This window comes from Melanostigma gelatinosum, assembly GCF_949748355.1.
Source record: "Melanostigma gelatinosum genome assembly, chromosome: 22".
Taxonomy (NCBI): Eukaryota; Metazoa; Chordata; class Actinopteri; order Perciformes; family Zoarcidae; genus Melanostigma; species Melanostigma gelatinosum.
This window is the reverse complement of record NC_136655.1, coordinates 554860-620000: the sequence shown is the minus strand read 5'-3', so window position 1 is coordinate 620000 and position 65141 is coordinate 554860. Positions and strand designations below refer to the sequence as shown.

Genomic DNA, 65141 nt, shown 5'->3' with positions numbered 1-65141 from the left:
CCTGTCTTCCTCTCCTCCCTTCATCTCTTTAGCTCCTCCTCTCTTCCTCTCCTCCTCCTGTCTTCCTCTCCTCCCCCTGTCTTCCTCTCCTCCCCCTGTCTTCCTCTCCTCCCCCTGTCTTCCTCTCCTCCCCCTGTCTTCCTCTCCTCCTCCTGTCTTCCTCTCCTCCTCTCTTCCTCTCCTCCCCCTGTCTTCCTCTCCTCCCCCTGTCTTCCTCTCCTCCCCCTGTCTTCCTCTCCTCCCCCTGTCTTCCTCTCCTCCCCCTGTCTTCCTCTCCTCCCCCTGTCCTCCTCCTCTCCTCGCCTCCTCCTCCCTCACTTCCTGGTTATGACGTGGGAGTCATGTGATTGCTTGGTAAAGGGAGGAGGCGTCTGATTGGCTGCTGATGATTCCAATGGGCGTGTCTGCTTCCTGGTACTTGTTGATTATTGATTCGACGCTCACCATCGTGTGGGTCCTTGCTGCCCTGCTGCTTGTCTGCAGGCTTCTCCTGCAGCTCCACCTCCTGCAGCTGGATGGCGCTGACCAGCTGAGTCTTCATGAGATCTCCCATCTCACAATCTGTCATCATAAAGTGATCAATAACTAGCATTATACAACACTTTACATCGTTTCAATGACTTTCAACGTTTAAAGCTTCTGAAAGATGAATAAAAACGTCTTATATTCATAATTAATGATCATATTTAATGAAAACAACTTTCATTTCCTGAACTCAGTGAACAACAAACTTATGTTGAATATATTGAATTGAACATTTAAATATTTCTTCATGGACACGTTGACGGAGAAACTAAAGAGATGATATTAAATAATAAGTTTCACTGAAGTGTGAAGTTCTGCTTTAGTGACGCTGAGCTTTACATGTTTAAAACATGTTTTACTGTTTAATCCGAACCGAATCCACTAATTTCATTTAAAGTATTCAGAAGTGTGAACACAACAACAACGATCATTATTATTATAATAACAATAAAATGGTTATTTATTCTCATACTTCTCTCAACTAAAAGCTTAAATATTGTTGCTTGATTGAAAACAGTTCAAATCAGTTCTTAACATTTCGACTAAAGTGCGTTTCTATGTTCGTGTTGTATCATTATGCTCCATAACTCGCTCACAACCAAACGTTGTTCTTTAGTCCAGCAGCTTTCAGCTCAACAACGAACATGAAGTTATGAAGTATGAAGAGCTGGAAGATGAATTATTAAGCAGCCGGACTTGTAAGAAGACACGTTTACGACATCTCGACTCGGTTTCCGGCTTCTTTCTTCATGTTTCACTCTTTTTAGTGAAGAAACATTTAAACCTTTCGTTCTAAACGCGAATGAATCTCCGAACGATGACGTGTGATTACTAAAGCACAACCTGCAGACACACATTCATAATCATCATAGAATATTAGACGACTTGTAGGAACGTCAGCTTCGCGTCACGTCTCGTGTCTCGCAGCGCGTCACCGACCTGAAGTGTTCACGCGCCGCTGAACTCTTTGATGTGAAGAAGAACTCACAAGTTAATGTTTCACTCACAGTCCGTCCGTCGCGCGCTCCACATTCTACTGCGGAGCTTCTGACGTGAACACCGGATCATCGGCCGGTAAATCCGGTAAAAAGTGAGGCTGTTTACCTGCCAGGTGAATCCGGAAGTACCATCGGCAACGTCTGTGTCACTAGGAAACTAGTGGAGGAGGAGGAGGAGGAGGAAGGTGTTCTCACCTGGAAGCTTCAGTTCATAGGATACAAACAGTTGAACGCTTTTCAAAAGTTGATGTAAAATGTATCTCATAATATCATCTACTGATGTGAATCAATTATGATAAATGAAAGTGTCTCATAATGACGATAGTCTTCTTCAAATCTGACATTTATACAAATCGTCAAAAATATTTAGAGAATAAAGTCAAAATATTTTTAAATGTGAATTTATTCTTGAATTATTACAACTTTATACTCTTAAAAACCTTTTATTTTATTCTTAACATCTCAGTCGGCGTGATATTCTGTAGTACAAGATGTCGTTTGGTTTTATTGGTGATGGTTTCTAAATATGAACCTTTTCTTTATTGTATTCAGTTGAACGAGGGGAGTAACGGTACGCGTAGTCGCATTGAACCGTTCGGTACGCATGACGAACCGAAACATTTGAATAAAAACCTTTATTTAAGCAGGTCGTCCCATTGAGATTAAAAATCTCATTGTTCAAAGTCAAAGAATAACTTGATGTTAGTTGTGATGAATAAATATATTTATATTTTTTGTATCGTACCGAACCCAACCGTGAGTTTTGTGAACCGTTACACCCCTAATATAAACTTTGTCTTTATGTGACGTTGACCAACATTTTACAAACAAACTGTCAAATATAACGTTTTGAACCTCAGAAGAAAAACAAGTGATAAAAAATAAAAATCAACAACTGCAGTTTGAATTTGAACACGTTTTTAATGTTTGTTAACAATCTTTCAGACTCGTCGTGTGACAACACTCACCTGTCGGCTCGAGAACAGGTGCGACTGCTGGCTGTGTTTCCAGGTCACTGAACATTAAAAGACCTTTTCCTTCAGCCTCTGTTTCCACGAGGCAGCTTCACCGGGCCGCGCCTGGCCTGGCGCGGCCACGCCTGGCCTGGCGCGGCCACGCCTGGCCTGGCGCGGCCACGCCTGGCCTGGCGCGGCCACGCCTGGCCTGGCGCGGCCACGCCTGGCCTGGCGCGGCCACGCCTGGCCTGGCGCGGCCACGCCTGGCCTGACGCGGCCACGCCTGGCGCGGCCACGCCTGGCCTGGCCACGCCTGGCCTGACGCGGCCGTCTGACGTCTGTGAAGCTGCGTGTTGAAACAGAGTCCGAGAGGAAAAACAGGAATGTGGTTTGAATCAGAGCAAGACCTGTACGGAAGTTCATTCATGCCCAAAACAAATGATTCAAACTATCGGATGATAGATGAACCAAAAACACACGAGCTGATGAGTTCTCAGCTGTTTTAACTTCTAAATCCAGATGACAGGTTAACAGTACACGTCGGCACCAGGTGAGTCGGTTGGTACCAGGTGAGTCTGGCCGTGGTTCCGGTGTAAATCCGTGTTTTTGTCACGAGTAAACATCCCCAGAGCGACTGCTCGTCTGCTGGATTCTCACTGAGGATCACAGATCTAGAAAATCTCAGAAACTATAGAAAACATTGAAGGAAAACATTCAGCAGAAGTTTGTGAAAACCTGCAGATCAGAAGTTTAACTTCTTTCTTCAATCACAACACCTGCAGGGTTGAACTTGTGTGTTTTTATGTGCGACTGGTTTCAGACACACCTCGGCGGCGGGGGGGGGGGGGGGGGGGTCGTTGTGATCCGGTGGGCGGGGCTAAGTCATACAGCTTGACTGACAGGTGCTAGGTCCAATCAGAAAGTCTCCAGCCGGTGAAGGATGTGTTGGCACTAAAGCCAGGCAGATCTTTGAGTCCGTTCAGCAGAGAAATCACAGATAAAATATTTTTTATATATATATATATATATATATATATATATATATATATATATATATATATATATATATAATGTTTTCTATAACACCATATCCATATTTACTGTAACCATCTTCATTTAGATTTAAAAAATATATTTTGCAAATGCAAAAAAACAAAACATGTTTCATATGAAGTATTTTTTTCTTCTATGATTGGATGAGCGGTGGTTTCATGGTGCTGTGATTAATCTCTTTACTCAGCCTCAACTCGACATGGAGCAACTCTTAACTATTTTTAAACTTTGTTTTAAACATCTTTTTAGCAGCATGCTGAACATTAACTGGAACATCACGAGTAGCTAAAAGCCTCAAACTGAGTCAAACATGCTGAAGAAGAGCAGAAGACTAACAAACCCTCCCATAACCAAAAACTGATTTTTAGGAGTGACCGACTTCTTCACAACACTACAGAGAAAACAGCCAACCAGCAGAGAGAGGAACCAGTCATTCAGCTGTACAACCAGCACATGAATATTAAGGCTGAATCTAAATGTTTGGAGTTCCCTTAAACATAATGGGACAAAAAGTCCGTAGGAGTAAGTTATCCTTCTTGCTATGCATCCTGCATGACAAGATGATATGCAACACTATTAAGCAACTGCAATGGAGAAGTATGTAATGAACATAACAGCCTTAAGGGGGCACTACTGAGGCAGTGGTGCGCTGTGGTGTACCCCAAGGTTCTGCCCTGGGTCCCATTTTGTTTCCCTGGCGACCCACTAGGCTGACAAAAAGAGGTTTTCAGGGTATCTCCTCTCACTCCTACACTAAACAACTTTCAATTAGTGGTAACTATCTTTTTTCTTGTGTGCAATTAACATTTCGTCCTCTAGGGTGAACTCATGTGTACCTTTAGTTTCTGGTTGAGATGAACGACTGGTTTCCCCGTTTATTTTTACCCATCTGTGAGGTGATTAACTCATCTATCGCGTTCTGCCCATACACTGATGGATGCAACAAATCAGCAACGAAAAAAACTTGATATCAAAGCAATTAGTATTGGCGCAATTATTTTTTTTCCAATGCCACCGATACACGAACACACGAGCGAGCAGCTACGCTAAGCAACGTCTCCACAAGCACCGGCTCAAAGTCTACAGAGAGCTCAAACACAAGAAGATTACAACCATAGAACAGTAGTTAGGTCTTTTTTTTGATCAAATTAAAAATATTTAAAGTATACTTTCATATAGAAGCAAGAAAAATAAGTAACATCTCAATACTCCAACAATAACTCTTACATTAATATTGTGCTCATTGGGATTCTATCTCTTTACAGATATTCATATTAATTCTTATAGATATTTATATATACTTTTTCCCTGTTTTGCGTCTCCTTGCCGTAAGAACTGTACGCCACCTCCAGCTGTTGACAGTCCAAAGACCTCATTGATATGGTTTATGAACGGAGACCTGATCCCTGTGGCTGATGGGAGTGTGGAAGGCAATAAGTGGTCAATGAGGAGATGCTATGAGGCTGGCGATTAGCACCACAGAAGGTCCAGAGTGACAATCGACTTCAGAACTTCTGGAGGGACGACTGAATCCAGAAGGTCAGGAGGGACCATAGACTTCCGGAAGTTCTGGAAGGAAGATCCATCCAGAATGTACGAAAAGATGAGTCTCTTCAGGAGTTCCAAATGAATGATCCACTCCAGAATTTCAAGAGGGACCATCCTCTCCAGTGGGTCATGAGGGGCAATCTTCTGGGATGATCTGCTCCAGAGGGTCAGGAGGGACCATTCACTCCAGTAGGAATCATTCATTATGGAAGGTCAGGAGAGATGATGCATTCCAGATTTTCAGGACTAAATGGCCACTCTGGAAGGACATGCTCCAAAACTTCAAGAGAGACTAAACAACTCCAGGAGTGATGAACTACCCTAGAAGGTCAGGAGGGACCATCTGCTCCAGGAAGGTCAGGAAGGATGTTCCACTCAAGACCATCTTGGGGGAGGGTCTATTCTAGAAGTTAAGGGAAAGTCCACTTCAGAAGGCCAGAAGGGAGCATCCACTGTAGGACTCCAGGGGGGGATGATCCATGCTGGAAGGTCATGGGGGGACCATTCCCTTCAGATGGTCGAGAGCAACCATCCACTCCAGAAGGACAGTCGACTCCAGTGGGTCAAGAGGGATGATTTGCTCCAGAAGGCCAGGAAGGACCATCTAATCATCAATCCCAGAGGGATCATCTCTTCCAGAAGGTTGGGAGCAACCATCCACTCCAGAAGGTCAAGATGGATGATCTACTCTGGAGGTTTAGGAAGGATGATCATCGAATGATCCACTCCAGGAAGCACTTTAATGGAAATGTGAAGAGTCAAACCCTAATGTCTAATGAAGCACTGAGCTGAAGGATGACGGACAGACAGACGGGACCCTGTAAAGTACCGGAGGTCATTCAGTCAGGAGACACTGTCTTTTTTTTCAGGCGTGGATTGTGGTCCAAAGTAATTTTGGGTTTAGCGGCACAGACGTAGATTAGCTCAAGAGAGTCCAGAATGTGGATCAGTTAGTTATAGGGTTTTAATCCAGTCTTTACAGGCTCTAAGTGGTTTAAAACAATATTGGTTGAAACCAGTTGTTTTGATCCAAACAGGTCCAGACCAGTCTAAGGGTAGCTGGTCACTGCAGTCTGTTTCTGGGCCAGACGTCGCAGTTCCTCCCTGATAGCCTTTATAAGGGAGGCAGAGGTGTGGGCAGAGGGTGAGGCGTCCTCTGGCGGGTACTCTGGAGTAGGTGAGGTCAGCAGGAGAGGTGGAGCCGATGGGTCCTGTAACGAGGAGCTGGGCATCTGGAAAACAGAGGAAGAGGAGAACTCAGGAAACGACAGCACCTGTAGGACAAAGGGAGAGAGAGAGAGACAGAGGGTGAGGCCAAGACCAGAAAATAGATCCAGATAAAAGACATGAAGAGAAACTGCAAAGAAATTGATGACAACCGACATTAGTTGTTGTTTAACAGATACCATCCTTAGTAGACTTGTAACTGAACAACATGAGGGTCAGCAGGGTCTTAAGGCACGGACTAGTCTTGACTTGCTTCAATTGCTCTAGACTGGACTGGTTTGATCAGTACTTATCTGAACTGGTCTGCATGGACTGCTCAGCACTGTTTCCGGATTGGAATCGAAAGGATTTATCTTGACAGGCATGTCTAGCCTGGACTCTTGATTTTACTGCTCCCCACTATAGACTCACACTCTCTCTGCTGGTTCCTGGTCTGGAAAGGTCCTGGTCTGAGTGCTGCTGGTTCCAGCTGGAGCCAGTGGGACCAGACATGCTGCGACCCACCCCTGGGTATGCGCCAATCTGACTGGACAAACCCACCTGGGTCAAATGGTGGAGTTGCGCACCTGGAGGTCAATAAATGTGACAGAAGAGGAAGAGAAACATGTATTTATGTGGTGTTGAGTTTCAGTGTAGCAGGATGTCAAAATCAGCAATGTACTGCGTATGCAGATGACTGTACCTGTGCTTCCCCCTACAGGTCGTGGTCTGGACGAGGAGGGGGGGTCCTCGTACGGCCCTCTACTGGAGTAAACCGACTCCTGCAGCTGTTCTCCAGTAGAAACATACCCTGTTGAGCTTAGACCCTGCCTGTATGAAACACACAGATAATCAGCACTGGTTCAGGTCCAGATTGCAGACATGGACCTGGTTTTAAATTGCACTGACACTGACCTATGCAGCAGGCCCTGGACTGATGTTGGAGCCATTCCCAGCTCTGCGTATCTCTGCAGAAATAACGAAGGAAGAGGAAAATGAAAACTGAACATGGAGTCATGACAGACTGAAAATGTCTGACACACTCACAGCAGAGAAGGGGCTTTGGGAGGGGGCAGCTGGGTAAGAGCCCCACTGCCTGCCTGGGGAGGGGGGGGGCTGGGGAGAGGGGCTGGGCAGGGCGGGGCTTACCCCGCTCAGCCCGGCGCTGCCCTGCGAGGACGGCGACACCAGGGCGAAGGCGTCATCCAGAAGGCAGTGCATCTGCTGCCGTGCCTCCTCGATTGAGGGCTGGGGGGGCATATAGGGGGGCGGGGCTGAGTCAAACACCTCGTCAGTAGGAGAGGGGCTGCTGTGGTCCGGGGGAAGGTCAGGGTCCGACTAGAGAAAAGAGAATTAAGAGAAAGTGTTTAGTGTGTTCCAAATCATTATTTACATTTATTTCATCCATCCATCCGATTTCTATCCGCTTATCCTGGGCAGAGTCCTGAGGACAGCAGGCTTAGGAGGGACTTCCAGATGTCCTTCTGGACCCCGAAGCCTTTCCAGGCCACATGAGATATACAGTATAATCCCTCCAGGTTGTTCTGGGTCTACCCCGGGGCCAGGAGGATCCTGATCACAAGTCCAAACCGCCTCACTGCTGAGGTCACACCAAACCACCTGTCTATCTCACGCTACATTTGACTCTCACGCTTGACTAAGATGACTGCCCTGATGCTGCTAAAGGTCACGTTCTAAAGGAACCAACAGAACCACATCATCTGCAAAGAGCAGAGACTCAATTCTGAGGTCCTCAAACCGAAGACCCTCCTCCCCCGGCTGCACCTTGAACTCCTGTCCATGACAATTTAGAAACAAGATCCGTATGGGACAAGGAACGACCCTGGTGGAGTCCAACACTGAAAACATGATCGATTTTGTTGGGAGTAGACGGACACAGTTCTCACTTTGGTCATACAAGGACCGGATGGATCGTAGCAAAGACCCTGGTACCCAATATTGATGCAGGACTACTCAGGTTACACGGTCGTAAGCCTTCTCCAAGTCCACAAAACATATGTAGACTGGATGGGCAAACTCTCATGACCCCTTCAACAGACCTGTAAGGGTAAAGAGCTAGTACGCTGGTCCACGTCCAGGACGAAGTCCACATTGCTCCTCCTGGATCTGAGGTTCAACAATCGGTCACAGCCTCCTTTGCAGAACCGTCGAATAAACTTTCCTGGGTGAAGCCGAGCAGTGTGATAGCCCGATAATCGGAGCACCCACTCCGATCCCACCTTTAAAAAAATGGAGCCTCCACCTCGGTCTGCCTCTCCACAGGAACTGTCCCCAACTGAAGAGACAGTCCAACAATGTCCAGAGCCATTAGGATTGTATAATAATTGATATACCATACAAAGAAAAAAGGAACCAAAATGCTACCCTGTCGAACTCATTCAATGGATGTGGGATCAGAACCACCAGAAGGACGGTGCTGTACTGCTACCTGGTTAAACTTGGTTTTCGTCTCACCATGTAGGCCACGTTGTTGAATCCCGGGTATTTCCTGTAGGTGCCGCTGTGATTGGTGAGCAGCCGGTCTCGGTCCGTATCAGGAAGACTTCCGGGTCCTGGCTGAGCTCGCCGACCTCGAGGAGAGCGCCTCCCTCTGGAGTGGGACAAAGACACTGTTTTGCCTTTCCAGCCCAGGCTTTATTCATGAATATCGTAAATAATAAATAATATGAGTTGAGTTAACTACAGGATTCTCAGGTCTGACCTCCTCCTGGAGTCGGTGGGGGTGAGGGGTGAGTGGTTGTCGCCCTGCAGGATGCAGTCCATGTGGTCATGGGCGGAGCTGTAGAGACGCTGCGCAACCTCGCCCTGCACTGGCCCGTCTCCAAATGCGTCCATGATGTCGTCCATCGAGGGAAACTCGCACTGGCCACGCCTCTTGGCGCGCTGCCGGAGTTTGTTCCTGTGGTGCTCGATCTCAGACTTGTGTCTCAGCGCCACCTGCAGGAAAAGCACAGGAGAACGATGATGAACAGTCAGTCCGGTTTCAAACGTTGTTGAAGAAAATCCTCATATAACTCGTTATGTTGAACCCAGCATATTTGGTTGCATAAAAACATCTCCACCAAACTGTTCCCAGAGAAGCCACTGTGAGAGGTGGTTAATAGAGCCATGCCAGGAAAATGAAGTCGTATATGAGGACATGTTTAGATAAGCAGAACATTGTGATGAAGTTCCTCTGAGAGACATTAGTTAAGAATCATGCCAAATATCATTTGACCTGCCAGAAATGTCAGCCTGACCCAGACAAAGAGGAAAAAGTCCAGATGCGTTCCGTTTTTGGTTCAGTCGAAGGGATTTGATTGATTGACTGTAATGTAAGGTTCAGTCCACCAAAGGCATAAAGCCAGACATAAGCACTCTGACAATTCGTTGAGAACTTGTCATTGTGCGCAATAAACAATCCCTGATGATTGCAACTCCAAGAACTGTGTCTTTCTGGGTGCAGTTTTTATCGGGGGCAGCGGTCTCACCTCTGTGCTGACCTTCTCGGTGAGGGTGGGGCTCAGGTGCGACGGCGGACTCGGTCGCGGCTGCATGGCGATCAGCTGCACCTTGTTGGCCTGACGACGCGTCCCGTTGGACGAACCGCGGGACAGACGGTCGACGTGGTCGAAGATGGAGGACGAGGACAGGAGCTCATCTGGACCGCTGCCTAAAGGAGCGGCATGTGAGAATAACACGTATGAGACAGAGGCTCCGCCTTCTTCACCAGCTCATCAACATCTGATCGATTGATGATTAGCTTTAATCTATCAGGAGATGAAGGTAGAAACTTACCCAACTTGTTCCTCCCTTCAGTCCAGAAGTATCAAAAAGAAAAGACATGAAACTGATTTGATTAGCTCATTCAACCTCCTCCTCCTGCTGCTGCTCTCTTTCCTCCTCCTCTCTTCTCCTCCCTCTCAGGTGTTTTTTCTTCTTAATCAGCGGTTTCCTTGTGACACAGTAAATCTCTAGGAAACCTCTGTCTGTCTGTCTGTCTGTCTGTCTGTCTGTCTGTCTGTCTGTCTAACACACACACACACACACAGTGTCTCTGACCATTTTTTGGCGTCTTCCTGTGCTGCTTCCCCTCGCTGGGCGTGGCCACAGGTCGAGTGCTTTCTTCTGCCGATTCTCTGCCGCTCGATTGGTCGCTGCCTAACGAGTCTCCGTCTGACGGGCTGAGTCTGAAGGATGAGAGACGGGAGTTTAATGTTTGGACTGTTTTGGATCTTTTACAGACATGTAAAGAAACCTGAACCTGGGCGTGGTACCTGCCCCGGCGGCGGCTGTTCCGTGCAACCTTTGTGGACGAGCCTTTAGATTTGGGGGTATTGAGGTCTCCGCCGTCAGAGGGCGTGGCCTCCTTGGCGGGGGCCGGCAGCGGGCCGGGCTCCTGGATCACCATGATGTCGTCTTTGCTGTGCTGACCCAGGTGCAGCTTTGCAAAGTCGAAGCCTTTGACGCTCGGAGCCTGAAGCTGAGAAGAGGACACGGTGATCAGCTGCTAGCGTGGACGACAGGAAAGACAGAACTACTTCCTGTTGACCTCTGACCTTCTGCCTCTGCTGGATGGTGTTGATGGCGTCCGGCTGGAACTCCAGCTTCTCTGAGCCGCACAGCTTCCAGTAGAGGATGATGATGATGAAGACAGCGAGCAGGACGGGGACGACCACACCGACGATTAGCCAGATGCTGCTGCTCTGAGTCTCCGCTGTAGGGACAGACAGGGTCTCCACAGCTGGAGATGGGAGAGAGACAGGTGAGAAAGAAGTGAGAGACAGGGGGGAGACAGAGAGAGACAGGTGAGGGACAGGTGAGAGACAGGACAGAGACAGGTGAGAGGACAGAGACAGGTGACTTCTCTAGACTTACATTGGGCGATTGGCCTCTGGACGCGGTGTCCGAGGACGATGGCGGCTCTCTGAAGGTCCAGACGGTTCAGGGTGACCGCCATCGCCTCGGCAGGTATCCGCTCACCACCTGGACCCTCCACGAAGTAGAAGACCTCCAGAGGACGCTCCGCCCCCGACAGCCTCGCCACCCGCACCACCTGAGAAACGACAGGTTAAAGGTGATGAACATATTCAGGAGAGAAGAACCAACCAGACACTGATGTGTCATTCAGAAACTCTTGTTCACTGATTTTCATCAGGTTGTAATCTCTGTACAGGTGTGTCGATAGAGGTGTACATGTACCTGCAGACTGTTGTTGCCCACAGCTGTAGCTCTGCTCCAGCGCCTCCTGCTGGTGACCTGCAGACTCTCCTCCAGCAGCAGCGCCAGACGTCTCTCCAGACGAGCTTTAAAACTCTTCTCGGCCACCATCTGCTCCTGAACTCCCAACAGGACTGAAGACAAACACACATTCACACAGTAAACACTAGAAAATTCTACCAAAAGACTGAAGCAGACGTGTTCTCACCTGTACGGACCCAGGTGGAGCGCAGGTGGTGAGACGTGTTCAGCTCAGGGTAGTGGAAAGCTGTTTAACACACATTATTCACATATTTAACACGTTTCAAAGTGTGTTTTTCACACATTTATAGATTTCATATGTAAAAAAACACAATGACATTATTAACACGTGTGTACAAACAAACTTCGTACGTTCTGCGATCTGAAGGGCGGGAAATCCGACGTAGAAGCTGAACTCGACCAGACTGAGCTTCCTCAGGTGTTCGCTGACCTCTGACCCCAGCAGGTAGTCCCGCCCATCACGCACCGCAAAGGTGATGTCGACGGAAATCTTCTGCTCAGACGGCGCCGCCGCTGGCCGGCTCACGGACATGGAGATGTTCAACAGCTGGAGAACACACAGGTGTACAGATGCTGCTGATTCTTTTGAAAGACTCATTCATTCATTTTGAAGGTGAGAGGCTCACCTGTACGGTGACGTTTCCCGTACGGTGCGATCGTCTGCGCGTCTCGGCGTACGCCATCATCAGCCCTCTCTCGACGCGCTCGCTGAAGTTACAGACTCTGACGTCGATGTGGGCGGGGACGAACTGCAGCACAGAGTGGATCTGGTACCTGAGGTTAGGTACGGTGTAGAGTGGCGACACGGTGGGAACCGGGCCGGAACCGCGTGGCAGTTGGCGGAGGGCGTTGATGACCGACATGGCGGTGAAGATCAACGGTCCCGACACGACGCGGAAGGCAAAACTGGACGGAGTTCTCAGGAACTGATGAGGCGGCAGAGACAGACGGCTGTCAATCATCTGACATCAATAGCTTTAATCAATCAAGTACAATAGGTGAGAACAACTAATCAATAACTCAACTAAAACTAGGTGGTGTTTGTGATGGAGGAGGTGTTTTTGGTGTTGGAGGTTGAGGAGGTGGTGTTTGTACCTGGAGCTCCACTGAACGGTTGAACTCTCTCTTCAGAAGAGATCTGACTTGAGTGAAACCTGCTGACGAACCTTTGGAACCGACTGCAGGAGAACAAAGAAACGGATCAGCTGATCAAGATCTTTCTGATCACATGACATACAGGACCCGGCGCTGCTGTCACGTGACCTACTCACCTACTCTGACCAGGTACATCTCCGGCTTGGTGATGTTACACAGGTACTGTCTGGTGGGCGAGGTCTGGCCCATTCTGGGTGTCGTGACCGGGGGGGCTCTGGTCAGGCTGATGGCTGTGATCTGTGCGGTTGTGGTTGTGGCCTTAGTAGTGCTCCTGGTGGGTGGAGCCTTCACTGGCTTCTCCGTGACCACTGGAGGCCTCTCTGGTCTGTCGGGGCGGGTGGGAGGCACCCGGCCGGTGGTGTTGGAAGGGGCACGAGGACGAGGAGAGGGTCTGCCCGGTGCCGGGGCACGTTCTTTGGGTTTTAGATCAGGAGGAGAAGCCGTTTTTATAGTGGTTGGCGGTGGAGGTGGGTTCTCCTCACCCGTGACAGTGGGTGAGAGGGTGAGGGGAGGGGTGGGCCCCTCTAGAGGATGCTTGGACTCCCGTTCTGGAGGAGGACCAGAGCTTGGGGATGGAGAGGAAGATGAAGAGGGACGGTGGGTTTGTGTTGTTGTGGGAGTGATGGGGGGTTTGGAGTCAGTCCAGTCCACCGGGTCCTGGTGTCTCCCCCTCTCCCTCTCTCTCTCCCTCTCCCGGGCCAGCAGGTTGGTGTAGTACTCCATACTGTTCATGTCCGGCAGCAGCAGCTCCGTCGGCTCCAGAGGCATCATGTCCTCCAGGTCGTAGTCCTCGTCCCAGTTGGGGAAGACGTCCGGATGCGAGGGGCGAGTGTGCAGCGGGATGCTGGGGGTGGAGGAGGAGGGTGAGAGAGGGAGGCGTGAGGAAAGGGGAACGGTGGGACGGGCGGGGAAGGCGGTGTCGTAGGAGACCCAGTCGCCACCTAGGTCCTCGTCATAGGGGTGGTCGGGTAGTGGTGTGGCCAGAGCCAGCTCCTCTCCGTCAGGCACCATGAAGGACAGAGTCTCCAGGTAGTCTCCGGAGCCCCATGCTTCTTCCTCCAGGGAGGGGTCCTGCTCCCAGGGGGGAGGAGGGGTGAGGGTGGGCTGGGTTTGTTGGGGGGGCAGGGCTGGGGGAAGGCTCGGGGACAGGAGGTCTGGAGGTCTCAGCAGGAGGTGGATCCCCTGAGCGCCAGAGTCCGAGTCCTCTACTGAGCCGCCGGTGCCACCGCTGTTACCATGGTAACCGTGATCTGAAATCTGAGGGCTGGGGGCCGGGGGTCCTGAAGGAGAGGATGGTGATGAAGGACGGGACGGAGAGTCCGCCGTCCTGTTGAAGTCCAGCACACCTGTGAGGCAAAGACAAGGGTTAAATTAACATTTACTTTCACTGTATTTTCCCAGACCAAAACTAAGGAGACCGAACCAAATAACAGAATATATAACACACACACACACACACACACACACACACACACACACACACACACACACACACACACACACACACACACACACACACACACACACACACACACACACTCAGGATCAGTGAGGAGACGAGAACACACTATATAATATTATATCATATTATATCATATTATATATATGATATATATATATATACATATATATACATATACATATATATACATATATATGTATATATATGTATATATATACATATATATACATATATATATGTATATATATGTATATATATACATATATATATACGTATACGTATATATACATATACGTATATATATATATATATATATATATATACACATATACGTATATATACACACATGTATGTATGTATGTATGTGTATATATATATATATATATATATACACGTATATGTATATATATATATATATACATATACGTATATATATATATATATACGTGTATATATATATATATATATATATACGTATATGTATATATATATATATATATATATATATACACATATACGTATATATACACACATGTATGTATGTATGTATGTATGTGTATATATATATATATATATACACGTATATGTATATACATATATACATATACGTATATATATATATATATACACGTATATGTATATATATATATATATACATATATACATATACGTATATATATATATATATATACACGTATATGTATATATATATATATATACATATACGTATATATATATATATATATATATATATATATATATATATATATATACACACATATACGTATATATATATATATATATACGTATATGTATATATATATATATATATATAAAATAGATATATATATATAAACTATAAACAGACTCACATCTCGTATAAGGAAGTTGCTGAATCATGATAAAATCAGAAACATACCTGCAGCAGGTGAGCTTGACGTCACCACGGAAACCAGCGTGCCGGCAACCAGCAGAATCACACCGAGTGTGCGTTTGCACGCTGAGGTTCTGGGGTCCATCCCGGTCCCGGTCCCGGAGCCGGGGCCCCGCGGGATCACAGGGTCCATCAGCGTCCTCAAAGGGCCGCCGGTCTGATCCCGGTACAGAGAGCCGAGCGGCCGTCAGGACCCCCTGAACCAGGAGGGACACAAGTACTCAGGTCTACTTCAGTAAAAGTACTAATACAACAGAGTACAAGTACTTTGTTACAAGTAACAGTCAAAATATACTGAAAGTGACAAAGGTATCTATGATAATACATCATTATTTATTCATGATCAGTGAGTACAGCTCCTGATCAATCAAACCATCTGACATCCCATAATGCAGACAGAAGAAATGTATATTTATACATATTATATATAGTACATATACATCATATCACTATTATATAACATATATATGATATATAAAATAATGTATTATAGATACATAAAACATATGTCATATTTAAATACGAAGGTCAGAAACTCTGCTCCTTCATTCATCTCCTGCTCGGGCCCGGTTCAGCCTCCACCAGGCCCGGTTCGGTTCCCACTCTGACCCCATTACCGGAGAGATAACGAGCACCGGCCCGTCCGTCCTCCGCGGACACACCGGGCATGACGGCTGCTTTTATCCCGCTCCACAGTCACCATCCCGGGTTAGAGTGCCCTAATTGGCCGGTCCGGTCCAACACCGGTTTAACGTGTCCACGACCCTGATCCATATCATGAACCTGGTAGTAGTCCTGGTCCAGAGCCGCCTCCCTTCTCTCTGTAACGAGCTGAGAGCCGCAGCCGGAGCCTCCACAACCGAGCCGAGCCGAGCCGGGCCGAGCCGAGCCGGGCCGAGCCGAACCGCGGCGACGCGGATCAGCCAACCCCCCCACCGACACCGTTCATAGGGAGGAACCGAGCCGAGCCGAGCCGGGCCACCGTCAGCATGCATTGTGTCGGGCAGAGGAGACCTACCTGCCATCCTGGAGATGCGGATCGGGCGCGTCACGCCTCCAGAGCCGCGCGGCGCGCTCCCTGCGCGGGGATGGAGGAGGCGGAGGGTCGCTGCAGAATCACTCCTTCCTCCTCTCTGTCCGCAGTCTGCCTCACCTCTAAACGGTGATCTGGACCCGTCCGTGCCGGTCCCGGATCCGTGTCACGTTCAGGGACGGTCCGGTCTCGGTACCGGTCCGACCCGCTCCGCCTGCTGCTGCTGAGCGTCAGCGGATCAGATCTACAATTCAAACGGCATCTTGCTTCTTTTCGTCTCTCCTCACACACGTTCCTCTATCAGAGCTGAACACGGATCAGTTCTGCAGACGGACCCTGATGGGACCTGGACTTCAGACGGGTCCGGTCTGACTGAGAGAATCCAGCTGCAGAGGTTCAGAGAGAACCAGTCCGGTTGAATGAGAACCATCACAGATCACACAAAGCACATCAATGTGTGTCTTTGTGTATGAAACACAAACTGCAACAGTTTATTGTCAATAATGACATCAACGCTAATAACTCATTGATCTACGGTGTCCTGGAGGAACCTTCTTACACACTCTAGCGCCCCCCAGAGGAACTAAAGCACACTTACTATTTAAAGACCTCAGTCCTCCTGTCAGAGCCACAGTTAGCATGTAAGATAGCTTAGCATCAAAGCTAAGCCAAGCTCGTCATAGCAATATAAGCTATATTAATTATTAATTTGAAATCAGTAAAAAAGCAACATCTGGGGCTCTATAACATGAAACAAATCATTTGACATGTATTGATTGTGTGGAGTTCATTTGCATGAAACATAACAAAACATAACAATAAACATGAAGTAACTGGTGCAACTAACAAAAATAATGATAAGTTTAAATCTCATAAAAGTATTTATATTAAATCAAATAAAAAACATCAACAGTCTGACGTGTATCAGTAGTTTGACCTGTATGAACATAAATTAAACACAAATCATTAACATGAAGTGCACATAGTCATTAACATAAAGCAAACAAACTATACATTCAGATAAAAACAGCTCATATGAAAACTAACGTCCTTATTTCCCTCATAGAAAGTCCTTAAAGCACTAAATGGACCCAAAAACAGTGAGCATGTTATTATATTAGCATGTTATGTTGTAAGCTAGCCAATGTTAGCGAAGACACAATGCTAATGTTAGCATTATAAGTTTAAGGTTTGTGGCACCAGAATGAAACTAATGTGATCACCAAAGTCACCAGGAACTAGGAAGTGAGTTCAACATACCCAGTTCATCTGCTGGTTATCTGGATTAACTAACCCTAACTACCAGATCCATCTCAACCGTCCTACTGGTTATCTGGATTAACTAACCCCAACTACCAGATCCATCTCAACCGTCCTACTGGTTATCTGGATTAACTAACCCCAACTACCAGATCCATCTCAACCATCCTACTGGTTATCTGGATTAACTAACCCTAACTACCAGATCCATCTAAATGGTCCTACTGGTTATCTGGATTAACTAACCCCAACTACCAGATCCATCTCAACCATCCTACTGGTTATCTGGATTAACTAACCCCAACTACCAGATCCATCTCAACCGTCCTACTGGTTATCTGGATTAACTAACCCTAACTACCAGATCCATCTAAATGGTCCTACTGGTTATCTGGATTAACTAACCCTAACTACCAGATCCATCTCAACCATCCTACTGGTTATCTGGATTAACTAACCCTAACTACCAGATCCATCTAAATGGTCCTACTGGTTATCTGGATTAACTAACCCTAACTACCAGATCCATCTCAACCGTCCTACTGGTTATCTGGATTAACTAACCCTAACTACCAGATCCATCTCAACCGTCCTACTGGTTATCTGGATTAACTAACCCTAACTACCAGATCCATCTAAATGGTCCTACTGGTTATCTGGATTAACTAACCCTAACTACCAGATCCATCTCAACCATCCTACTGGTTATCTGGATTAACTAACCCTAACTACCAGATCCATCTCAACCGTCCTACTGGTTATCTGGATTAACTAACCCTAACTACCAGATCCATCTCAACCGTCCTACTGGTTATCTGGATCAACTAACCCTAACTACCAGATCCATCTCAACCGTCCTACTGGTTATCTGGATCAACTAACCCTAACTACCAGATCCATCTCAACCGTCCTACTGGTTATCTGGATCAACTAACCCTAACTACCAGATCCATCTCAACCGTCCTACTGGTTATCTGGATCAACTAACCCTAACTACCAGATCCATCTCAACCGTCCTACTGGTTATCTGGATCAACTAACCCTAACTACCAGATCCATCTCAACCGTCCTACTGGTTATCTGGATTAACTAACCCTAACTACCAGATCCATCTCAACCATCCTACTGGTTATCTGGATTAACTAACCCTAACTACCAGATCCATCTCAACCGTCCTACTGGTTATCTGGATCAACTAACCCTACCTACCAGATCCATCTAAATGGTCCTACTGGTTATCTGGATCAACTAACCCTAACTACCAGATCCATCTCAACTGTCCTACTGGTTATCTGGATCAACTAACCCTAACTACCAGATCCATCTCAACCGTCCTACTGGTTATCTGGATTAACTAACCCTAACTACCAGATCCATCTAAATGGTCCTACTGGTTATCTGGATTAACTAACCCTAACTACCAGATCCATCTCAACCGTCCTACTGGTTATCTGGATTAACTAACCCTAACTACCAGATCCATCTAAATGGTCCTACTGGTTATCTGGATTAACTAACCCTAACTACCAGATCCATCTCAACCATCCTACTGGTTATCTGGATTAACTAACCCTAACTACCAGATCCATCTCAACCGTCCTACTGGTTATCTGGATTAACTAACCCTAACTACCAGATCCATCTCAACCATCCTACTGGTTATCTGGATTAACTAACCCTAACTACCAGATCCATCTCAACCGTCCTACTGGTTATCTGGATTAACTAACCCTAACTACCAGATCCATCTCAACCATCCTACTGGTTATCTGGATTAACTAACCCTAACTACCAGATCCATCTCAACCGTCCTACTGGTTATCTGGATCAACTAACCCTACCTACCAGATCCATCTAAATGGTCCTACTGGTTATCTGGATCAACTAACCCTAACTACCAGATCCATCTCAACTGTCCTACTGGTTATCTGGATCAACTAACCCTACCTACCAGATCCATCTCAACCGTCCTATGAAGCTGGTTATCAACTCGGTAAACCAACGATGGTTTCTCAATCTGGATGTGGGACATACACATAAAAGGGGCGGGGTTTGCAGCATCTGACCAATCACAAACATGGACAGCGCTATATTTCCAGTCCAGATGTGGTGAACCAAGTTAAGGCACTTGATCAGGTCCACATCAGTTCATGGTTTTCTTTTTTTCCACCTCGGCCACAGAGACGAAGCGCGGTCGACGACAAACCCTCCTCTTGGTTTTGTGTTTGGGGTTCCTCTGGTACATGTCTGCAGTGAAGGAGATCACAGAGAAGAGTTTCTCAAAAAGCTGACGGCAAAATGCTAAACTTTCAGATTAGAAGTTAGAAATAACGAATTTAGTCAGAGAAATAAACTCAAACGTGAACAGTTTGAGTTTAAAAGGTTTATTTGAACGTAATAATAACGCATTCAATTGTTATTAACTGTTAAAAGTTAAAATTATTACTAAATCTGGTGAAAGGCACTAACATAAATCTTAGGATTTAGCTTAGGGACTTGTCTGTCTTGTTGTGGGACTTTTTACTTATCTTTACTTGGGTTAGGGTTAGTTAGGGTTACTTAATTTAGGAAGTGACTTGTGACTTATTGTCTTGAGATTTATATTTCTTGATGAGGGACTCGTCTTTGGACTAACTCGTCTTAACTAGGGACTCGTCTTTGGACTAACTTGTCTTGACTAGGGACTCGTCTTTGGACTAACCCGTCTTGACGAGGGACTCGTCTTTGGACTAACTCGTCTTGACGAGGGACTCGTCTTTGGACTAACTCGTCTTGACGAGGGACTCGTCTTTGGACTAACTCGTCTTGACTAGGGACTCGTATTTGGACTAACCCGTCTTGACGAGGGACTCGTCTTTGGACTAACCCGTCTTGACGAGGGACTCGTCTTTGGACTAACTCGTCTTGACGAGGGACTCGTATTTGGACTAACCCGTCTTAACTAGGGACTCGTATTTGGACTAACCCGTCTTGACGAGGGACTCGTCTTTGGACTAACTCGTCTTGACGAGGGACTCGTCTTTGGACTAACTCGTCTTGACGAGGGACTCGTCTTTGGACTAACTCGTCTTTGGACTAACTCGTCTTGACGAGGGACTCGTCTTTGGACTAAACCGTCTTGACGAGGGACTCGTCTTTGGACTAACCCGTCTTGACGAGGGACTCGTCTTTGGACTAACCCGTCTTGACGAGGGACTCGTCTTTGGACTAACCCGTCTTGACGAGGGACTCGTCTTTGGACTAACTCGTCTTGACGAGGGACTCGTCTTTGGACTAACCCGTCTTGACGAGGGACTCGTCTTTGGACTAACTCGTCTTTGGACTAGCTCGGGACTGTTTAGCTAAAACCTTACAGGTGACTTGAAAAACACTGGAAAACTTACCTTGGAAGCTGATGACATACTGTCGTTGGCCTTTCACCAGCTTGACTTCAGCTGTTCTGCCAGACAGAACGGCTTCTTCCAGAGTCTGCGATGTCACTGATGTGGTGCGCTGCTTTTCATCCTGAGAGAGTTAGAGAGCAGTCAGCTCATCAATATGCTAATATTATAATCCCAGTATGCATTGATGTGATGATTTACAGGTCAGAAAATGTCTAACCTTTTAGGCTTGAATTCACCTGTGCAACTAATCCCCAGACCTCTACAGCTAGTCCCCGGACCTCTACAGCTAGTCCCCGGACCTCTACAGCTAGTCCCCGGACCTCTACAGCTAGTCCCCGGACCTCTACAGCTAGTCCCCGGACCTCTACAGCTAGTCCCAGACCTCTACAGCTAGTCCCCAGGCCTCTACAGCTAGTCCCCAGGCCTCTACAGCTAGTCCCCAGGCCTCTACAGCTAGTCCCCAGACCTCTACAGCTAGTCCCCAGACCTCTACAGCTAGTCCCCAGACCTCTACAGCTAGTCCCCAGACCTCTACAGATAGTCCCCAGACCTCTACAGCTAGTCCCCAGACCTCTACAGCTAGTCCCCAGACCTCTACAGCTAGTCCCCAGACCTCTACAGCTAGTCCCCAGACCTCTACAGCTAGTCCCCAGACCTCTACAGCTAGTCCCCAGGCCTCTACAGCTAGTCCCCAGGCCTCTACAGCTAGTCCCCAGGCCTCTACAGCTAGTCCCCAGACCTCTACAGCTAGTCCCCAGACCTCTACAGCTAGTCCCCAGACCTCTACAGCTAGTCCCCAGACCTCTACAGCTAGTCCCCAGACCTCTACAGCTAGTCCCCAGACCTCTACAGCTAGTCCCCAGACCTCTACAGCTAGTCCCCAGACCTCTACAGCTAGTCCCCAGACCTCTACAGCTAGTCCCCAGACCTCTACAGCTAGTCCCCAGACCTCTACAGCTAGTCCCCAGACCTCTACAGCTAGTCCCCAGGCCTCTACAGCTAGTCCCCAGGCCTCTACAGCTAGTCCCCAGACCTCTACAGCTAGTCCCCAGACCTCTACAGCTAGTCCCCAGACCTCTACAGCTAGTCCCCAGACCTCTACAGCTAGTCCCCAGACCTCCACAGCTAGTCCCGTGACCTCTACAGCTAGTCCCCAGACCTCTACAGCTAGTCCCCGGACCTCTACAGCTAGTCCCCAGACCTCTACAGCTAGTCCCCAGACCTCTACAGCTAGTCCCCAGGCCTCTACAGCTAGTCCCCAGACCTCTACAGCTAGTCCCCGGACCTCTACAGCTAGTCCCCAGGCCTCTACAGCTAGTCCCCGGACCTCTACAGCTAGTCCCCAGGCCTCTACAGCTAGTCCCCAGACCTCTACAGCTAGTCCCCAGACCTCTACAGCTAGTCCCCAGACCTCTACAGCTAGTCCCCAGACCTCTACAGCTAGTCCCCAGGCCTCTACAGCTAGTCCCCAGGCCTCTACAGCTAGTCCCCAGGCCTCTACAGCTAGTCCCCAGACCTCTACAGCTAGTCCCCAGACCTCTACAGCTAGTCCCCAGACCTCTACAGCTAGTCCCCAGACCTCTACAGCTAGTCCCCAGACCTCTACAGCTAGTCCCCAGACCTCTACAGCTAGTCCCCAGACCTCTACAGCTAGTCCCCAGACCTCTACAGCTAGTCCCCAGGCCTCTACAGCTAGTCCCCAGACCTCTACAGCTAGTCCCCAGACCTCTACAGCTAGTCCCCAGACCTCTACAGCTAGTCCCCAGACCTCTACAGCTAGTCCCCAGACCTCTACAGCTAGTCCCCAGACCTCTACAGCTAGTCCCCAGACCTCTACAGCTAGTCCCCAGACCTCTACAGCTAGTCCCCAGGCCTCTACAGCTAGTCCCCAGGCCTCTACAGCTAGTCCCCAGGCCTCTACAGCTAGTCCCCAGACCTCTACAGCTAGTCCCCAGACCTCTACAGCTAGTCCCCAGACCTCTACAGCTAGTCCCCAGACCTCTACAGCTAGTCCCCAGACCTCTACAGCTAGTCCCCAGACCTCCACAGCTAGTCCCGTGACCTCTACAGCTAGTCCCCGGACCTCTACAGCTAGTCCCCAGACCTCTACAGCTAGTCCCCAGACCTCTACAGCTAGTCCCCAGACCTCTACAGCTAGTCCCCGGACCTCTACAGCTAGTCCCCAGACCTCTACAGCTAGTCCCCGGACCTCCTGATACTACTCTCCAGGGCTGCAACAAGTCCCCAGACGTCTTCAGCAAGTCTTGAGCAGAACAGCAGCTAGAACCCCTCCTGAACTCCTAAACCCTCTAATCTTTACCCTCACACTTTCCCCAGCAGTCCGACTCACCGGCTGTCCATACTCCACCCAGTTGCCCATGTCCCCTTTGTAGTACCACAGCCACTCAGTTGTCAGGATGTAGTGAGGCGGCTTAGTTACAGAGGAAACCGTGGAGAGACGGCGGACATGCTGCCACCCTCGAGTCATCGTCAGGAAGTTGACGGGCCGATTGCCGCAACTGAAAACAGAGGAAAGAATACTTTCAATCAGCAACTCATCAACAGCAGATTATCAGAAAACCTGAACAAAGATGAGATATGACCTCTGACCTCTGAGTCTTGGACGGGTCACAGAAATCTCGCTCCATGTCCTCCATGTGCTGCAGGTCTGTCCAGGTGAGGCCATCGAACACCTCCCACTTGTAGGGAAGGTGGAAGTGAACGAGGCGACACTCGTCTACACAAAGAGAAACCAGAGACTACAGTTCCAACAACACCAACCACTGCACCAGAAAGACTTCTGTTCTAAATCACAGACTTCAAATCCATGAGCAATAAATGTTCTTTCATACATCTTTATTGAATTAAAACGAGCACATTAGTAAGTACAAAATAAAATGTGGATATGAAAACGCTGAACACAAAAAGAGTCACTTTAGGAGGCAGCATTGTGAATGGATATTGTAGAGAGGGTTTTTATTTTAATCTATTTAGGAGAAACATCTATTTATCAAGAAATAATAATTTAGAAGAAATGATAATAATTTCAAGTTTATTTAGAAAGAAAACAAATCAATATAGAGTCGTATTTTTCTGATTGTATGAAAGTATAGAAATAAAAAAGATTCTTTTGCTGTTTATGTTTCGAGTAAAAAGAAAACACAGAAAACAAATCAACATATTTAACCATTTTGTACCAAGTGCTCTTCAGCTGTATTCAACTTATTTAGTGTTTTATATGAACTTGATGTCTTCACATCAGACTGAGACACTAAGATATGAAGAGAGTAAACCGAGACTTCGCTGCCACCTAGTGGAGTTTAAATGAAACTGAGCAGATCAGACCTCAGTGAATCAGATGAGAGGAAGACCGTCAGGTAACGATGACGTAATGAAGATGAACTCACTCTGGAACTTGCAGCTGTTTCTGGTGAAGTGCAGACAGATTTCCTCCCTCTCGTCCGTCTGATCCACAGATTTATGCAAAGATTCAGAAAGTTTCTCTGAGAAGACACACAAACAACCGAAGAGTCAACAAAACCACCAGATAGCTGACAGAGTGGTGAACAGGTGTGTTCATGTCAGCTGATAGCTGACGGAGTGGTGAACAGGTGTGTTCATGTCAGCCGATAGCTGACGGAGTGGTGAACAGGTGTGTTCATGTCACCTGATAGCTGACAGAGTGGTGAACAGGTGTGTTTGTGTCACCTGATAGCTGACGGAGTGGTGAACAGGTGTGTTCATGTCACCTGATAGCTGACGGAGTGGTGAACAGGTGTGTTCATGTCACCTGATAGCTGACGGAGTGGTGAACAGGTGTGTTCGTGTCACCTGATAGCTGACAGAGTGGTGAACAGGTGTGTTCGTGTCACCTGATAGCTGACAGAGTGGTGAACAGGTGTGTTCATGTCACCTGATAGCTGACGGAGTGGTGAACAGGCGTGTTCATGTCACCTGATAGCTGACAGAGTGGTGAACAGGTGTGTTCATGTCACCTGATAGCTGACGGAGTGGTGAACAGGTGTGTTCATGTCACCTGATAGCTGACGGAGTGGTGCACAGGTGTGTTCATGTCACCTGATAGCTGACGGAGTGGTGCACATGTGTGTTCATGTCACCTGATAGCTGACAGTGGTGCACAGGTGTGTTCATGTCACCTGATAGCTGACGGAGTGGTGAACAGGTGTGTTCATGTCACCTGATAGCTGACGGAGTGGTGAACAGGTGTGTTCATGTCACCTGATAGCTGACAGAGTGGTGAACAGGTGTGTTCGTGTCACCTGATAGCTGACAGAGTGGTGAACAGGTGTGTTCATGTCACCTGATAGCTGACGGAGTGGTGAACAGGTGTGTTCATGTCACCTGATAGCTGACGGAGTGGTGAACAGGTGTGTTCATGTCACCTGATAGCTGACGGAGTGGTGCACAGGTGTGTTCATGTCACCTGATAGCTGACGGAGTGGTGAACAGGTGTGTTCATGTCACCTGATAGCTGACGGAGTGGTGCACATGTGTGTTCATGTCACCTGATAGCTGACAGAGTGGTGAACAGGTGTGTTCATGTCACCTGATAGCTGACGGAGTGGTGAACAGGTGTGTTCATGTCACCTGATAGCTGACGGAGTGGTGCACAGGTGTGTTCATGTCACCTGATAGCTGACGGAGTGGTGCACATGTGTGTTCATGTCACCTGATAGCTGACAGTGGTGCACAGGTGTGTTCATGTCACCTGATAGCTGACGGAGTGGTGAACAGGTGTGTTCATGTCACCTGATAGCTGACGGAGTGGTGAACAGGTGTGTTCATGTCACCTGATAGCTGACAGAGTGGTGAACAGGTGTGTTTGTGTCACCTGATAGCTGACAGAGTGGTGAACAGGTGTGTTCATGTCACCTGATAGCTGACGGAGTGGTGAACAGGTGTGTTCATGTCACCTGATAGCTGACAGAGTGGTGAACAGGTGTGTTCATGTCACCTGATAGCTGACGGAGTGGTGAACAGGTGTGTTCATGTCACCTGATAGCTGACGGAGTGGTGCACAGGTGTGTTCATGTCACCTGATAGCTGACGGAGTGGTGAACAGGTGTGTTCATGTCACCTGATAGCTGACGGAGTGGTGCACATGTGTGTTCATGTCACCTGATAGCTGACAGTGGTGCACAGGTGTGTTCATGTCACCTGATAGCTGACGGAGTGGTGAACAGGTGTGTTCGTGTCACCTGAGGCTGCAGCAGTGAGGTGGTGGATGTTCCTGTAGATGAAGGGCAGCTCCTGGATGACGCCTCCGCTCAGTCCTCTCTCCTCCAGCATGCGGCGGCCATGTTGGTCGATGGCATGGTGCCGGTTGCACCTGAGTCCGAACACGCAGTCGCCCTGAACGAAGTGCTGACACAGGTGCACTTTGGTGCAGTTCTCCTGGAAGCTGCAGCCGCCGTGAAGACCAGAGCCTTTGTTGTAGTGCAGACACACCTGAGACAGGAAGTCATACAGAGACGCATTAATGGACAGAAAATACATTTTTCATTTATATTTCTAAATATGAGATACCGTAAATATGTAAAGACATTGTAGCAGGATGTATATTGTTGAACGTGATAAATATTCATAGAAACCAGTCGAACCTACAGAACAAATTGTTTTACTTTACCTCTGAGGAAACACATATTTTCTTTTGTTCTTTTTTCTTTCTGACTCAACCTTCTGCTTCTGTTTGAGCGTCTTCGATGCTTCTCTTCAACTTCTCTTCTTCTCTGGACTTTTTTTAAATAAAGTTGTTCTTTTTTCATTGTTACTGTAAATGACATGAAGCCTATTCTGACATTTGGAGTGACAGCTGTATCGTCCAATCAGAGAGCAGGATCCTCATCCGAGTTCATTTGTCCAGAAGAAACCGCAAAAGAGTGAAAACAGAGAAGAGACAAACCACCTGTTTGAATGGAGATCAGAGAGAATAAAGAAGACGAGCCGATGAATGTAAAGCGTCTCAGAGGGGAAGTGATCCGATGATGATTATTATTATTATTATTATTATTATGTGATTGTTTGGTCAACAAACATCACAAAATAATGAATATGTCCATCAGAGTTCAAGAGGACGTCTTTAAATGTCCACAGAGACTCTGGGTAAATCCCAAGTCTCATCTCCTCGCTCGAACCGGAAGTTGTTCTGCGCCGCCATATTGACGACCGTCCCAAAGATTTTATTTCTGCTCTGAGGAGCGAGGAGAGAGGAGGGAGGAGAGAGGAGCGAGGAGGGAGGAGCGAGGAGAGAGGAGGGAGGAGGGAGGAGCGAGGAGAGAGGAGCGAGGAGGGAGGAGAGAGGAGAAAGGAGGGAGGAGGGAGGAGGGAGGAGCGAGGAGCGAGGAGTGAGGAGAAAGGAGGGAGGAGGGAGGAGAGAGGAGCGAGGAGAGAGGAGCGAGGAGCGAGGAGGGAGGAGAGAGGAGCGAGGAGCGAGGAGCGAGGAGAGAGGAGAGAGGAGAGAGGAGCGAGGAGAGAGGAGCGAGGAGAGAGGAGCGAGGAGGGAGGAGAGAGGAGAGAGGAGCGAGGAGAGAGGAGGGAGGAGGGTTACTGTTATTAAGTACAGTGATCATGTGAAAAGACACAAACTTCTCTAAAGTCTCTCCAGCTGTTTAAGCCGACTGACAGCTGATCATGTGATCATCAGCACCGTCATCAGAAACAGACGTCGCTTCACGTGACGCAACTGAGGAAAGGACGTCTCATGTCTCCTAAAACATATCTCCTCGTTCCTCTCTCCTCGCATGGTTTTGAGGGAAACGGGGATGTACCCTCTGTCAGCTGTGTGTCTCTGGTGTGTCTCAGGTGTCTCAGGTGTGTCTCTGGAGTGTGTCTCAGGTGTCTCTGGAGTCTCATGTGTGTCTCTGGAGTGTGTCTCAGGTGTGTCTCTGGAGTGTGTCTCAGGTGTCTCTAGAGTCTCATGTGTGTCTCAGGTGTGTCTCAGGTGTCTCATGAGTGTCTCAGGTGTGTCTCATGAGTGTCTCAGGTGTGTCTCATGAGTGTCTCATGAGTGTCTCAGGTGTGTCTCAGGTGTCTCATGAGTGTCTCAGGTGTCTCAGGAGTGTCTCAGGAGTGTCTCAGGAGTGTCTCAGGTGTGTCTCATGAGTGTCTCAGGTGTCTCATGAGTGTCTCAGGAGTGTCTCAGGTGTCTCAGGAGTGTCTCAGGTGTGTCTCAGGAGTGTCTCAGCTGTCTCAGGTGTGTCTCAGCTGTCTCAGGTGTGCGGTACCTCTGGCAGCAGCGTGCGGTCGTTCTGCAGCAGCAGCAGCAGCAGTTGGTCCTCGTTGAGCTCGTGCAGCGTACAGTCTCTCAGTAACTCAAAGTTATGAGCTGAACGAATGTCGTGGGACAATTTACACAACTTCCTGTAACGAACAAGGTTAACGAGTCAGACGTCTGTAATCAGCACTTCATATTCATTCATATCCGCTAATGTGTGTTCATGGGAATGAATGTGTATCATGATCTCAGCTGCCATTATTGATATTAACGTGTACTATTTCTTATGAATGTGGATATCGTGTATTTTGCGCCGATGTTGGTTTTAAATAGTTTGATGTCTGAACTTGTTAGAATAATAATAATCATTTGTTTGTGTCTGTGACGTGTTCTCACAGTAAGTAACTCAATGTTTTACTGTCGATTGTTACATTAATAAAGATGCAACTCATTTCTTTTCATTCACGAATCATCTGAACATTATTTGCATTCATCGATGGATTCTCAACTTTTTAAAACCAAAGTGTGATTTACTTTATTGTGAAATAAAACAGAAACAGAAAATGTATTGATCACTAAATTAAAACAGATTTCATAAGAGACTTCAGCACTGGGACGTTCCTGTCAAGAGAGAACTGTTAGAATATAGAAATATGATATTTATATTTTCAGAGGAACCAAGAGACCAAAGACAGGAACTGTCCACAAACTTATGGCCATGAAGTGGAAGCTAACGTCACTTCTAGTTCATATTTCTTGGACCGGCTCACAGCTTCTCTTCAACTTTCATTCTCTGGAAAACAGATGGATCAGCTGTTCCATGACGTCACAGCTGCTGTTCAGGTTTCATTTACTTAACTTTCGTTTTCGTCTCATATCACTCCGCAGCGGAGGAAAACACAGGAAATAGTCCTCAATGAGTACGAAAACAAGAGCAGGTAATTATCTTGTAGAAGTAGTTGTAGTATTTTATACTACTATTTACACTACTTATACAACTACAACTCAAAACAAGGCTTTTTACTGAGCAGGTATCAGAGCGATGAAGAGATCGAGCGGAACACCTGAGCGACTCACCTGCCTTTGCCAAACCTGCAGTTTCCATAGATGAAGAACTTGCAGAGGTGCAGCTGCGGGCAGCCGCCGCTCTGCTCCCGGTGCCCCCCTCCGCTCTGCTCCCGGTGCCCCCCGCCGCTCTGCTCCCGGTGCCCCCCTCCGCTCTGCTCCCGGTGCCCCCCACCGCTCTGCTCCCGGTGCCCCCCGCCGCTCTGCTCCCGGTGCCCCCCGCCGCTCTGCTCCCGGTGCCCCCCGCCGCTCTGCTCCCGGCAGCCGCCGCTCTTCTCCCGGCTGTAACTTCTGCACAGCCGCAGGGACGTCTTGGCCACCACGGTGCAGTCCTCGAGCCGCTCCCCGCGGACCAATAGGAAGCGGGGACACTTCTGCACGATGAAGCAGAACTCTTCTTCGTTGACGTCGCAGTGCTGCAGCAGCTTCCGGTGCAGCTGCAGCAGCTTCATGGCTCCGGAGCTGCTGCACAAGAAGCCGGTGGCGAGCTGCACCTCTCTGCTGTAGCCGGCCATGACTGCTCGCTGCTCGGCTTCTTCTGGTCTCTACCGAGCCTCTACCGGGAGGACACCAGCCGCACACTTCCGCTGACAGCCTGTCAAAATAAAAGCACGCTGTCACACAACAGCTGTTTGCTGTGTGAGAGGTGACAGCCAATCACAGCCGCTGGTAGTGTGTCGGGAAATAAATAGGAGAAAGAAAGAGGATTTATTATAATAACAATAATAACATTATTATTATTAAATATTATGATTTATTTTTCATATATTTCCACTAATAAAATGAATAAACACGACATTCATGAACTCTGATTGCATACATAAACATATTCATTCATGCAACAATGTTTCTTTTCTTCCTCTTTGACTCAAACGTGCGGGTGTAACGTGCTCGTGACGGTGCAGGTGTCGCAGCTGTTTCTAATCACACAGGTGAGACTCGTCAAAGAGTGTGACGTCACAGCGGATCAGAGCGCGGTGGCTGGTCGGTGAGACAGGATGCTGTCTGTCTGCGTGCTGGTGTGTCTGCTCACCGTTCACTCAGGTGAGAAACACCTTCAGTTCAGCTGACCAGCTGCTCTCAGGTCAGCTGACCTGCTGCTCTCAGGTCAGCTGACCAGCTGCTCTCAGGTCAGCTGACCTGCTGCTCTCAGGTCAGCTGAACTGAGCCCATCTGTTCTGTGTCTGCAGCGCTCCACGCGAGTCTGATCCAGAATCAGCTGAACGGGACTTTAAATGAGACTTTCTCTGGATACTTTGGTTTCAGAGGTAAGTTCATATTTAATATATTTACACATCATAACGTTTGTGCTGCGTTACATTTCAAATAAAGAGTTTTAGCATTTATGATCAAATGTTCTGAATTATAATACAGAAATCATTAAAGTGACGTTTCGAAATGTATTCATAAAATTATATTTAAGCAAAGACCTGTTTAACAAAGGTATTTATTTAAAGAATATCAAATGTGTTAACTGTAGTAAAAATAAATGATAGATAAATAAAATAATCATTAAAGTGTGACTCAATCAATATTAAAATACAACTATTATATTTATAAAGAATTGAGCTAATATATATATTTTTATCAGTTTCAAATTACAGTTCCTTACATAAATTATTCAATATAAAATAAATAAAATGCTGTAGTTTGAACCGTCTGTGGTGTGACTGCAGACCTGTCGGGGGTGCGGTCCTTCAGTCCAGAACAGGAGCTGGAGTCCAGGATCATCGGGGGTCAGGAGGCCTGGGCCAACTCGTGGCCCTGGCAGGTTTGCCTCCGCTTCGCCTCCATGCCGGCCTGCGGAGGAGCCATCATCGGCCCCACGTGGGTCGTCTCTGCTGCGCACTGCTTCAAAAGGTCAGAGGTCATCTGTTTAGATCTGGACTAGACCAGGTCTACATGGACCATCATTTCAGAAACGTGTCTCCTGCTGCAGGTACAATAAAGCTTCTTTCTGGATGGTTCTGGCTGGAAAACACGACCTGGATAATCCTCATGAACCCCGACAACAAGTCAGGACCCTGTACATCCTAGACCAGGTTCAGGTGTGTAAAGCAGAATCTGACTCTTGTGTTAACTCCCTGTCCAGGTGGTTGGAGTCTCCATGATCAGCAACCATCCGGCCTACAACACTCGGACCAAAGAGAGCGACTTGGCTCTGCTGAAGCTGCAGCAGCCGCTGGTCTTCAACCAGTTCGTCAGACCCATCGACATCTGGATGTCTCCGCTGACCCCCTTCAGGAAGTGCACCATCACGGGCTGGGGGTCCACCCGAGAGAGTGAGGAGGTGTTCAGACTCGTCTTCTGTGAAGTCAGTTCAAGCGTTAAAGCTGCATTCTCTCTAGTGTCCACCAGGGGGCGACTCCTCTGGTTGTATAGAAGTCTATAGAAAATGACTCTACTTCTCTCTTGATTTATTCCCTCAGTAAACATTGTAAACATGAGTTTATGTCTCAATCTCTAGTTTCAAGTCTTCTTCAATACAGCATGATGTTCATTTAGTACATTATGGTCCATTTAGAGTCACACAGACCATAAAGCAGGGGATGCTTTAGGGCGGGGCTACACGCTGATTGACAGGTGAGCTCGAAATGTCGGTCCACAAACCGACGGTGATGTCATGGTGACTACGTCCTCTTAAAGACAGTCTGTGACTTCTTACCATCTTGTTTTTGTGAATGACAGAAAGGTGCGTCATCATCTGATGTCCTTTCATAAAGGATGGTTCAGTGTATCCTACGCTGAAGGAGAAGGAAGCATTGAAGCACCTTTCCTTATTTTAGAGTTCAGCAGCTCTGACACTTCTGGCTCATTTCACTCAGCTAGGAACCTTCTCCTCCCTCTTCCTCCTCCTCTTCCTCAGATGGACCTCGAGTTAACAGACTGCAGGAGGTGAACGTGACCATCCTGTCCCCTGAAGCCTGTGACCGGTACTACCGCGGGAGGATGCGGCCCTCCATGTTCTGTGCTGGGAAGCACTCAGGAGGAGCAGACGCCTGCCAGGTACCTGGTCCATCAGGGTCCATCAGGCCCCAGAATCTGGACTACGGAGCCCTTTGAACCAGTCTGAGACACGAGAGACAGAAATCCGATGGCTTAAGAGTCAACTGGACAGACTCTACACTTTGTCTCTAACTTTGTTCTGTCTTGTCTTTGTCGTTCCATCTGGTCTCCGTTGAGCCGTCTTCCTTGTCTTCCTTGTCTCATCTCTTCATCCTCTGTGTCGTACTTTCTTTGTTCCGTTAGTCTCGTCATGCTGTCTGTTATTCTGTCTTTGTCTCTTTTTATCGTGCCGTGTCTTCTGCTGTCCTGCCTCTGTCTCTAACATGTCCCTGTTTCTGTCTCAGGGGGACTCTGGAGGTCCTTTGACCTGCTTCAACGGCAAGAGGTATGAGCTGGCAGGTTTGGTGAGTTGGGGGGTCGGTTGTGGACGAGCAAAAAGACCAGGAGTCTACACCCAAATCCAACAACACACTCCGTGGATGTCCGACATCATGAGTATGTGTCACAGATAATCCAACAGCCGAGAGCGTATCTGGAAGTCTGACATGTGACTGCTTCATTCACAGGTCAGGACATCTCGTTGGACCATGACGTCAGTACTGAAGGTATCTTCTGACGTTACGCTGTATTCCTACTTCAATCTGCAAAGAGAACTCTTCTATGTGCATTAAACTACAGTGTACGGGCGTTCATGTTATTCTGTCCACCTGTATGACAGAGAACACGTGTGGTAAGAAGCAGAGCTCCAGCTGTCAGAAGCTTCCAGGCCTCGCTGCTCTCTCGGTGTCCCAGAACGGGGCCGTGTCTGTGGGGAACGTGAGTGAGTGCTGCCCCTTCTTCTGGCCCTGGCAGGTCAGCCTGCAGTCCAACGGACGCCACTACTGCAGCGGAGCGCTGATCCACCAACGCTGGGTCCTCACGGCACAGCACTGCAATGTCAGGTAATGCTGATACGACTTCCACTGCAGGGGAGCAGTGACCCACCGCCACAACATGAACAGGTGGTTCTACTACTAGTGCTACTTTTACTGCAGTGGATCTGCTGTTGCGAGGTCTTCACTGCAGAACACCGCTACGTCAGGTACTTCTACTACTCCTGCTGTTAATGCTGACTCTTGTTTTGTCCCTGCAGAGCTAGGGAGGACGTGGTGGTTCTGGGAGTTTATGACCTCCGGTTCTCGTCGTCTCAAACCATCCCGGTGGACGAGGTCTTCAATCCGCCACAGGACGGCAGCTTCCCCCCGACCTCTGACCTGTCACTGCTCCGCCTCAGCGTGCCCGCCAGACTCGGTGGGAGCACCTGAACATAAAGCACGCAAACACTGTGCACTGCATGGTGTGCTTACTGAGGCTTGATGGCTCCAATGAGTGAAATATTGAACTTCTGGTGGTGTCTCCAGGCTCTCGTGTGTTTCCAGTTTGTGTCCCCGATGAGGAGGACGATGAGGACCTCGATGACAGCTGGTCTTGTGTCACAACCGGCTGGGGAGCCTTGAAAGCAACAGGTATTCTCCACATGACACGCAGAGTTCTGGTTTCGCGTCTGAGTCGAACGAACGTCCTCTGAGGCGTCTCTGTCTTGTTTCCTGCACAGAGGACATCAATCCAGAGCGGCTGCACCACGTCGGACTGACTTTGGTTAATCAGACGACCTGCAGGGAGAAGTGGGGCGAAGGACTCATCACTGACTCTCACATCTGTTCGCATCCTGCAGGCTCCGCCTCCTGCATGGTAACTCCACCCTGAGGCCGGTGGACCCCGCTGTCGGTTATGTTTAAGTCTCTGATGGAGATCCCTCAGCTGTGATGAATTTGCTTTAAGACCAAATAACTTGTTCCGATGAAGATCTGTTCATTTCTGTCTTGCAGGGCGACTCCGGAGCTCCGCTGCTGTGTCGGAAACGTGGCGCCTACTTCCTGTTTGGCATGGTCACATGGGGCAGCAGGCGGTGTGACGCAGACAAACCGGCCATCTTTTCCAGAATATCTGATTATCGCTTGTGGATGTCTGACGTGACTGAAGACGTCTGAATGTTTGTTAGGAAATAAAGTCTTTAACTGGAAGCTGTTTGACTTTTCTTGGATTTGTTTTGAGCTGAGCTGGAAAGTTTGAAGGACTTTTACTTCGATCCAGTGAACTCGGCCGTACCTGGTTGTGGATAATCGATTTGGACTAAACTCATTATTTCGTTTGTAAGACTTGAGCTTTGACTTAAAGTGTTTTAATCCGGCGGAACATTTCACTTATTGGTCTGAGAACTAATCCTTCAAGATATCTCTATATCCTTCATCAGAGCTTCAGCAGTCATGAACATGAAGAGCTGGTGAATGTTTCCTAAAATTAGAAAAACGATGCACAATGTTTCAACGTTTGCTATTTTAATCAACATTTTCAACTTCACATTTATGATTCCAGATAATTTGAAACAAATTTAAAAATTGCAACTTTCCTGAGAACAAATCCTGTTAACACTGAAGAGATCTTATTTATGTTCCGTTTGTAATCGGGATGAAATTACTCAAATCTGCCAGTTTCTGCAGAAGTTGCCGAGGAGCACCTGAACGCGTCATGATTCTTTGAATCCTCGGGTCATAAGTCCACGATGAATTCATGTCTGATGACTTTCCGTCCACAGAGGTATAAAAACGGTTGTGAGGGTTCCAGTCCAGCAGTGAGCAGCTCAGCTGTCCTGCAGGAAGACGGACAGTAAATTCAGTTATTCTGACATCTTGTATTTCGACTTGACTCTATTAATCATGTGTTCCGTCTTAAGGATTTAAAAGCTCCAAATGGTTAATCTGTAAAAATGTAGACCTAAATGATTGTATTAACTGATGTCATGATGAAACTATGACTCACTGAGACTTCAGATGTGTTGGACTCAGCAGGTTCTGGAGCTGCTTCATAAACCGGGTTACAGATGCTGCGACTGCAGTCTGGAGGAGGAGCTTCTTCCTCCTCCTGACTGCAGTCTGGAGGAGCTTCTTCCTCCTCCTGACTGCAGTCTGGAGGAGGAGCTTCTTCCTCCTCCTGACTGCAGTCTGGAGGAGGAGCTTCTTCCTCCTCCTGACTGCAGTCTGGAGGAGGAGCTTCTTCCTCCTCCTGTCAGAGCCACCAGGGAAATGTCAGCACTCACAAATGTTTTACGAATACAATCATTTTTGTTTTATTCTCACAATCATTCGTTAAAAAGGTTTTATTCCAGTAGTAAAAAATGAATTGTAATAACACCAATTAATGTTATAACATATACTAATATTTTACTAGTACTAACAAATGTTATATGGGTTCTTCTAGTTCTTGCTACTTAAGCTAATTCTAGGTTCTTGTATTTGTATTAATGCTAATACATTGAAATAAAAAGAGGTTATACTCGTGTTCCACTGAAGGATACTACAGATACTCTGACCTTGAAGTAGTGGAACTGGAAGGGCTTGGTGTTGTGGGTGTAGAAGTGGTATCCGACGAAGACAACTCCCACCATCAGAACAATTAGCAGCACCACTCCGACTCCCATCCCGGCCTTATGTGCCACGTGCATCTGCAGAACCAATCACAGATGAGGTCAGAAGTCAAATATGGGGAAAACTTCATTTAGATTTAGATTATTGTAGAAATGAGTAAATACTGTGTTGTTATGACTTGCCTCTTGGCGAGGAGGCGGGGCTTTCAGCGGCCCCTGGAGAACGTGAATGATGCCGTTTGAAGCCAGGATGTCCGAGTCGGTGACAAAGCGGTCGTTGATGAAACGGGACGACTGAGGAGATTAAAAAAAGATTTTAAATGAATGAGAACTAAATTCTCATGTGAATCTACATGTTCAGAACCATGAGCAGGAACTGTTTGTTTGCACTGCCTTAAATGAACATTTTCTGTCTGTAGTTGTGTGCGGACGTCCTGAAAGTGGATTGTTTTCATCAGATATCTCTAATTCCTGATTTAAACCACAGTTCCGTGTTTAATAATAAATCTGACCAGACGGGCTGAGGAGGTCAGCGACACCGAAGACGATCAGACTGCCGACACGAGTTCTGATCCGGCTGCCGTTCTTCAGCTGGCTGAGAGGAAGAGCCCGACCCTCCGACAGGTGGACCTCAACGTCCCGCTGAGACAGCGTCTGCAGGGACACATGGACGGACAGGTGAGGACACATTCACAGGTAGAAGTACCTGTTGAAAGACCTTTCCCGTGTGACTCACCTGGTTGGCAGGCAGGCCGTTGTTGTCCGGCACAAACAGAGTTGACTGGACCGTCAGGTTACTGAGACGCTGCACAAACTGCTTTTCGGTTTGTGAACTGCAGTTTGTGAAGAAACACCATCGCAGACGAGTTGATGAACTAGCAGCAATCTAACAACACAGCTAGCTAAGAGACGAGCAGGTACTTGTGTTTGTAATGAACTGTTGATGAAAGCAGACAACACGGATACATCATCTATCATGTTCATCAGACCTGACTCTCAGTGAGCAGCTCTTGGATGTAGCTGCATGCACAGGACGACGACAGGGAGGAACATTAGTGATGCAGAGAGGTGAACAAACAGCTTTGAACAAAGTTAATGTCAGAACTTGTGCTTGATGATATTTGTCTTTGTTATTTTCCTGAACAGTTTGATCTTTGATAGAGTAATGTGGGTTTCTTAACCCTCAATTAAAATGATTTGTTATTTATTTATAATAACAGAAATGTGCTTAAATATCATTTTACATTTATATAACTGCATGTACAATGTTTTTACACTTGAATGAACAATAATCAAATGCAGAGAGTTAGTTAACAATATGTTAGGGATTAGTTACATTTATACAGTTTTAGAGTTACAACCGGCCCTTTGAGGAAAACTATGATGCTGATGTGGCCCAGAGTAAAAATGAGTTTGACACCCCTGCTGTAGATGGTGTCAATTTTTGTTTGGAAAAATGAAAGAAAAGAGCTGCATTTGTTCACTGTGAAGGATGTGGAGGTGTTGTCCTTGGGTTTGAGAAGCTTGTTTATTGTAGAGAACAGAGCCTTTGGATTAGAAGAGCCAGAGTGTATGAGGTGTGAGTAGTAGGTGGACCGGGCTGAGACGAGAGCATCTTTGTACAGTTGAATCGTGAATGAGTCCAAACATTTGTCTTTCACTCAGGAGACCGATGTTCATTCTCCGAGTGAAACGTCACCTCATTTAAATTCATCATTTAAAGGGAATCCTGGAGAAATTGGACCCTTGTCCCCTTGCCCAAAAGATTGTGCTCTCCATTGGTATGAACAACTGTCTGAGAGGGAATTAGTTTAACACCATCAAGAAACAATTTCGGCAATTAATGGCAGTGATTGGCAGAGTCTTTCCCCAGGCGGAGGTCTCTGTATCACTCATGCCATTCTCAACAAAACTCCCACCGAGAACACAGACCCTGATAATAAAAATAAATCTGTTTTTGGAAGAGAATTATAGGGTATTGGACGGTGTGGAGGGACATCTCTTTGGGGTACTACCGGATGACCCAGCACAATGGACGCCAACAACTGCCTTGGAGATGCTAGAGTGTTGGCTCAAACAGTTAATGTAGGAGTTGGGGCCTAGAGAACATATACCTACATACTAATAAACAGATCTCTGCCAAACATAAGGGTACTTACCCTCAACTTACCTGATTTCAGGACTGGAGTTTGGGGTGGGGTGATCCGCGGGTGGACGCCAAAATGAAAACTTAAAAATGCTGTCCAGTGGCCTAAAGGAAAAACAAAAAATAGTCGTTTTATTTGGAGGCGCAAGAGGGAGCAGGATAAAAATGTGCCCGTGCTTTCTGCCTACCCCTATGGTAGGCAGAATTACCTTTTTCCCTTACCTAACCTGCCAGCGCCATAAGTACATCTTCCCTCTTGCTTTATAAAAACTCCAAAAACACAGAACAATAGCTGAGAACCTTATTTTTTTCTGGGGACTATATCCCTGAAAACTACACCTCATAGGGGAAATTAATTGGTGTAGAAAGGTGTGTTTTAAGATTGTGTCTGGGTGATATGATGACTCTTTGTAAAACAAACCCCCCCCCCTTTTTCCTTATTAAGAGGTATTTTCTGCAACCTCTGGAAACAATAGTTTTATCTGAGATTGGCTGCTAAGATCTTTTTTGAAAAATAGCATCATTAGCCCCCGTTTGTTTCTCTCTAATTGGAGAAAATAGCATGCAGGTGTGATGATGTGATGAGTATGTCCAGGTGTGGTTGAATACAGCACGGGGCCATTCATCCCTACCAAGGAATCGAAAAACAGCCGGTAGAAACGATATTTTTTTAAAAATTGTTCCAAACAGAAAAACTTACCTTTAACCAACCTGATGTCAAGCCTTAATAAAAGGCATTTTTTGCAACCTCTGGAAAGATTTGTTTGATCCGAGATGGGCGGCTAAGATCCTTAAAGGGAAAATTATTAGTCCTTGTTGCCCTCTCTCCAATTGGAGAGAATACCATGCAGGTGTGATGTGGTGGTGATTATGTTCAGGTGTGGCCAGCGAATCAGGAGCTCTCTTTTAAACTCCTCCCCCTGGGTTTTCTTATATATTGTGTGTGTCTTGTTAGTCTCCTCATCATTCCTCTGAAGAAGCCACAGAGTGGCGAAACGTCAGGAGCTCTTTTTATTGCACTTAACTTTTAGCCTTGCTGATTTTTAAACATATCGCTTTTAGATCCATGTTTTTACAATTATTTGATCCCTGCCCAGGAAAGTAATTTGCACAAGAAATTGCACTTTACTGCACTTAAATAGCACTTTGACACCTTCTGGTCTTCTAGCCAACGGCCAAAGGCCTCGAGAAACCAGCCACCTTAGAGAGTGTGTGTGTGGGGTGGTTTTGCACAGTTTGCCAGTGTGACGTGTGTGTTGACACCTTAAATGGGGTTTTGAGTGTGGTTTGACACCGTGAAGCACATTGTGCTTTTTTAAATAAACTGGCTTTTTCTCGGGTTCTTTGAAAGCCTCAAAAATGAAATATTAATGTGCTAGTGTCCCAGAAACGTGCTAAGTGCGCTCTAAATACTCAGGTCTTTTATTTTAGGGACCTAGAGGAATAACATATAACTTCTTAAGGCCGATTAGGATCAATTTGAAAAAAACAGTAGGCAACTGTTGGACAATTAGTTGCACTTCAGTTTTTAGCCTGACTGACTTTTAACATATGGACCTTTGATCCATGGCTTTTTAAAAAAAAATTATTTGATCCTCGCCTGTCGAAGTTGTTTGTACAAAAGTGCATTTGATTGTGCTATTATACCTTAATAATCTCAGGTCGCCTATGAATTAGACCTAGAGAAAGGGAAGAAAAAAACCCTTTTTAATATCAGGGAGGGATCAATCTGAAATAATCAGAAGGCAATTGTTAAGCAATTTCCTTTCCCCTTTGTTTGTTCGTTTTTTGTAAGCCCAGGACCTCTTTTTTTTGTCCACTTACCTGGCTCCTTATGGGGTTAGACCATGGCCTCTGGGAATCATGAACAGTCGTCGTCCCGCATTCATGTTGACAGGCCACCTAGGAGCGTGGGAAACACTAGACCAGCTATCCCTGCTAATGAATCTGAAAATAAACTAAAGAAAAGATATTTCAAGCTGTTACAAGCAGTCCATCATGCAGAGGTGGTAGACAGGACCCTTTGGACTCAGATGTTCCCAGTAGGGATGCGGAGACAAGTCAACAAGTTGACCTCCTTTATTAAACCCTCGTCCCCTAATGCTGAGACCACTGCAAAGATAAAATTAAATACAGATGAATGGATGCGCAGTAACATGACTATTCTCGAGCAGCATTATGATCAGGTTATAACAGCTTGCCTGCAGGACCTTCCTCTTTTCGATCAAGTAGCCTGTGATAAAGCAATCGCCTATGGCAAAGCAAGGTATAAAACACGACTACTAGCCTCGTCTATTTCTGACATGAGATCATTAGCGCAGGGTGGGCCGAAGCCTCCATTGGAGTGGGTTGACTCCTGTCCGGACTCGGCTGGGGATGATGAGCAATTTCCGGAGCTGACGATCCATAGTACCGGCTCTGGCCCAGGCCCTAACCCCAACTTCAGTCTTGAGTCCAGTTCGCATCCTAACCCTGACCCTAATGCTGGTCCTAACCCCAACCCTAATTCCTGTCCTAACCCCAAATCCAACCCCCTACCCCAGCCCACTTCCTCCATCTTGGGTGAGATTGGCCCCAGTGGGATCACAGCAGAGAGGGTGGATCCTGAAATGATTGTGCAGGCTCAGGTGCGCCTTGGGCAGGATTTACCATCTAATCCTGAGGTGGGCTGTGCTGCACTCTACTTTCACCCCACCCTTGACCTGGGGCCACTGGATAACATCTTACCCAGCCCACCTAGTGGAGTGAGTGGCTTGGTAACAGAGAACATTCCCAATTTGGGTATGGGGATGCCAGTGATTGGGCGGGTATCGCTTCCCCTTGATGCTGCGGAACCCCCTCAGTCACAAAGGCCGACCCGGCATGGGGACACCTATCAAAAATTAATGAAATGGTCCTTGAAGGTGGAAAAACCAGTGCTCGTGTTAGGTGACTCTAACTTAGGCAGAATACCAGGTTATGGTCATCCACTGGTGCAGGTGGACAGTTTTCCGGAGGCCCAAATTCATCATTTAAAGGGAATCCTGGAGAAATTGGATCCTTGTCCCCTTGCCCAAAAGATTGTGCTCTCCATTGGTATGAACAACTGTCTGAGAGGGAATTAGTTTAACACCATCAAGAAACAATTTCGGCAATTAATGGCAGTGATTGGCAGAGTCTTTCCCCAGGCGGAGGTCTCTGTATCACTCATGCCATTCTCAACAAAACTCCCACCGAGAACACAGACCCTGATAATAAAAATAAATCTGTTTTTGGAAGAGAATTATAGGGTATTGGACGGTGTGGAGGGACATCTCTTTGGGGTACTACCGGATGACCCAGCACAATGGACGCCAACAACTGCCTTGGAGATGCTAGAGTGTTGGCTCAAACAGTTAATGTAGGAGTTGGGGCCTAGAGAACATATACCTACATACTAATAAACAGATCTCTGCCAAACATAAGGGTACTTACCCTCAACTTACCTGATTTCAGGACTGGAGTTTGGGGTGGGGTGATCCGCGGGTGGACGCCAAAATGAAAACTTAAAAATGCTGTCCAGTGGCCTAAAGGAAAAACAAAAAATAGTCGTTTTATTTGGAGGCGCAAGAGGGAGCAGGATAAAACTGTATGTGCCCGTGCTTTCTGCCTACCCCTATGGTAGGCAGAATTACCTTTTTCCCTTACCTAACCTGCCAGCGCCATAAGTACATCTTCCCTCTTGCTTTATAAAAACTCCAAAAACACAGAACAATAGCTGAGAACCTTATTTTTTTCTGGGGACTATATCCCTGAAAACTACACCTCATAGGGGAAATTAATTGGTGTAGAAAGGTGTGTTTTAAGATTGTGTCTGGGTGATATGATGACTCTTTGTAAAACAAACCCCCCCCCCCTTTTTCCTTATTAAGAGGTATTTTCTGCAACCTCTGGAAACAATAGTTTTATCTGAGATTGGCTGCTAAGATCTTTTTTGAAAAATAGCATCATTAGCCCCCGTTTGTTTCTCTCTAATTGGAGAAAATAGCATGCAGGTGTGATGATGTGATGAGTATGTCCAGGTGTGGTTGAATACAGCACGGGGCCATTCATCCCTACCAAGGAATCGAAAAACAGCCGGTAGAAACGATATTTTTTTAAAAATTGTTCCAAACAGAAAAACTTACCTTTAACCAACCTGATGTCAAGCCTTAATAAAAGGCATTTTTTGCAACCTCTGGAAAGATTTGTTTGATCCGAGATGGGCGGCTAAGATCCTTAAAGGGAAAATTATTAGTCCTTGTTGCCCTCTCTCCAATTGGAGAGAATACCATGCAGGTGTGATGTGGTGGTGATTATGTTCAGGTGTGGCCAGCGAATCAGGAGCTCTCTTTTAAACTCCTCCCCCTGGGTTTTCTTATATATTGTGTGTGTCTTGTTAGTCTCCTCATCATTCCTCTGAAGAAGCCACAGAGTGGCGAAACGTCAGGAGCTCTTTTTATTGCACTTAACTTTTAGCCTTGCTGATTTTTAAACATATCGCTTTTAGATCCATGTTTTTACAATTATTTGATCCCTGCCCAGGAAAGTAATTTGCACAAGAAATTGCACTTTACTGCACTTAAATAGCACTTTGACACCTTCTGGTCTTCTAGCCAACGGCCAAAGGCCTCGAGAAACCAGCCACCTTAGAGAGTGTGTGTGGGGTGGTTTTGCACAGTTTGCCAGTGTGACGTGTGTGTTGACACCTTAAATGGGGTTTTGAGTGTGGTTTGACACCGTGAAGCACATTGTGCTTTTTTAAATAAACTGGCTTTTTCTCGGGTTCTTTGAAAGCCTCAAAAATGAAATATTAATGTGCTAGTGTCCCAGAAACGTGCTAAGTGCGCTCTAAATACTCAGGTCTTTTATTTTAGGGACCTAGAGGAATAACATATAACTTCTTAAGGCCGATTAGGATCAATTTGAAAAAAACAGTAGGCAACTGTTGGACAATTAGTTGCACTTCAGTTTTTAGCCTGACTGACTTTTAACATATGGACCTTTGATCCATGGCTTTTTAAAAAAAAATTATTTGATCCTCGCCTGTCGAAGTTGTTTGTACAAAAGTGCATTTGATTGTGCTATTATACCTTAATAATCTCAGGTCGCCTATGAATTAGACCTAGAGAAAGGGAAGAAAAAAACCCTTTTTAATATCAGGGAGGGATCAATCTGAAATAATCAGAAGGCAATTGTTAAGCAATTTCCTTTCCCCTTTGTTTGTTCGTTTTTTGTAAGCCCAGGACCTCTATTTTTTTTGTCCACTTACCTGGCTCCTTATGGGGTTAGACCATGGCCTCTGGGAATCATGAACAGTCGTCGTCCCGCATTCATGTTGACAGGCCACCTAGGAGCGTGGGAAACACTAGACCAGCTATCCCTGCTAATGAATCTGAAAATAAACTAAAGAAAAGATATTTCAAGCTGTTACAAGCAGTCCATCATGCAGAGGTGGTAGACAGGACCCTTTGGACTCAGATGTTCCCAGTAGGGATGCGGAGACAAGTCAACAAGTTGACCTCCTTTATTAAACCCTCGTCCCCTAATGCTGAGACCACTGCAAAGATAAAATTAAATACAGATGAATGGATGCGCAGTAACATGACTATTCTCGAGCAGCATTATGATCAGGTTATAACAGCTTGCCTGCAGGACCTTCCTCTTTTCGATCAAGTAGCCTGTGATAAAGCAATCGCCTATGGCAAAGCAAGGTATAAAACACGACTACTAGCCTCGTCTATTTCTGACATGAGATCATTAGCGCAGGGTGGGCCGAAGCCTCCATTGGAGTGGGTTGACTCCTGTCCGGACTCGGCTGGGGATGATGAGCAATTTCCGGAGCTGACGATCCATAGTACCGGCTCTGGCCCAGGCCCTAACCCCAACTTCAGTCTTGAGTCCAGTTCGCATCCTAACCCTGACCCTAATGCTGGTCCTAACCCCAACCCTAATTCCTGTCCTAACCCCAAATCCAACCCCCTACCCCAGCCCACTTCCTCCATCTTGGGTGAGATTGGCCCCAGTGGGATCACAGCAGAGAGGGTGGATCCTGAAATGATTGTGCAGGCTCAGGTGCGCCTTGGGCAGGATTTACCATCTAATCCTGAGGTGGGCTGTGCTGCACTCTACTTTCACCCCACCCTTGACCTGGGGCCACTGGATAACATCTTACCCAGCCCACCTAGTGGAGTGAGTGGCTTGGTAACAGAGAACATTCCCAATTTGGGTATGGGGATGCCAGTGATTGGGCGGGTATCGCTTCCCCTTGATGCTGCGGAACCCCCTCAGTCACAAAGGCCGACCCGGCATGGGGACACCTATCAAAAATTAATGAAATGGTCCTTGAAGGTGGAAAAACCAGTGCTCGTGTTAGGTGACTCTAACTTAGGCAGAATACCAGGTTATGGTCATCCACTGGTGCAGGTGGACAGTTTTCCGGAGGCCCAAATTCATCATTTAAAGGGAATCCTGGAGAAATTGGATCCTTGTCCCCTTGCCCAAAAGATTGTGCTCTCCATTGGTATGAACAACTGTCTGAGAGGGAATTAGTTTAACACCATCAAGAAACAATTTCGGCAATTAATGGCAGTGATTGGCAGAGTCTTTCCCCAGGCGGAGGTCTCTGTATCACTCATGCCATTCTCAACAAAACTCCCACCGAGAACACAGACCCTGATAATAAAAATAAATCTGTTTTTGGAAGAGAATTATAGGGTATTGGACGGTGTGGAGGGACATCTCTTTGGGGTACTACCGGATGACCCAGCACAATGGACGCCAACAACTGCCTTGGAGATGCTAGAGTGTTGGCTCAAACAGTTAATGTAGGAGTTGGGGCCTAGAGAACATATACCTACATACTAATAAACAGATCTCTGCCAAACATAAGGGTACTTACCCTCAACTTACCTGATTTCAGGACTGGAGTTTGGGGTGGGGTGATCCGCGGGTGGACGCCAAAATGAAAACTTAAAAATGCTGTCCAGTGGCCTAAAGGAAAAACAAAAAATAGTCGTTTTATTTGGAGGCGCAAGAGGGAGCAGGATAAAACTGTATGTGCCCGTGCTTTCTGCCTACCCCTATGGTAGGCAGAATTACCTTTTTCCCTTACCTAACCCTAACCCCTAACCCTAACCCCTAACCCTAACCCAAAACAAAAATATTACCTGTTTGGTTCAGATTCTCCACGTACCCGGAAATTGTATCTTCTTCCAAAGATTCATAAGGATCCTGAAACGTGGACTGTTCCTCACCAGATTCCCCCCGGTCGACCGATTGTATCGGACTGTGGGAGTGAATCATGCAGAGTGGCAGAATATATAGAATATTTTCTAAATCCGTTGGCCCAGAAACATCCCAGCTATGTAAAAGATACATATGACTTTGTTAATAAAATCAAAGCAATTGTTGTACCGCCTGAAGCAATGCTTTTCACAATGGATGTAGATGCTCTGTACACTAATATTGACACTGAATTGGGCTTAAGAGCCGTAAGACAGGCTTTTAATAGATATCCCGATCCGGCCAGACCGGATGAGGCCCTCCTCTCTCTTCTGGAACTAGGTTTAACCAGAAACGACTTTGAGTTTGACTCAAAGTATTATCTCCAGGTACATGGGACAGCTATGGGTAAGAGGTTTGCCCCATCATATGCCAACATATATATATGGCAGATTGGGAGCAGACTGTCTTGCCCAAATGCGCTAAAACCCCGCTATTATACCTTCGTTACCTGGATGATATCTTTGGAGTCTGGAGCTATTCGGAGTCAGATTTTGAACATTTCATCAACACACTGAACGGGCACCATAATTCGATAACTGTAAAATACAACTTACAGATTGAAAAAATCGAATTTTAGACACTGAAGTTTTTAGGATAAAGGGGGTTGAGGATAATGATGGTGGCCTGGGCACTAGAGTATTCTTCAAACCGACCGACACCCATGCCTTGTTACATAAAACCAGTTACCAGCCTAAACACACCTATAGGGGCATTGTAAAATCACAACTGACAAGGTTTAACAGGATATGTACAAGGCCGGAAGATGTCGAGGTGGCAACAAGGGTGCTTTTCAAAGCCCTTAGAACCAGGGGATATAGTGGAACTTTTCTTCGCTCTATTAAAGCCGAAATACAACAGAGCTTGCGTCAGGCTGTGATTCCTGATAGAGTGAACCAAGGTGCCCACATTGTCCCGTTTGTGACCACATTTTCTCCTGCCTCACTAAAACTGAACTTCAGTGTCAAAACGCAATTTAAAAAGCTCCAGAGCATTATCAAGCCCCTGTCAGATTTTAAAATTATATCGGCCTTTAAGAGGAATACAAACCTGAAGGATTTGTTGGTTCATGCCTCCTTAAACAGTGGAAAACAACACAGAAAGAATGCACATTTTAGATCAATAAAATATATTACCAATAAACACGCGGGTCTCGGTGCTCCGGTTTGGCAGACCTTCCATTTGGGTTCGTCCAACCTGGTGTATGGGATAGAGTGCAAAATTTGTAATAAATTATATGTTGGGCAGACCAAAAACACACTCCAACAACGTCTTAAACAACACATATATTGTATTGATCATCTGGAAAAAGAAACAGAAATATATGTGCACTTTCGGAGACATGGCAAAAACAACTTATTGATCTCAGGACTTGAGTATGGGGTGGGGTGGTCTGGGGCCCAAAGATGGGCCGCAGAAAGACGCTGGATTAAAAAATTGAACACTATGCTGCCCAGCGGCTTAAACGAAGCATAAAACAAAAATGATGATTAGAGTGACTGATTGGGAGTCAGAAGAGGGATTAAGAGGAATCTCATGTGCCCGTGCTCTCTGCTTACCTGTGGTAAGCAGAAAATTTAATTCTCCTTACCTAACCCTAACCCTAACCCCTTGCTCGTGATGACGAGTTGATTATGTTTTCTTGAGCTATTGGCATTAAAAAAGTCCACAAAATGATGCATGATAATTATTATCCTCTATTGTACACCACTACAGTAGTTCCCAAAAACCAGATGCACAATATTATAACAGGAGCCATTCTGCAGCTTCATGAATACTTTTGATACTTTAAGTACATGATGCTGCTTTATTACTTTTGTACTTCTATTTTGAATTTTGAATGCACAACCTTTACTGTGGAGTTATCTGCAGAAAAGATCAGGCTGATGGATAATGAGATATTTGTCATGGCCAGACAGACACACACACACACGAGTGAAACATTATCTCCCCACAGACAATTCGTTTTAATAGTTTTGGACAATTTCCTGAAATGATGAGAATCCAAAACTGAACCCAAGAATTTAAACTTGTTGACTTGCTCTGTTTTCTTTTGATCGTATCTTCTTGTAAATCACAGACAGAGATGACCTCACCTCTGTCAGCAGGTGTAAGTCAGCTGTACGTGCCTCTCTGTTTTCAGATGGGTGTGTGATCTCAGCTGTCATCACGCGATTATCACCTCATCAACCAATCAAATCAGACTGTTCACCATGATGTCATCCTCACAGAGGGTATTAATAAAGGGTTAGGCTTCTTACATCAGGTTGTGAGTCCGACAGGAAGCCGACATCAAAGCTGGATGAAATGAACCGTTTGGACCAAAGCTGGTTCACGTTTTTAGTGATTTAAACCACAAAGATATAAAAATAATCTGAACAGCAGAAACAAGTAAACATGAAGGACTTTGAAGAATCACGTTGGGATGTTTCATCATTTTATGCCGAACGACGACAACATGAAGAGTTCATCTTTATTTTAGTGATGTGAAGAAAAGTGAAAGCAAAAGTGCTCTTTAAAGTTCTTATTATACAATATAAAAATTTCAGATGGGAATTGGAATTACATTAAATGTGCTCAAAGCAAAACTATAATAATAACAATATATAGTGTGCTTCACAGAAGGCAACAAATTAGCATCAATTATGAAATAAAAATTTAAAACAGGAACAACAAAAAGCTGAATTTTACAGACACTCGCTTCCGAAAATTAGCAGTTAAAACATTTAAAATATTTGAAATACTGAAAGAAGTTGACCCTTCAGTACAGGTGAGAACACTAAATAAAGTTGAAGTGTAAAGGGACAACCAGCAGACTTAAGACAAACACAGAAGGAAGTCAAACAGGATTCATTTCCACAAACCAGAAGTTGAAGACTTAGTTGAGGTGAAAGCACTGATAAAAGTTAAATAAAGTTCAATCATTGAAAGCAGTTGAAGTGGCGGTCCAAACACAAGTGTGGCAGTGGAAATAGAAGTTGAAGCGTCAGCTAAGGTGAAAACAGTGATTGAAGTCCAAGTGTCAGAACTGTGGAAATTTAAATATTCACTTGAGTTTCAAGCACTGAAAGCAGTTGAAGTGAAAGTGATTTTCTGAGATGGAAAGCAGGCGTTCATCTGAATGCAGTTCAAGTGGAAAACCTGAACGATGTCAGCTGAAGAACTGAAAGCAGTTGAGGGACATAGACAACCTAGACAATATATATATAACAGCAGCTTTAACCTGTGATGTAACTGCAGCTCGTCTCCACAGCGCGGCGTTCAGACCCGTGACGTCTGCCGAGGATCCCCCCGCGCTGCTGCGCTGCTGGACCTTATGAATGAACAAGTGTTTCATGTGGAAATTGTTATTTTAACCACATACATAAGTGTTTCAGGGCTGTTATGGAAAAGTAATTGGCGCAATTACAGAGGAAGGGGACATGTGTCAGAGGGTCTGGGGCTTTCCCAGAACACAAAGTTTCCTCTGCAGAGATCTGCTGCAGCTACGTGGAAACAACACATCTGAATTTAGAACAGGGTCAATATATTTACTGAAGGTGAAAATGTGAAACTTTCTGCAGGTTGTTTCGTGATAGTCTTCAGTACGTAAACAAGCTTTTCTGAGTATGAATACGCTTTGAAAGATGAGGAAAACACAAAAGAATTAGCTGATAATTGTGGTGCACATCAACCAAAGTCTACATACTTTTAAAATGCTTCATCTGCAGAATATTTTTATGTTCAGTTGGACTTTTGGATTATTCCGTTTTTGACTTGTTTTAAATCATACACGTCTGTCAGCAGGTCATCTGGTGACATGTGACCTCTAAACACATGTAGAGTCTTCAGACTGACGTTTTACTGACTAAATACAGCTTTATTGTGCTGTATACATTTACTGTGGTCCAAAGAAGAGTCACAGATCTTATAACAGCTGAGGAGACAAACTAAATAATGCCTGTTCCCGCTGACTAATCGAATGTTCGTGTAAAATGTAGTGGCACAAATAAGAGCTCTATTTTTTCCAGGTGTAGAATTATAACCAACGTTAAAAGAAGATTGTTTCCTCTCCGTCAGATGTTTATTTGGTCTTGGAGGTCTGTCCTCACCTCTGATTCGTTTTCCAGACTCCTTAACACATGTTGAGGGTATGAGCCTCATTGAGTTGACCTCTGACCCCGCTGTAGTCTAAAAATACACCTGACAGACTAAATAAACATCTGTGCTGCAGGTCCGGATTTGACACATTTTTACTGTGTGAATGTCACTCGTGGGAACTCGGAGCTGAGAGGATAGAAATTAAACTGAGTCTTTTTAGTTTTGACGACATGAATTGTACAAATGGGGATAAGAAAGTCTTCTCATTCTTCATTCAATCAGTCTGGCTCCAATAGAACAACACAGGATCATCAGCAAAAGGTCGAATGTGGCGCCACTTTTTTGCTGCAACGGAACGTCATGTAGCGAAATTTCTGCAGTGGAAATCTTATACATGCACACGGACATTCCTATATATACCGTCTATCCGAAACTCCTCCCCCTCCGTCTATCCCAATTCTTATTGGCTAACTTCTTGGAGTGTATTCGCCTGTCTGTCTCTGAATTCTCGAACACATTCAATGACTGTCAGTTATTGTTTAATCCCTCTATGATAAACATTCCATATAATAGATAAGACTTTGCAACTTCTGGCAAAAGCTTCATGTCTCAAATTCTACTTCTAGCTACTAATCCTAAAACACTTTATGATTATCTTAATTATGCATTTCCAAAACACTTATGATTATGACTTCTTAAATATGAATCATTACACTTTTATTATAACTTCTAAACACACAGTTCTACGCTCAAATTTCTTACATCTTTGTGGTCGTTGTTTGTGAACTCGTCACGTGACAACAGGTGAGTCCGGTTTATTGTAAAGCAGCGGTTCCCAAACTTTTTAGGCCGCGCACCCCCTTCTACATCCTGACAACAAAAAGCAACAAAGCAAACGAACTGAAGGTGTGAAAACGCCCTGAAACACTGCAACAAAGTTCCAATAACTTTCAGTGACACAAGGCGTCACTTTTAAAGAGCAATACGGATGCGAGGACACACGCACAGGCTCAGAGGCAGATTATCACATTTAATTTACAATTAATGAGCGACTAATGTAGCCAGGATGTCTTCGGACAAAGCATCGATGCGGCGCGACACAGTGTTGTTGGACATCGGGATCATGTCCAACTTGTTTGCTTCTTTCTCCCCAATCATACATTCCACCATCTCTCTGGCAGCTGGTGAGCTCACGTCTTCAGTGATTGTGTGCGGTAGCCCCTTTCTCGCTATTCTGTAACCAGAAGATGAAGCCCGTAGTGCGTCATTTATAGACCAACACATGAATGAGACTCCAGTTGTTTTTGGCTGTTTTGTAACTCCTCCAATTTGGATATAAAGAATGTAAGGGGCTTTTGACTTGCACTGGCATGCTTGGTGTTCAGGTGGCGACGTAAATAAGAGCTTCAGACTGTTAGCCAGAACCTCACTGCACACCACGCACTGTGGCTTTGGGGAATCTGCGTTGCCAATCCAAGTGAAGCCCAGACACAGATACTTTTCATCATATTTCCTCTTTTTTTCCCAGTCTGATGCTCTCTCTCGTTTCCTCTTTTTTCACCTTGACTCCGCGATGGGCCGATGTGCTCCCGATTTGTCTGTGCTGCACCTCTCAGTTCCCCTCGCCTCCGATTCCTCTCTCTCTCTCTGTCCCTCTCCTCTTTTACGACCGATAGCTTCAGATGTCCCACCTGACAGTTTTTAAATTAAAATTAGATTTTTTTTTAATATTTAATATTATTACACCATCAGACCGCCATTACACTTTTCCTCTCGCGCACCCCCTAGAGGCAGCTCGCGCACCCCACTTTGGGAATCCCTGCTGTAAAGTGATCTTTTTTCTCGGTGAGATGGAGGAGTAGTAAACATGGAAACTACTTCAGTCTGCAGCTGGTCAGCAGCAGGACGAAGGTGTGTGATGATGGATTGTTTTTCCCTGAGGTTGATGGTGGAGGAGCTGCTGGACCATGGTGGACCAAACTGTGTGGCCACATGGAGTCAGTTATTTTTCTCAATGGAGCTCCAGCTTTTAAACACACGACTCCTCCGAAGACCTGAACCGGAACATCTTTTCTCTTTTCAAAGATACAGATCCATTTTTCTTCCTGCGTGTCACGGCTCATCACAAACTCCACCTGGACGAGTATTTTTAGAGGGAAACACCTCATAAGGAGCTCATTCATCAACAAGTGGCTAAATTTAGCTTGACATTACATCACCTTCAGACTGACCCGGGACCAGCGCTGGAGGGAGGACGTCTACCAAAGTATCAGTATAAGTGAATGATTATGACTATTATGACTGATTATGTATATTAAAAATGAAAAAGTTTGGGGTTAAATGTTTAACTTAAAGGTGTCCTTTTGAGTTTTTATAGAAACAAACAAGTTATTATATATTTGAGTTTCTTACCAAAACACATCTGTGAATCTAACAAACGTGTTCATTTCTTTCTTCAAAAAACATCCCCAGAGCTGATTTTTAAACTAATTTAATTCCTGTATTGTTTATATCAATGTTTACTGGCTGCCAGTCGTCTTCTTCTTCACTGGTTTTGTTGACTGTGCTAACAATATAAATACAACTGAGAGAAAAGCAGCTCTCTAGCGCAACTAGTTGTCAGAAATACCACAGGACACCTTTAAATATACAACTGGATATTATGATGTTAATATACTATACTGTAGTACATGTGGTATTCTATGTTATACTATATTGTCATTAATAAATCATACCATATCTTATATGCCATACTATACTGTACTTTATCATACTATATTATGTCAATGTGTACTATCTTACAACATTAATATTTTGTTGCTAGATTAAAACAGACATTAAGTATCATTACTTAATCACATTATAAATGACTCTATTGTACTGTTTATATATATTCTATTTACTATTAACCACCACTGTCACTTTGCCGACTAACTTTGTCTTTAATTGATCTTGTAGAGTTTCTATTCACAATACAATAAATCTTTATTGTCCACCAGGGTGAACAATTGTCTCATCAGACACAAGAAACAAAATACAAACATGAAAAGCAAACAGGCAGTTGGTAAAAAACAAATACATAGACGGGTCCTGTTACACATTAAAACAGTTAAACAGATGCTACTCAGTGAGTTTGTTGAGTTAAGAATATTGATGGTGCTTGAGATAAAGGACTTCTTAAAATATATCATTCTGTTCTCATTGTAGTTGTATAAACCTCCAACAAACAGGTTATGTTTTTGTTTGTTTGTTTGTCAACAGGATTATAGAAAACCTACAGGTCTGATTATCATGTACCTTGGTGGAAAGGTGCATCATGGGCCAATGAAGATTTCATGACAATAAGCGCGGATGTGAATCACAGGGAAGCTTCACCAATTTGCCAGATAATATATCTGCACTTAATTTAAGAATTTCCCCTCTGGAGATCAATAAAGCCTCATTTTATCTCACGAATAATTAGTCAAGTGAATAAAGTTTGATTGTGTTCATCAAAAGATTTTATGTCACGCAATAGAAACATAAAATGTCAGCATTGACCATTAGCTCCCTAAAATCCCTGTTTTCTCTCCTGGCTTCTGTTTAGAATTAGGTTGTGTGTGGCTACTGTACACACAACCTAATTAGCTTGGCGTGTGACTCTACCACCAAGCCCATTGGCTGTCGGGCCCCCAGCTGCTTCTATTCCCAGCGCCCCCCAATCAGCAGACAGGAAGTAGAACCTCCTGATTATTACGGCTCTCTCTGCTGCATGTGGTTCTGATTTTGGACATGAGGCAAAGTGTTTTCATTGGCTGGCGGCGGCGCTCAGTTTCCTGTTACAGATACTCTTTTGTGCCTCGTCCTCTCCACTTTTATTTCCTTTAACATGGAGGTAAGAGGCCGCTCAGCTTTTCTTCATCCAGCTAATTGGGAGCCACTTTACCCCCCCCCCTCCTCTCTGCTCATTATGACAGGGTTAATAGCTTTCGTAAGAGGGTACTTTTTACTGGTCCTGCTGGTTTCTGGTGGGCCTCACAACCAATTACAGTAATCAAAGCCAATATGTGGACACAGAGAGAGGAGCCACATGTGGTGGTTCAGGTGTAAACCAATCTGTGGAGGCTTTCCTCTGCAGCAGAATAACTCCTTCTTTGAAACATATTTACGCTGCCGTGTAGCTCATGTTACCCCACGTAGGTAAAAACCTCCAACCAGGAGACTCCCATTAATGCTTGAAGAGCATCATAAAATAAGTCCTTGGCATTACAAGTTAAAATAACCAGAGTTACAATAATCCAACCATCAGACAGAACATTGATGTTGGACGAGTCTCTCTTTCTGCTTTGGCCCTGAATATTGGTACTGGATGTAAATTGTTACCTGTGGAATTGTTAAATATGAACACAATCTTTGGTGATAATGGGCTGAGTAAAGTGCTAAAAATGAATCTCTTCAGCCCTGATTCGGTTCACATTTCCCCACAAGATAGCCCCGCCCTAAAGCATATCCTGCTTTATGGTCTGTTAGAGACCTGTCAATCACTGTGTAGCCCCGCCCTAAAGCATATCCTGCTTTATGGTCTATTTGACACATTTTCTCATATGCTTCTATACAACCAGACGAGTCGCCCCCTGATGGACATTAGAGAGAAAGCAAATTTTGAGACATGAAGCATTGACTTCACTAGGCAGAACCGGAGTCCTTAACTTAGGAGTTAATGCAGATGTAAAACCCTAAACAATGAGTGAAACAACTATAGATAGGTTATATAAAACCTGAAACAAAGACTACATGGACAAGAAGAGACGTGTGTTGTCACCATAACAACTAACAACAATCTCCTTTTTCTTTTCTACTAGAAACCACTTCTGTTTCCATGGATTCACCTCTTACTGTGAAATACTACAGTCGATTTGTACTTTGGCCCTCTAATTTCTCAACGTACTGATTCCTTCCCTCAGATCATTTGTAACATTCGTAGAAGCTCTTCAGGTTTTGAGTAATCTTTAAAAACGTTGATGTCAGTGAAGACTTTAACACTCGGTTCAGACAGTTGGAGGACGTGCGGATGCTGAGACGGTTCTGCAGGTGATCAGGTGGGATATTTCTCCACCAGTGCTCTCAGTGGACTGTTTGTTGTTGCAGGACTCGGTGCACCTGCAGCCGCTCAGCCTGTTGTTGGTCTTAAGACCCGTGGGAGGTGAGCCGTGGGCCGAGCCGGCCCCACCCAGCTGATCCAGATGTCAGCGCATACCAGCACTACAACAAAGAGGGCAGGATTGACCTTCAATCCCCGACCTGTTTACAATAGCTGGGAATGTGCTCCGGTACAGTGAGACCCTTCAAACCCCTGAGGCCCTTCAGGCTCTGGTTCTCAGGGTGGGACGGATACAGGCCTCCAGCTGATGTGGACTCAACTAAATAAATAATACTTTCCTGTTTTTCAGTTGAAATGCATCAACTTCAGATGCTGTGTTGGGCCTTTTATAGCTGATACTGAATTAATAAACTGATACATACTGATCAAGTTTTTGAAAAAGACCGCAGAGTCCACAAAGTGCTGATACTTGTCAGGACTTCAGGTTCTTCATGAGATCCTTTAAAACAGGGGTCCCCAACCTTTTTTGCGTCACGGACCGGTTTCATGTTATAAAATATTTCCACGGACCGGTGTTACGTCCCTACTGGTTTCTGGACCTACTGGTTTTCCTTCTGTGCGCGTGTTGTGTTCGCTTAACAGCTGCAGCGGTTTTCTGCCTCTGTCGCCTGTTTCGTCACACTTTCACAAACATATTGCTGGAGATCTAAAAGACACATCTCATATCAATTGCAGGGATTATGATTGTATAAGTGAGCACTGCATCACAGCCACGTATGAAGAAATACATGGAAGAAAATACATTTATGGAAAGATCGCAACAACCTGGATTCGAACTCTGTCCAGCAAAACTCCCACTTGTACTTGGTAATTTAACATTTAACACCGGCAGAGTTGTTGTCCCAAACATACTTTTAAGGCCGCCGTCATTTTCAAGCTCCAGCAGCTGATCTCCCTCTGGCACGGATAAGCTCGATTCACCTGGTTTGTTCACAAATGGGTCGCGGATCCATTCCTTCGCAGTTCGTGGGTCTTTTGTGGTTGGGAAGTAACGCTCGTGACAAGCGTGTTGACATGTGTCAAGAGAGACAGGCGCATGTAATTGGGAGAGAATCCGGTCATTTTTCAAAATAAAATATCTTTCCGACTCTGATAATCAATGAAATGAAAAAAAGTTATTTATTCTTTCTGTGCGGCCCGGTACCAAATGACCCGCGGCCCGGTACCGGTCCGCGGCCCGGGGGTTGGGGACCACTGCTTTAAAAGACAACTCTTTACCTCAAGTGTTGTCAAAAATAATTTCAGGCCATTTTATGACTTTCAGTAAGTAATTACGTCTTTTTATAATGAATTAAATACTTGATACTGAATGAGATTAGAGCTGCAGCTAAAGGCGTTTTGAAGATGGATTAATTGCGGAGTCACATTTGATTGGTGACGCAGCATTTTGGGTCGTTCAGTAAATAGTTATCAAATATGTTTTGTATTGTTTGATTTGTTCAAACCACCGAAGGGAAAATAAGTTCACTAAGCATGCTCGGAATTGTTGACGTGGCTATTATCGCCACCCGCTGGACGTTTTTGGGTTCCAGAGTGTATGGAGATATTTTGTAAAACTTTATTCTGTTAGACCGTCAATGACTTTAGCAATAATATAATGTTTAGCTGCCTATAGCACAATTACTGCTGTCTAATCTGTCCGACTTTGTTTTATGATCATCACTGATTATTAAGGTGATAAAATTAATGTGAACCTCTAAACTTCAGAGGAACCCATAGCATCAGCAAAAGGACATCTTTGAGCCTCCACAAATCAAAAAAACACATTTACTTGGGATCACTAAACGGGATGTGAGGCCGATTAAAACAGTGATCTTTAAACTGGAGTCATTTTCTTATAGACTTCCTTCTATACAACCAGAGGAGTCGCCCCCTGGTGGACAGGAGAGAGAATGCAGCTTTAACACATGAAGCTTTGGCTTCCATTTTTAAAACCAGAGGTCGATGACAGGTTTGTACTCAGGTCACTTTAGACTCATCAAAAACAAAAAAGAGTAGTATAATAGAGACTTTGGAGTAGTATAGAAACTGTAGAGTAGTACAATAGAGACTGTAGAGTAGTATGAGTAGTATAATAAATAGACTGTAGAGTAGAATGAGTAGTATAATAGAGAGTGTAGTATGAGTAGTGTAATAGACGTGTCTGAGGATGGCTGCCCTTTTCAAGCCGCCTCACCACGACGCCGACAGACTGTTTCTGCAGGATGCCATTTAAACTGAGCGACCAGAAATAACTGGACGCATGAGTCATCAGTATGTTGATCATAATATTAATAATATCACACATTGTTTATGCATCAGTACAGCAGCTGCAACAACCAACACTATCAGTTATTTAATTTATTTAATTTAAGGGGCTAATTAATGTGATTAACCAGTTCGTTTAAGGATGTTAAAAAAATCCCTTAAACTTAACCAAAAAATGTTAATTTGCAGCTTTTAAATGGCTTTCATTTTTCAATTAAGAAAAATATTCAGGCTTTCATGCTGTTTGGTTATTTCTACCCTTAAAAACCAGATAATCCAGTAAAAACACTCCATGTATTAATTTATATTCTTTAGTTAAGCTCTAATTTGCAGTGGAAAAAATATCAATTAATCTGAATAAAATATTTAATGTGATATACATATTTATATATGGCCTGACTGAACTGCAATATATGCTTCTTTAATTTTAGTCAGTTAATCATCTTTAATATTATTGTTTTACACTTACATTTTTACTGTGTATGTTTTATGTTTTAACGTGTTTACTGTGTTTATCTTTTAACATATTCTTACTGTGTTTTATGCTTTAACGTGTTTTTACTGTTTATCGTTTATGTTTTAACATGTTTTCATTGTGTTTTATGTTTGAACGTGTTTTTACTGTTTATTATTTATGTTTTAACATGTTTTTATTGTGTTTCATCTTTTAACATATTTTTACTGTGTTTTATGTTTTAACATGTTTTTACTGTTTATTTTTTGTTTTACCATGTTTTTGTTTATGTTTTAACGTGTTCTTACTGTGTGTGTGTGTGTGTGTGTTTTATGTTTAACGTGTTTTTATTGTGTTTGTGTTTTATGTTGTTTCATGTGTTTTACTGTTTACGTCATATTCTTTTATTTTATCGTGTGTGCTCTTGCTGCATTGTTGCACAGTAAAAATTCCTCTTGAGGGACATCAAAGATCAGAACTGAACTCATCTTGTGACCCCTCTTTTTGGCCCTCTGAAGGAGTCCCGACCCCAGATTTGAAGTCCAGGTCAAGTCCAGGTCTCGCTGTCAGTCCACAGCTCATTACAGACCTGCAGCTAACTGAGTGTTAGCGCTCTGACACTGCCATCATCCGTCACACTGCGTCGTGCTGCCCTCAGTAATTCACCCGGCGGTTACTTTCCCGTCAGGAGTACATGCTGCAAAACTCAGGAAGTAAATTATACATGTGCAGTTTTCATGCTGTGGTTAACCAGCAATGTAAAATCATTTTCTACCCAAACCGCCGTGTGTCTGTTCCTCCATAAGTCTCAGACTCGCTGTAGAAAGTTATTATAACAGAGTTATTATTTGGGGTATTTGATGCTCAGGAATGAATGTCAGCTTCTCACATTTGCATAAGTGAGCAGCCGGCTGACTTAGCTGAACAGCATGTGGCTTCAACACAGATGCTCAATTAGAAACAAGAGGTGGTGTTGTGGATTTAAGCTCTAAGGACTCGCTGCTTCTCCAAATAAAACTGTTTGTACATGAACCAGAAGACTTCATCATATTTTCAAGTAAAAGTACCAATACCACAGTGTAGATATACTCTGGTACAAGTTTACAGAAATGAGTTCACCAAAGCTACAAAAATATAACAAAAAAAAAAGTTTGGGGTTCAGCCAATCACATAGAAGTAGAAGAAGAACCATATTATGACGTTACTGGAGCAGAATGAGCTAAATAGCAAATATGTCCAACTACTGAAGTTTATATTACATATGTATATCAGGATAAAATCTTTCAGACATGAAGTTATGTGATTAGAAACTCTCGTTTATGGAAGAAGATATTGAACAAACAAATTAAGGATATAAATAAAATATGAACTGCTGTATTGTTGTTTTTTCTTGCTGCTTCACTTTGTTTTCTAACATAGAATAAGAACTCATTGTAAGCTCATTTTATTTTGTAATGTTATAAGATGGGAGCATTTTCTAACGGGTAATAAATAATGAAAAATATATAATTATAATTACCTCTTGCTTCCGAGGGTCCCCTTTAAAGGGGACGTAGAGGGGGTACACAAGTGCACTCTGTGTACCATTCACTTTTGCGAAACGAATACCTGTATAACAAAGACATTCTGGGTGAAAAAACAATGGGAGCCATTTTACACACTGCAAAACACAATTATACATGAACTAAGATCATATGTAGAAGATATCTATATGTTTTACCACAAAACCAAGTTTTTTTGGGCAAAGAACTGCGTACTATGCTCTTTGTTTTGGTCTCATGAGAAACTGCGGAGCGATCATGGCGGATGAGCACTCAGGGCTGTGATTCGTCCCGGCGTCGACTTGCGTTTTCGAAATTACTCTCTTTCAAACCGTTCAAAAGTTATATATATATGAGCCAACATCTGCCACAGGTCAACAGAAAAGAAATTGGGTAAAAAAATTACGTTTTGACGGTTTTCGTGACGAAAAATGGATTTATTCCATTGAATTTTTGAGCAGCTGCTTCCTGCTTCTGCCCCTTTGCCTCTGTGAGGGAAATCGCTGGACTCCGAGAATGAATGAGAAAATGGCAGGCGATTCAGCAAGGTGGACCAATGCATGTAGACAGGGGGGTTCGGCCAGCATTTCCAGATTTTTTGTCAGTAAACAGGCACGGATCATTCCAAACACCCCCGCATGGCTCCTGTTGGACTATCCCACACCCAACAAGGTGTTACACGAATAAATCGGTCAATCACAGGCCTTACCAGGCTTGCATACACACACATAGACAGGCATTTATTTTTATGATTGACAGATATGACACCTCAAAACTGCTCAAAATGTATCCAAATTATGTCAAACTGCTTTATTAGGATTATTGAACACTCTTAGTGATAAGACAAGTGAATATATAGTTAATATTTAGTTATATATTATAAAAAATTAGTATACAGCAATGCAACTGCTGGTTCTGAAAATCTGAATTTTGCTTGACTCAGAACATTTATGCTGGCCTGCTTCACTCAATCGAAGTAAAATATGTTGTGCTATGGTAGCGTATTGTTAGGCCAAGATTTGCATTATTTAAAAAAAAAAGTTCAATACAAGTGCTTTTTTTCAGGCGAACCTGAAACTTTTTCAATTTGAGCTGTGCAATAAGTGTATCTGTTATTAACCAGTAACATATACACAATATTTACACAATTCAACGCATCTCACAAGTGTTACCTGTATTAAACCATCTAAATTATTAAAATATACCTTGTAGTTAGAGCTGTGGACTCTCTTGGGTATGGGTATGCAATTTTCGAGCAGAGGCCTAAAAATAGGGCTTGGGATTTAGAGGTTTTAAGAAATCATATCAAACCAATACAATCCAAAAAGATACAAATCAAAAGCCAGTAAAATGTTTCTAAATCCTACAAAATTAGGTATTTTTTGTTTTTTAATCAAGAAATGTATTTCATTTCATTAAATTGGCTTTAATATTCTCCACACCCATTGATTACCTGGTGCTTTAGACCATGATGTGGGTATTAATGTACAGTCTCCACACTTCAAATGTGACTAACAGTTATTACTTCAGAAACTATTCAGAGAAACGTCTTCTGGAATTACAAGTTGAGACTTCATCTTTTCTTCAGGAAGCGGTAGAAACAAAAATGTAACTGCTTGCTTGGTTTTGTGTGAATTTACAGAACATTTCATGTAAACTGTGAATCCTTTACCAGCGAAATGTTAAACTCCCGTTGGCTACTGAGAGACTCCGACGATTAGTTTATTAAAGTTGATCTCACCATCCAGCATGTTTGTGAAATCCGCGCTGACGTCGCCGTTTTGTGTCCAAAGGTCCAAAGGAAAGCCCAGAGGGTCTGGGCGTGGACGGATGTCCTCGGCCTATCACAGCGAGGAACACTCGGCTCACCTAAGAACCCCTTTGTTTATTGGTTTTGGAGAAACCGGCCTTGAAGTCCTTGAAGCGGTTCCAGCGAGCTGAGAGAGCTTTAGCAGAAAGTGATGACTCGGCTGAGACGCTGCTCAAGGATTTAAGAAGAGGAGAGGTTTTCATCTTCGAACATGTCCTCTTCTTCATCCTCTTCTTCATTATCTTCTTCCCACAGACTCACATCAGGTTTTTGTCCAACGTCTGCTTCTGTTTTTATTGTCCTTCCTCACCCTCACCCTAACCCTTAGTTAGGTTTATAGACCTAACTAATTAACTAACAAAGTATTTCACCATCTTTTATGAAACACAACGAAGTATTTCACCATCTTAGTATTTTTAATGATCTTTTCTTAAACCCAAGGGTTCCATTATCAGGAATTAATGGACTTCACTCTGACTTTAATTGATCTTAAGTCTTGATAAATGAACCCCCTACGTGCATTATCTTTACTTCTGGAATATGATGCATTGCTGTAGATTAAACCAGCCAACAGAAAATAAAGGCGTTACAATGCAACATACACATTGATGCAGCAGAAACATCCGATATTATACTTTTACTTAATGTGGAGTATTTGTACATGATGTATTAGTACCAGTATTTTCCAGAAATTATGCTTAATGCTACTCTAAATATTAGGCAAGGCAAGGCAAGGCAAGTTTATTTGTATAGCACATTTCAACAACAAGGTAATTCAAAGTGCTTCACATAAAACCATTAAAAGCATCAAAACATAAGGCAAAAGAAAAGGAGATTTAAAAACAATTAAAGAAACAGTGTAAGAAATAAAATTCAGTCGTAAAAAGTAAAGGAGATTTAAAACATACATTGAAACAATAATTGATGTCTCCCTGAGACATTACGCTGCACGCAATCAACCATACACTGCCGCAATTACTCGCACACAAACCACGTCTGGAAAAGATCTCTGCCGATCTGCATTTTATAGTGTACGCCTTGCACGAACTCGGTCCTGGAGGAAATGGCGATATATTGTGCAGTCCTTTTAAAACCATTAAAAGCATCAAAACATAAGGCGAAAAGGAGATTTAACAGCAATTAAGAACAGTGTAAGAAATAAAATGCAGCAGTAAAATGCAGAAATGCAGGAAATTGATTAATATATTAATTGAATGTGGTTCAATTAAAGGCAGCAGCAAACAGAAAAGTCTTCAATCTTGATTTAAATGAGCTGAGGGTCTCAGCAGACCTGCAGCTTTCTGGGACTTTGTTCCAGATATGTGGAGCAGAAACACTGAACGCTGCTTCTCCATGTTTAGTTCTGACTCTGGGAACAGAAAGTAGACCGGTCCCAGACGACCTGAGGGGTCGGGATGGTTCATAAGGTAGCAGCAGATCAGAGATGTATTTTGGCCCAAAACCATTCAGTGCTTTGTAAACCAACAGCAGGATTTTAAAGTCAATTCTTTGTTGGACAGGAAGCCAGTGCAAAGACCTCAGAACTGGAGTGATGTGATCCACCCTCCTGGTCTTAGTGAGGACTCGAGCTGCAGCGTTCTGAATCAGCTGCAGCCTTCTGACGGACTTTTTACAGAGACCTGTAAACACACCGTTACAGTAGTCCAGTCTGCTGAAGATAAATGCGTGGACAAGTTTTACACATCCTGTTGAGACATAAGTCCTCTAATCCTTGATATATTCTTCAGGTGATAGGAGGCTGATTTTGTAATTGTCTTGATATGGCTGTTCAGGTTGAGGTCTGAATCCATAACTACACCTAGATTTCTGGCTTGGTTTGTGGGTTTTAACATCAGTGACTGAAGCTGAGCGGTGATTTTCAATTGTTCATCCTTGGTACCAAAAACAATTACTTCTGTTTTATCTTTGTTTAATTGAAGAACATTCTGGCACATCCAGTTGTTGGTTTGTTCAATGCAGTTACCCAGCCCTTGTATGGGATTATAGTCCCCTGGTGACATAGTTATGTAGATTTGTGTGTCGTCTGCATAATTATGATAACACACTTTGTTGCTTTCCATAATCTGAGCTAGTGGAAGCATGTAGATGTTGAACAGAAGAGGCCCCAGTATTGAACCTTGGGGAACACCACATGTCATTTTAGTCAGCTCTGATTAATAAAGTTCTATAATGTTACAGAGATTTTAACCCTCAACATCAACTTTCAATCAAACATTGATATGAAGGTGTCGGTTGTCTTCTCCATCCTAAATGTGGTATCAAGTCAAAATGATGACCCAGATACTCGGGACTAACGTTAATAATAATGTAATAAATGCTTTATATCACAGAGTGAGGTCTTTAATCCTGAAAAGTGAATCACATTCAGTCACATTTCATAAAGACCAGAAGTTCAGATTGAGATGCAGCCGGTAAAAAGAGTTCCTCCTTCGAGCTGTAAACTCTCTCCAGAATAAAGTCTCGGGGGTTTTCCCATTTTATGCATTTCAGTGATTAATTATGAGCAGCACAAAAGAGGAGAACTCCTCCGAGCCGGCGGTCTGCGTTCCTGCATCAATACCTCTTTGATTCAGACAGTGGCTCTTTATGTGAATCAGCAGATACTGTTCCTCAATAAAGGAAATGTTTGCCTTGGCCTGCTGGAAAAAGGCCGACTCCCTCTTCCTCCTCTGACGGCCTCCACGTCCACATGACACAAGCAGAGATCGGCTTCGTCCAGCGGATCCACAGACATGTTGCTGTGTGGAAGGAAGAGGAGGCTTCAAAGAGAGTTTAATACAAAGTGACCACACGCAGCAGAGCGCTGACCCCACAACTGCTGAACAAATAGCAAAGAATTACTTAATTCTCCACTTAAAACATAACCTGTGAAATGGATTATTACAGGTAGAGAGGAGGTGAATTACTCCGGTATGGGGGTCTCACTCTATATATTTACTCTGGATACGGTCTCTGTAATGGTTCCCATGCAGTTTGGACTCAAAGACGCACTTGTGAGGAGTCAGAGCGCCGCTGACTCAAATTCCCCACAAAGTGTTCAACATCGCTCTGTGATCTTATCTGAGATCTGCTGCTCGAGCTCTGCAGAGAGCCGACGGTAATTTAGCAGAAAGGGAAAATATTGGCTGAAGGTATTCCGCTATAATCCAATTTCATGTTCATGTGCAGCCAAGAGAAAGTTTTCTCTCTGCTGCTGCACTGCTGGTGGAGGTTTATTATTTAGATGTTGTACAAGTGAGAAATATCCCCCACGTTGGGTTAACGTCACTAAGGAGTATTCCTTTTTACCATTTGTGTTTTTATGTTGCATAAGAGCTTTTAAAGTTTCACATGTTTTACACAAACTATTTAAAGTCAGGTGACAGAATCACTGATACACTTTTATTTACAGGTTTTTGTTGAACATCACTTCCCCTCGTTCACCTGTAAACCCACACTTTTATTTACAGGTTTTTGTTGAACATCACTTCCCCTCGTTCACCTGTAAACCCATGAGTCATTGATGTAGATGAAAACAACAATGATAGTTTACAAAATGATCAAAATCATAATAATAATCATGACAATTAATTAAACTACCTACATACATATAAACAAATACTCACTTACAGAAATGCGATCATACATTCACATCAAAACACTTTTTAAAATATATATTTTTATTTTTGTAAATTGAATGTAGAAACATTCTTTTTTTTTAAAGTCCACAAAGTGAATAAAGATAAATAGTTCATGTCTGCAGTCCTGCATTCTCTCTAGTGTCCACCAGGGGACGACTCCTCTGGTTGTATAGAAGTCTATAGAAAATGACTCTACTTCTCTCTTGATTTATTACCTCAGTAAACATTGTAAACATGAGTTTATGTCTCAATCTCTAGTTTCAAGTCTTCTTCAATACAGCATGATGTTCATTTAGTACATTATGGTCCATTTAGAGTCACACAGACCATAAAGCAGGGGATGCTTTAGGGCGGGGCTACACGCTGATTGACAGGTCTCTAACAGACCATAAAGCAGGGGATGCTTTAGGGCGGGGCTACACGCTGATTGACAGGTCTCTAATAGACCATAAAGCAGGGGATGCTTTAGGGCGGGGCTACACAGTGATTGACAGGTCTCTAATAGACCATAAAGCAGGGGATGCTTTAGGGCGGGGCTACGCAGTGATTGACAGGTCGACACCACAACGTTGTGGGAGTTGAACCTGTTTTCATTTTACAACTTTAACTCTTTAACAGTGTTTTCACTCCGTCAATGTTAACTAACATTGTGATCCTCTCTCATGTTGTTGCAGACCTTCTGGTCCAGGGCAGTGCACTAACATCCTCTGTTCCTGGAGGATCCTACCTTTGTGTCCAATTTCCAATAATTAATATGCTCCAACTCAACAGAAAAGCTGCAATTTATAATTTGTGTCTCAGGTGTGCTACAGTTGATGCCTCTCGATGTGTTGAACTTTATTTTTATTTATTATGAGGAGCTCAGCTGTTTGATACAGCATGAACGAGGATTTTAAATTACATTAAAGAATTTTAAATCATAGAAGAAGACTTTAAATAATAAAAGAGACCAAAGTTAAAAAGATAAAAATCCTGCCATAGAACCACACAGTGAATCTTGAATCCTGCAGACTCTTCCTCGATGGCGTCCTTGCTGACCTTTGAGTCTTTGACATGTGATCAGGGTGGATCTCTCTTCCCGCTGATCCCAGTTTGAAACACAAACAATGAAACAGAATCACCTCCTCTGAATGACCTACTTCAGGTTTCTCTGGCAGTGGCTTATCGGAGCTTCAGAGACTTGTAGAAGAGACAAAACAAGAGATTCTGCTGAGAGGAGCGCTGACCAATGATTGGTCGGCTGGGCGTTACCTGCACC

At 44.7% G+C, this 65141-nt stretch overlaps 4 protein-coding genes across 9 annotated transcripts in view; 1 reads left to right on the top strand and 3 right to left on the bottom strand.

The window, feature by feature from the left end:
- Positions 1 to 1662, bottom strand: part of svopl (SVOP-like) — a 10529-nt gene extending 8867 nt beyond the window's left edge. For 3 of the 6 annotated variants that reach the window (XM_079294304.1, XM_079294306.1, XM_079294305.1), the window contains exons 1-2: positions 1533 to 1647; positions 445 to 561 (exon numbers count right to left, since the gene is read on the bottom strand). In XM_079294304.1, the coding sequence (XP_079150430.1) occupies positions 445 to 561; positions 1533 to 1593 (178 nt within the window). In that variant the 5' untranslated portion in view covers positions 1594 to 1647. Of the gene's footprint in view, positions 1 to 444; positions 562 to 1513 lie in introns of all 6 variants that reach the window. The other 3 variants (XM_079294307.1, XM_079294309.1, XM_079294308.1) reach the window with 2 other exon arrangements.
- Positions 1663 to 6129: 4467 nt separating this feature from the next.
- On the bottom strand, positions 6130 to 15232 carry LOC306796055 (UPF0606 protein KIAA1549; the record flags this gene model as incomplete). The annotated part of the gene is made up of 19 exons (XM_079294834.1): positions 6130 to 6354; positions 6719 to 6873; positions 6990 to 7113; positions 7198 to 7254; positions 7334 to 7624; positions 8762 to 8897; positions 9009 to 9244; positions 9790 to 9959; positions 10337 to 10476; positions 10564 to 10769; positions 10846 to 11030; positions 11165 to 11342; positions 11489 to 11640; positions 11715 to 11774; positions 11900 to 12095; positions 12175 to 12474; positions 12644 to 12726; positions 12820 to 14049; positions 15085 to 15232. The coding sequence occupies 19 exons, from the start codon at positions 15230 to 15232 to the stop codon at positions 6130 to 6132; spliced, it is 4272 nt and encodes a 1423-aa protein (XP_079150960.1).
- A 3977-nt stretch (positions 15233 to 19209) lies between these two features.
- parp12b (poly (ADP-ribose) polymerase family, member 12b) lies at positions 19210 to 29589 on the bottom strand (the record flags this gene model as incomplete). The annotated part of the gene is made up of 8 exons (XM_079294833.1): positions 19210 to 19639; positions 20776 to 20896; positions 23126 to 23294; positions 23386 to 23512; positions 24183 to 24278; positions 25995 to 26244; positions 28020 to 28155; positions 29087 to 29589. The coding sequence occupies 8 exons, from the start codon at positions 29587 to 29589 to the stop codon at positions 19536 to 19538; spliced, it is 1506 nt and encodes a 501-aa protein (XP_079150959.1). The 3' UTR covers positions 19210 to 19535.
- A 483-nt stretch (positions 29590 to 30072) lies between these two features.
- Positions 30073 to 34110, top strand: ovch1 (ovochymase 1; the record flags this gene model as incomplete). The annotated part of the gene is made up of 13 exons (XM_079294830.1): positions 30073 to 30118; positions 30265 to 30342; positions 30751 to 30934; positions 31014 to 31122; positions 31167 to 31356; positions 31941 to 32080; positions 32425 to 32479; positions 32647 to 32685; positions 32799 to 33021; positions 33213 to 33370; positions 33499 to 33585; positions 33675 to 33811; positions 33949 to 34110. The coding sequence occupies 13 exons, from the start codon at positions 30073 to 30075 to the stop codon at positions 34108 to 34110; spliced, it is 1608 nt and encodes a 535-aa protein (XP_079150956.1).
- Positions 34111 to 65141: the final 31031 nt, after the last annotated feature.